This window comes from Prunus mume, linkage group LG2 (genome assembly GCF_029339155.1).
Source record: "Prunus mume cultivar Tortuosa linkage group LG2, ASM2933915v1, whole genome shotgun sequence".
Classification (NCBI taxonomy): Eukaryota; Viridiplantae; Streptophyta; class Magnoliopsida; order Rosales; family Rosaceae; genus Prunus; species Prunus mume.
Genome location: NC_142699.1, coordinates 23,559,961 through 23,624,180, shown reverse-complemented (window position 1 = coordinate 23,624,180; position 64,220 = coordinate 23,559,961). Strand labels below are relative to the sequence as shown.

Here is a 64,220-nt window from a genome sequence, read left to right as displayed (position 1 = left end):
GTATGGAATCATAACGGTCAAATTCATTGAGCATCTTAGTGCCGACATTTCGTTGGATAAAGTTGACTATTCGAAGATTATATATTACCGACTCGAACTTGCGATTGAGGCTTTAAGGGGGGAGGCATATATTGAGGTAAATATGATAATGTCAGTGAATTGAGTTCAGTCTTCACTTATCACTTGGGAATTCATTGTGCTCCTTAATTATGTCAGGAAAGCCTTTATATGAAGATGCAGACATCAAAGCTGTGCTAGAGGTGCTTTATATGGTCATCCATACATTTTAATAGAGCTATTTGGTTTAGGTATTCTGTGTAGCAAGGTGAAATGTAATATTGTATATTCAGTGGCAGTGGCTAATTGCCTTACATGGCACATACATTGATTCCATTTTGGGTTTTTTTTCGAGTTGCAATCATGGTTAGCCTACTTATTATTTAGATTGTGAAGTTCAACTATTTTGTACTGCTTGATATATAAGCATACTTGCTCTTTATGGAGGTATGACAGTTTACTTGTTTGAGACATTGTGTTCATTTCCACTGACTTCTACTCTTTTTTGTATCCTTTTTTGACATTTAGTCAGTGTAGTTTTGTTCATTTTTCTATACTCAATCCAATCATATACATAACACAAAATTTGCATAATGGATAGAAAACAAAGGAAGTGCATAATTCATTTATGCATAAAACGCAATAAACTGGTGATACAGTGGCGATATAGTGGCAATAAAAAGGTGTTGGAAATTGCTGTTTGTGTTTATTTTGGGTTTCTTGTTTTGTTTCATTTCATTTATTCATCTTGACCCATTACTAGTTAATAACGGGATGATTACGAGATTAATTTGTGTCGCTTATTAATACAACAATTACATATATGAAAATTAAGCCAAACAACATATCATATCACCAAACATAATCTTACCACCAAATACAATCACGCTTTTCTTCAACCCATCACCAAGAATTTGCATATTTATTCATACCTTCCTTTTTTTCTAAATAATTTTTTCATATTTATAATTTTTAATAATTATTTCTTACAATGTCTTACGGTATAATTATGATGCAACTAAGTGCCTCTTTTTGAAAGGCACGTTGTTCCTTTCTTCTCTTCTTCTTGTTTTTGAATAAAGTAGGCCTTAAACTCTAAACCCAATGATGAGCCCTAGTCAATATACATACAATAGAACCATGATATTTGGGCAATATACAACAATCTAGTGGCAATATGAGGGCAATATAATTACAATAGGATAACAATAACTATCGCTGGGATAGGCGCAATAGGGTGGCAATTAGAGTCAGAGGTGGAGATAGGAACGGCACATGCCACGGCTGGTCTCCCTGGTAACGATATCTTCGTTTGGAGGCCGTACGTCCGACATCTTTAAGTATTGCCGGGGACAATTGACAACTGCAGTCTGCACAAACAAATTTCAAAGGTATATTCAGTCTCACAATTGTATTTATTGAAAACTTATAAACAAAAACATGGTTAGCTTTATTAGAGAATGTTTGTCTTTGAGTAAGTCTAAAATAATGACCTTTCGCAAACCTCACATTAAGAAGTTGCCTATGCTTCAGTTATGTATAGGAACTTGTTTATTTTATATTGTGTTCAAGGAGTTAGTTGCATGTCTATATATGACGAAATTGGGCATGTAGTTGATGCATTAAATTGATTGGATTGAAATGTACACCATTTACTCATTGGCTATAATTTAGAGTATTAGAGCATTACAATAACAGCAATAAAATTGGATTTCAGGCCAAAAATGGATTCTGTAACTAAGCAATTTTTGAAAATTTTAAAAACATAGAAAACGAAATTGCCAAATTGGAAAATCGGAAAATTACCTTACTACGAAATGCCCAATTTCCGAATATACTCAAATCATAAAAAGATTGAAAATGACAAAATTTGAAGAACAACGAAAATATAGAAACGTGATACGGCTGAAAAACAAATACAAAGCACTGCATATAAAATTGGAAATTTGGGAAATTTGTATTACCAATCTGATGCACACGATCCAACAGTTCAGCAAATGTGACGGTCCGTGGAACTATTAAGCCTTTTAAGTCACCCCCTTCGTATTTGCACATCTTCTTTGAGGTTACCCATTTTCCATTGTAGCAAATCAGAATAACAATTGTCTTCATTTCTGACAATGACAAAACAACATTTCATTACCACAGTACAACCACAATAACTAAGCAATAAGAAGGCAATACAACAGCAATATAATAGCAACATAACAACCATACGACTGCAAAATAACATGAGCACAACAACATCCACTACATCAAATGGAAAATCCCAAGTTTCTAGATTCACGTATCCAGATCAATATAAATACAATTGGTCAAACCCAAATGGATGAGCATGAAGATTCAAAAAACCTAACCGAAAGCAATTAAACCCAAAACCAATTTAACAGAATCCCAAGCAATCAAACAAAACCTATTTCACATAATCCCACATATATTAAGAAAATAACCATCAACCCTACCTTTTCAGGGCCGTCGATCCAGTAGAGCTTCAAGGTTGCAAGCACCTATTCAGAAGACATACCTAAAATACGGGGTCGAGGGAAGGGTTCGCGATTCAAGAGAGAGAGAGAGAGAGAGAGAGAGAGAGAGAGAGAGAGCAAAGAGATAGGCATATAGCTGCGTTAGAGAGAGAACAAGAGAGGTGAGATATACCAAAATTTCTAAAAAAAGTGATATATGTGCAATCAGTGAACAATACAAATGTATTTATAGGTGATAGTTTTAAAATTTTAGAGGAGGGGTGATATTTTCACAAAAAAATTATAAAATAGGTGACATTTTGAGCTATTTCCCAAAAAAAAATTCAATGGGGCCAATCATAAGTTATTTTGAATTCTAGCTACCCATTCTTTGACTCATATATATATAATATACTTTTTTAGGTGAGAAAAGTCCCTTTGAGTTGGCAGGAAATTGTACAGTAAATTGTACTTCTTTTGTCTTTTTGCATTTTTCTTTTCTTGTTTAAGTAGTTTAGGACCATCCTCTTTCAAAGCAGACGTGTGCAGTTACAAAAGACCATTAGCCCTCGTGCATGTTTATGGGAAAAAACAAAACCACTAGCCCACTTGGCTATAAATTATTGTAGGTATGTCATTTACCACCACCTTTTTTTATTTTATTACTGCATGTCATTTACTATTTTACATGTGATATGTGCATCTGTGGGAATGATAGCTCCCAAACGTATGAGTCATAAATTATTTTGATTATAGAATTTAAAGTTAAATGATTTTAACTCTTGGAATTTTTTAGACCAAAACTCGATTTATTCGAATTATAATAGTTCAATTTAACAACTTTTGTGCAATTAGAATGAGAGAGAATGGATTTCTTGAGTTTTTGGTCCTGCTAAGCCTTTTCTCTGTGTTGTTGTTCTCAATTATTCAAGCTCTGTAAAGCAAAGCCAATCCCAAGAGGCATCTTCTCCCACCTGGACCAAAGTCATTTCCCTTCATTGGCAATCTTCTAGAGCTTGGCAACGAACCCCATCTCTCTCTCACCAAGCTTTCTCAAATCTTTGGCCCCATTATAACTCTGCAACTCAGCCAATATTCATATTAGGGATTCCCCATCCCCACCTTCAATGGGGACTGGGTTCCCTGTCCTGCCCCATTACATACGGAAGAAAAATCAATATAAAACTACTTTAAAAAAAAAAAAAGGGACTAGAGCAAGATAATGAGTACATATAATATATTATCTATGTACAAGATAATATAAGAATGTTACATATTAATTGGGAAGTTAACTAAATATATAAGTAGTGTAGCTTAAGATTTGTGATAGGCTTTTTAGTACCTGCGCAAACAAGGTTAAAACTCCTACAAAACTTGCAAGAATGACAAGGTTATTGTAGTATAAATGATTCTCGCAAGGTCGTTCTCCGCAGGGATTATTAAATAACTCGTAGCAACCAAATTCTAATTAATTATTGCAAAAGAGAAAGTTGAGATGTTTGATTTGAAGACCTTAAATTAAAAGGAATTTAACTAATAAAAATAAGGCAATATGCAAAATTAAAGCTAAGAGCAAGAGAAACAGTTGTGTTTTTAGAAATCAAATTAAGAAAGCACTAGGGATCCGCCGTCACCTTAACAATTCTATATAGTTCCCCCAATTACTTATGACCTATACATGCATATTTCGAAGGTTAGGTACTCCTAATATATGCCTACTTGGACCCCCAACATAGAGCGTATATCACACATGCAATCCGTCTGTGGTATTCAAATCAAATCTAAACATACATGACTCATTAAGTTCTGTGAAACCTTTTGAAAAAATCATGCAACCCTTAAGATGTGGTATTCATCATAAGTGAACTTGCACATATTAATCACAAGAAGCCTTCATCAATTTCAGGGACCGACCTCCGACCAAAACTGCATCAAATTACTTTTCTAAACATCCTAATGGTGATCAAGCATCAAGACACTTAGATAGTTTAACCCAGTGATGAATAATTCGAAAACCTGCATGCATATAATTATAAAACTACATATTCTTGCTAAGGCTCGTGGCCTCACCCTAGCAAAAGAAAGTTAGTTACGCATGTTCACAATAAAAATAATCAAGTTCTTCATTAAAATAATAAAGATCGAAAACACCTTGAAGTAGAAGTTCTCCCAAAATCCTAGCAAAAGTCGCGTTCAAAAGCCAAAAGAGAAGTGTCAAAATTTGCTGTGAAAAATAACTTAAATACCTCTTAAAACCTAGCTGCCCCAATCCCCACAAGGAAACTAGGTTAAAATAAAATAATACTAGAATATAAAATCCAAATTGGATTAGGAGAATCTGCTCACAATCTGCCCAGCCACGTTTTGGTCTCAAATCTCCTCCAAATATGGCCAAAGATAGCTCGTTTTAAAGATAAAAATATTCCAAACATTCTCCTGAAGGCCACGAACCCATCTGAGGTTATCTTGGGCTCCAAAAATGCAATAAAAGCCCAAAACGTTATACTATTCCAGCACAGCGCACTGCTCCTTCATTTATTCGCCAGGAAATCATCGCTTGGTGGAAAAGTCTGATATTTTGATACGATCAAGCTAAGTGACTCACGTACGTCCTCCAACTGGAATTACTCCAAAATTCGTTCATTTGATTATGTTTTGCTTCAGAGAGAATCGAAAGTCCTATATTGGAAATATAATTCAAAGTATCAAAATTCTTCCAAAGTATTAACCAAAATATACTAAGAATGGGGTTAAATATATAATATAAAATTGACTCATCAAAATACCCCAAACTTAGCTTTTTGCTTGTCCTCAAGCAAAACAAGACTCAAACAAAAATAAAAACTTAATAAACTAAACACCTTGCTAAAACTTAATAGAACAAAATTTCCACCTTCAAGTTGCAATCGATAGGAAAGAATTCACAAACTTCCTTCAATGTAAAGTGAACCATCATAGTTAAGGAGACTCGACTAAAACCCTTATCTCTCATCCCTTTTATTCATACTTCACATATATATATTTTTTTTCAGTAACATTAGTGGTTGTGCAATGTTGGTTCCCTTAAGCTTTCGATCCAACCCATGTAGCGAGCTTTAGGTCAATGACTCCCAAACCACTAAGGCTTTAGGACACTAGGTGTAGAACACCCCTAAGGGCTTATTAACTCAAGCTGAAACGGCTACAAAACCAACTAACCACCCTGCCTCATGCCAAAACTTTACCGTTTGTCTCGAGAATCACTACTGATTAGGCAGGACTGGCCCGGTTACTAGCAAAGCTTCGGGTGAGGCAATTATTACTTTATAACACATACTAACTTTATTTTTATAAAGAACAAAAATTAAAACACACTTAGACAAAAAGTAAGTATTTCAATCTCACTCCCCAAAACCATGTTGGTGTGATGTGCAAATTTCAAAGTATAATTCATGAATTAGTGTCTAAGCAACAATAAACAGAAAAGACTCTACTGTGGGATTGATTTTCACCATGTCCATTTGTTCTAATGTTTAAAATAATCTATGGATATGAACTTAAAAACGAAAATTTTAAACAAGACCCAAAAAATTAAAAATCTAAAATTTTATTTTCCCACCCCCAAACTTAAATCACACATTGTCCTCAAGGTGTGGAAAATAAATAGATGTGACAGCAAAAAGAAAGAAAATACCCTAAGAGAGAAAAATACATAAATAAATAAATAAAAATTAAAAAGAAATAAAGAAATAAAAACAATAAGAACAAAATAGCAAGAAAACGAACACACCTGGGAGGTTTCGAACGCGAGACCGATGGTGGAATTGCCGCAGCGACCAACATGGACAAGGGCAGACTTGTATCAAATCCAAGCAATTTCTACAATATAATTGGTGTAGCCACAGCGGGTGTCATGTGGAAAGATATAATTGCATCTCTGTTGGTTGTGAGAAAACCGGAAGTTGCAGACCCATTTATCTCAACGCTCTCACTTCTTCGGTTTGCTCATAAAACGCAGGTTCGCGTTCTCGCCCTTCTTCATTTTTCTCAAGAACGCAAGGGCCTTGTCTCTCTGTGGGGTGGAATTATCTGATGCACTTGAATCTTTATATGGTTTTTGAATTTCTTGACTCCTCAATTTCAGATATATCTCCATCCATGTCACCAGATGCTAACCTGTTCCAAGATGAAAGCAAGTTGAAGCCGAACCAGAGTCCATTCTCCACCAGTAAGGACCCCAGATCGGTACATCTTGTAGGTATGATTTCGAACCCTAGAATATATATATATATATATATATATTGAAATTACGCCATCTGTTTGATTCCCAACCCAAATTTGAAATGACACCAGCTATGAGATGCTCCACTTGAATTGTCAAAGAATTGGAATCCCATGTGGCCAAGCTTGAAGTTGAGATTGGTGACTTCAAAAAGCTGCTGGAGAAGACGTTGTCTAATGGGATTTCGTCCAAAAAGAACATTGAGTCACCCAAGAACCACTTGACCACTAATCTTGCAAGGATGATTTCAAGATCCAATATCCATTCGAAGGTAAGATTAATTCCAGAATTTGTTTTGGGTCCTGATTTGGGAGTGTGGTTGATGTATAGATGTGTGTGTATAATTTCGACATATGCACAGTGTAGGAAGGTTGCAGATCCAAGAGAAGGTAGTCAGCACACAAGCTCAAAGGACAAAACAGCACAAAGCCCTGAGGACCCCCAATCCGTCCATCTCATAGGTATAATTTCGAATCCCTTGCATCTTTGAGTGAGCGCTTGTTAATTGCATGAATTGCCAGCATAGTGTATATGTGGTGATGTTAATGTAGACTTGCTGCTGGGTGCATGATTCCAGTGTAGTCTTTCTTTGGGTGCGGATTCCACCAGGATTTTTTTTTTTACTTTTGATGTTTGTGGTGATTGTTGTGTCTTTCCCGGTGTAGACTTGTTCTTTGGGTGCAGGATTCAGCCTAGGATTTTTTTTTTGCTTTTGATGTTTGCTGTTGATTGTTGTGTCCTGCATTGAATCAATGATGTGTTATGAGTAGAAAGAAAATAAAAACATCTAGTGAAAGAAAACAACAACAAATATTTTTTTTAATAATTAAAAGGAGTAAAGAGTATAGAAAAATTAGGTTGTCTCCCAATAAGCGCTTTATTTTAAGTCTGTAGCTAGACGTTGCGAAGCACGGTGGTCGGATCACTTTGGTTCCTTGAGTCAGTGACTCGCGTGCAATATCGAAGGGTGACTCCAAATATGGTTTCAGCCTGTGACCGTTCATTTTGAATGTGTTGCCATTAATTTCACTTGTAATATCAACCGTCCCATGAGGATAAACCTTAGTAACCAAATAGGGGCCATTCCAACGAGACTTTAACTTCCCTGGAAACAACTTCAACCTTGAACTGAATAACAAAACTTTTTGCCCTGGATGAAAATTCTTTCTGAGAATCTGATTGTCATGAAATGCCTTGGTTTTTTCTTTGTAAATGTGCGAGCTCTCATAAGCATCATTACGAATTTCCTCAAGCTCATTAATATGCAATTTACGTTTTTCTCCAGCAGAATCATAAGAAAAATTCAACTCTTTAATAGCCCAAAATGCCTTATGCTCTAGCTCCATAGGTAAATGACAAGCCTTACCATAAACCAGCCGAAATGGGGACATCCCAATTGGGCCTTTAAATGCTGTTATGTACGCCCAGATAGCATCACTCAATTTCAAACTCCAGTCTCTTCGAGTAGAGCTAACTGTTTTTTCAAGAATTCGCTTGATTTCTCTATTTGAAACTTTAACCTGTCCTGATGTTTGTGGATGATAAGGAGTAGCAACACGATGGGTGATCCCATACTTAGCTAGCAACGTAGCAAACGATCTATTAACAAAGTGCTTACCCCCATCACTTAGAATGACACGCGGTGTTCCAAATCATGGAAAAATTACCCCCTTGAGGAATTTCAGAACAACTGATCCTTGATTGGTTGGTGCTGAAATTGCCTCGACCCATTTAGAGACATATTCAATAGCCACCAAAATATACTGATTGCCATGGGACATTGGGAATAGTCCTATGAAATCAATACCCCAAACATCAAACAATTCAACGACTAATATACTTTGTTGTGGCATTTCGTTTCTTTTGGATTGATTACCCACCCTTTGACAACGATCACAAGACCTACACCAACTATTAGCATCCCTGAAGAGAGTAGGCCAAAACAATCCACTCTGCAAAATTTTAGCTGCTGTCCGTTTAGGGCCAAAATGTCCCCCACATAAGCATACTGATGTGCAAACTTTAAAACACTTTCATGCTCTTCTTTTGGCATACATCTGCGAATAACTTGGTCAGAACAATATTTGTATAAATATGGTTCATCCCAAAAATAATACTTTGCTTATGCCAAAAATTTCTTTTTCTGCTGGAAAGTAAAATCTGGATGAAGTACCCTTCTAGCCAAATAATTAACTAAATCAGCAAACCATGGTGAAATGATATGGACAGCAAACAGCTGTTCATCTTGAAAACTTTCATTTAAAGGCAGCAAGTCATCTTCAGCAGAAATTGGCACAATCAACCTGGACAAATGATCAGCCACAACATTTCCACTACCCTTCTTATCCCTGATTTCTAAGTCAAACTCTTGCAGTAAAAGAATCCAACGAATTAATCGAGGCTTAGCGTCTTTCTTCGACAACAAATACTTCAAAGCTGCATGATCTGTGTAATCAATCACCTTAGCCCCAACTAAGTAAGACCGAAATTTTTCTAATGCAAAAACAACTGCCAACAATTCCTTCTCTGTGGTCGCATAGTTCAGCTGTGCATCATTGAGAGTTCGACTAGCATAATGAATGACTTGGGGAAGCTTATCTTTCCGCTGTCCAAGAACCGCTCCTACTGCGTAATCTGAAGCATCACACATCAATTCGAAAGGTAAACTCCAATTAGGTGCTGCAATAATGGGTGCTGTAGTGAGGCATGTCTTTAACTTGTTGAAAGCCTCCAAACAAGCATCATCAAAGGCAAAAGGAGCATCCTTAGCCAATAAATTACACAATGGTCGGCTAATCTTGGAGAAATCCTTGATAAACCGTCTGTAAAGCCCAGCATGACCAAGAAAAGATCGAACACTTTTAACAGCTGTCGGTGGTGGTAGCTTTGCAATTACATCAATTTTGGCCTTATCAACCTCAATACCCCTGTTAGAAATCAAGTGGCCTAGGACAATCCCCTGCTTAACCATGAAATGACACTTTTCCCAATTTAAAACAAGGTTTGTCTTAATGCATCTGTCAAGAACTAAGGATAAATTGTTCAAACATTCATCAAAAGAATCCCCAAAAACAGAAAAGTCATCCATAAACACTTCAACTATGTGTTCAACCAATCCGGAAAATATGCTCATCATGCATCGTTGAAACGTTGAAGAAGCATTGCACAAACCAAAGGGCATTCTTCGATATGCAAAAGTCCCAAAAGGACATGTAAATGTTGTCTTCTCTTGATCCTCAGGTGCAACTGGAATCTAGTTGTACCCTGAATATCCATCCAAGAAACAATAGAACGCACGACCAGCCAACCTTTCCAACATTTGATCAGTGAAAGGCAATGGAAAATGATCCTTTCTAGTGCCCGCATTGATCTTTCTGTAATCAACACACATACGCCACCCAGTAGTCAAACGTGTAGGCACAAGTTCATTATTGTCATTCTTCACAACTGTAATTCCAGAACGCTTGGGCACCACTTGAGTTGCACTAACCCACTTACTATCTGAAATGGGGTAGATCATCCCAGCATCTAGAAGCTTCATAACCTCAGTACGAACAACTTCTTTCATAATTGGATTCAAACGACGTTGAGCATCAACAGTGGGCTTTACTTCATCTTCCATCAGAATTCGGTGCATGCAAATTGTAGGGCTGATCCCTTTAATGTCTACTATAGTCCAACCGATTGCATCTTGATAATTTCTTAAAATACGCAGCAATTTTTCTTCTTCTGTTGATGATAAGTCAGCAGCTATAATAACTGGCAGCGAAGAATGTGCACCCAGATAAGCGTATTTCAAGTGTCCTGGTAGTACTTTTAAATCCAGTTTAGGTGGCTGTACTTTAGAGGGCTGCAATGGTTTTTTCGGTTCCCTAAACTCTCAAAAACGTGCCTCTAACGGGGGTGTAGAAAAGAGCACTTTCCAAAGCTGAAACATACTCAAAAACCTCTTCATCTTCAATGTTTTTATTCTCCAACCCATGCAACACCTTTAACAATGGATCTGATGTCAAACATGGCATAATTTCAGCATGCATTAAGCTGTCTAACATGTCAACACGCATACAATCTTGCACATCAGTTGGCCTTTTGGTTATTTCGAATAAACTGAAAACAACGGACTGATCTTGCACTCTAAGTGTAAGTGTTCTAGCCTCAATATCAATTAAGGTTCGAGTAGTAGCCATGAATGGACGCCCCAAAATAATCGGTGTTTGCATATCTTCATCCATGTCCAAGACCACAAAATCTGCAGGAAGGTAGAGATTATCCACTTTAATAATGAGGTCTTCAATAATTCCCCTAGGGTAAGCAACTGAACGGTTCGCCAGTTGTAGAATAACTGATGTAGGCTTGATTTCTCCTTGTCCTAGTCTTTGAAAAACAGAAAAAGGCATTAAATTAATACTCACCCAAATCAATTAAAGCACGTTTAAAATTAGAATTTCCAATTGTGCATGAAATTGTAAAACTCCTTGGGTCTTATTTCTTTGGAGGCAGTTTGTGTAATAAAACTGCGCTGCACTGCTTTGTAAGAAAACTTTTTCAAAATCCACGAGCTTCTTTTTCTTTGTGCAAACATCCTTTAAAAACTTGGCATAAGATGGAATGTTCTTAATTGCATCAATCAATGAGAGATTGATCTGAACTTTGGCCAACGTCTTCATAAAATCTGTCAATTGTTGATCTTTAACTGTGGGCTTCAACCTTTCGGGATAAGGCATTGGAGGCACATAAACACGTTCTGCAGTTTCTGCAGCAATTTTTGCACTGTCGCTTTCAGATATGCCCATAGACTCTGAGAATCTGTAACAATATCGATTCTGCAAAATTTCTGAATCTGTTTGTGGTCGTGATGCTGCCTGCGAATTTCCAACACAAATTTCACCTCTATTGTCATAACTTTTACCCGAACGTAGAACTTGAACGCCTTACAATCGCGCCTCCCCTTGGATTATGTTCCGTTTGGCTAGGAAATGTACAGTGCTCTTTTCAAACTTGGAATGCAATCGCCCAATTTATTTTTCTATGTTTTTCATTGCTGCAGATTTTGGAATTCTTGTGGTGGCATTTGCTAATTTTTCAATTGCAACCTCCCAAGCAGCCTTAGGCGCAGCAGTTTGCTATACCTGTTGTTGAAATTGTGGCCTCGCAGGCTGATCTCTATCCCACTTAAAATTAGGATGATCTCTGCAACCCGGGTTGTAAACATTTGAATACGGATCATATCGTGGATGCTGAAAATTATTAAATGCATTAACTTGTTCCGCTGCAAATTCCGGATAAGCATCTTTATGCGGACAGCTCAAAAAATCATGGGTTGTCACATTGCAAATGCTACATGCAGTGGTAAAGGTTGTCTGACAACCTGTGAACCTGAATTCTTTGTAATAACATGTCAAATTTTGCATCAAATCTTTCAAGCTTTTTCTCCATTTTTTCAATTTGTGCCGACATATATGGAGAACCATTAGATATCTCAAAAACAGACCTTGATTGTGGCTGCTCAACTGCCCATTGCTGTGTATCTGCTGCCATTTTTTCAAATAATAAACAAGCCTCTTGTGCATTTTTATCCTTGTATGATCCTCCGCATGAAGCGTTGACAAGAGTTTTTGTTGTCATATTTAACCCTCTGAAAAATATATGCACTTGATCCGTACTCGCTAATACCAGAATGTGGACATTTTCTATTCAACTCTTTAAACCGTTCCTACGCCTCATGAAACTCTTCAGTTGATTTTTGGGCAAAAGATAAAATTTGAGTTCTCATGTCGAGAGTCTTTGAAGCTGGATAATACTTGTTTAAGAATTTTTCACTGAGTTGGTTCCAAGTGCTAATGCTTCCAGATGGAAGTGTGAGGAGCCATCTCCTTGCTTGATCTTTCAATGTGTAAGGAAATAGACGAAGCTTAATAGATTCAGCTAAGAATCCTTTCACCAAAATATTCTTGCATCCCATTAAAAATTCTGCAATGTGCATGTTAGGATCATCGGTTGATAACCCATGAAATGTAGGTAGAATACTCAACATGTGATGCTTGATTTCGAATGTAGACCCTTCTTCCACTGTTGGATATGTAATGCAACCTGGTATGTTAGTGGCATGAGCTGTTAAAGAATTACCCAAAGGATCACCAGCCTTTGGAATAACAAAAGCCATTGTTTCTGTACTGTGTAGTTCCTTAGAATATAAAGACTGCAGAAAAGTCCCTTGCAGTGAAGGAACCCACAACAAATTTTGCTCCCTGCATCTCCTCCTTAAAGATTGCTCAGGTTCTGGATCAAACGGAAACAATTGCTGAACTGCTGAACGTGTGCAACCATGCACAGATTGTAATATGCACGCCTTGTTGTGATCTGCAAAAATAAATAAAAACGAAAACTATTTCTTTTATTTATTTATTTTTTTTGGTATGTATGTACAGCAATAATTAATGCAGAATCTGATTAGAACGAATTATTTTAAATAATCCCCGGCAACGGCGCCAATTTCTTGATAGGCTTTTTAGTACATGCGCAAACAGGGTTAAAACTCCTACAAAACTTGCAAGAATGACAAGGTTATTGTAGTATAAATGATTCTCGCAAGGTCGTTCTCCGCAGGGATTATTAAATAACTCGTAGCAACCAAATTCTAATTAATTATTGCAAAAGAGAAAGTTGAGATGTTTGATTTGAAGACCTTAAATTAAAAGGAATTTAACTAATAAAAATAAGGCAATATGCAAAATTAAAGCTAAGAGCAAGAGAAACAGTTGTGTTTTTAGAAATCAAATTAAGAAAGCACTAGGGATCCGCCGTCACCTTAACAATTCTATATAGTTCCCCTAATTACTTATGACTTATACATGCATATTTCGAAGGTTAGGTACTCCTAATATATGCCTACTTGGACCCCCAACATAGAGCGTATATCACACATGCAATCCGTTTGTGGTATTCATATCAAATCTAAACATACATGACTCATTAAGTTATGTGAAACCTTTTGAAAAAACCATGCAACCCTTAAGACGTGGTATTCATCGTAAGTGATCTTGCACATATTAATCACAAGAAGCCTTCGTCAATTTCAGGGACCGACCTTCGACCAAAACTGCATCAAATTACTTTTCTAAACATCCTAATGGTGATCAAGCATCAAGACACTTAGATAGTTTAACCCAGTGATGAATAATTCGAAAACCTGCATGCATATAATCATAAGCAAATTGGACAGAAACTACATATTCTTGCTAAGGCTCATGGCCTCACCCTAGCAAAAGAGAGTTAGTTACGCATATTCACAATAAAAATAATCAAGTTCTTCATTAAAATAATAAAGATCGAAAACACCTTGAAGTAGAAGTTCTCTCAAAATCCTAGCAAAAGTCGCGTTCAAAAGCCAAAAGAGAAGTGTCAAAATTTGCTGTGAAAAATAACTTAAATACCTCCTAAAACCTAGCTGCCCCAATCCCCACAAGGAAACTAGGTTAAAATAAAATAATACTAGGATATAAAATTCAAATTGGATTAGGAGAATCTGCTCACAATCTGCCCAGCCACGTTTTGGTCTCAAATCTCCTCCAAATATGACCCAAGATAGCTCGTTTTAAAGATAAAAATATTCCAAACACTTCTCCAGAAGGCCACGAACCCATCTGAGGTCATCTTGGGCTCCAAAAACGCAATAAAAGCCCAAAATGTCACTATTCCAGCACAACGCACTGCTCCTTCATTTGTTCGCCAGGAAATCATCGCTTGGTGGAAAAGTCTGATATTTTGATACGATCAAGCTAAGTGACTCACGTACGTCCTCCAACTGGAATTACTCCAAAATTCGTTCATTTGATTATGGTTTGCTCCAGAGAGAATCGAAAGTCCTATATTGGAAATATAATTCAAAGTATCAAAATTCTTCCAAAGTATTAACTAAAATATACTAAGAATGAGGTTAAATATATAATATAAAATCGACTTATCAATTTGTATAAATTTTATAAATATATAATATAAAACTTAGTTGGCACAATCACTTTAATAATATATTTATACATCCCTGATCATGGGTTCAAGAGATTGTAGTCATCCACCGTTGGATGTTAATTCAACTTCACTCACTTTTACACTCTTTTTAAGAAACTTTTTTGAACTGTTGAATTAACATCCAACGTTTCATCCTTGGTTATATTAACCGTGGGCCTCGGCGGCTTCTTTCTTTTCTCTGCAATTCCGTCTTAATTTTTGTCGTGCATGATAAAATTGACCTTAAATTGCTTGGTGCTTTCGACAAAAGAAAAAAGAAAAAAAAAAGAGTTTGTTCGACACGTTACGTTCTCAACACGTCTTTTTCTCTTGTCCATAAGTAATGGGCAAGTTGCAGGCCTCTAGTTCTTTCGATTGATGGAGCCTAATTTCGTAGCGACATGCACATGATAAGAATTTAGATGGCTTCATTTTCTATCAAATCACCCCAGTTGCCTTTCCCAATCTGTCTTGATGAGATTGGACAAATAACTTTAATGGACCAATATGCGCAACCCATATAGAAAACCATATCTATTATAGGGTGGATTCCTATCCTGGTGTATGATTTTTGTTTTGTAAAATCCCCAGTTGCCCTTCAATATGATGGTAGATTGACCTTGCGAAGGCTATATCTAAAGGAAAAGCAAACAGAGCCATGCCACTAGAATACAGATTTTTGTTTTGTAAATTTTTTATTAAGTTATTCGGTGTTGATTTTTCAAGTACTTACCATGAAAAAAAATGAAAAAGTACGAATTTTTTTGTTGTTGAAAAAAACACTTTTGAATGAAGCCAATTTGGCCATCTAAAAAGACTGTTTTAGCAGCTAGCTAGCAACTTTCTTTCTGTCCAAACAGGATGCATAACTAAGTCCAAATGACAACAGTTGTCGGATTGGGTGGCTCCTCCCTCCTCCTTCAACTTTTATGTGTGCGCGCGCGATTAGAACTAGAGAAAGAATGGATTTCTTGAGTTTTTGTATGGTCCTGCTAAGCCTTTTCTCTGTGTTGTTGTTCTCAATTATTCAAGCTCTGCGAAGCAAAGCCAATCCCAAAAGGCATCTTCTCCCACCTGGACCCAAGCCATTTCCCTTCATTGGCAATCTTCTAGAGCTTGGCAACAAACCCCATCTCTCTCTCACCAAGCTTTCCCAAATCTATGGCCCCATTATAACTCTGCAACTCGGCCAAGTAACAACGGTGGTTGTTTCTTCACCAAACACAGCCAAACAAGTCCTCCGAACCCACGACCAACTCTTGTCCAACCGAACCGTCCCAGATGCAATCCAAGCCTGTGACCCTCGCCAGGACAGCTTGCCATGGATACCACCTTCGGCCAAATGGAGAAGCCTTCGACAAATATGCAACTCTCAATTGTTCGCCGCCAAAATCCTCGACGCCAACCAACCCAACCGCTGCGTAAAAGTGCAAGAGCTCATATCTCAAGTCAACGAAAGTGCGGTCAACGGTGAGGTGGTAGATATTGGAAGGGCCGCTTTCAAAACTACGCTCAATCTGCTGTCTTGTACTGTTTTCTCAGTGGATTTGGCTGACCCAAGAAGCGAGATGGCCAGAGAGTTCAAGGAGACTGTGTGGGGTTTGATGGAAGGGGCAGGGACCCCAAACGTGGGGGACTTTTTTCCTGTCCTTAGGAAAATTGACCCCCAGGGCATTAGGCGGCGCATGATCAAACATTTCAACAAGATGGAACAGCTCTTTGACCGCATGATTAGCCAAAGATTGGCATCAAGAATAGCCCATGATTATGTCACAACCAATGATATGTTGGATACTCTTTTGAACATCAGTGAAGCGAACAGTGAGGACATGGACAAGACCAAAATTCAACATCTGTTTCTGGTTAGTTGTTTTGTCTTTGCTTATCATTATAGTTAAACTACTCTATCAATTAATTTAATTTACAGAGAGAAGGGATTCGAATTTAAGTGCAAAGAGTGGGCGAAGTGGCCTGACCGTCTACTCTTGTTAGGTGTTTTTGTTTTTGGTTTTTAATCCCATTTTGTTTTTCTGACTTGTTATGTTAAAAAGGCCCTATTTTCCGCGGGCACAGATACAACTTCAGCCACATTGGAATGGGCCATGGCTGAGCTGCTACGCGACCCTGAAAAGCTGTCAAAAGCTCAACAAGAGCTGGAGCAAATCATTGGCAAAGGAAAACCAGTAGAGGAAGCAGACATTGCTCGACTTCCTTACTTACAAGCAATAATCAAAGAGACCTTGCGGTTGCACCCAGCAGCTCCATTGCTTCTCCCTCGCAAAGCCGATTCAGACGTTGAAATATGCGGGTATATTGTACCCAAGGGTGCACAAGTGTTTGTGAATGCATGGGCTATCGGCAGAGACCCCAGCATTTGGGAAAACCCAAGCTCGTTTATGCCGGAGAGGTTCTTGGGATTGGATGACCAAATTGATGTTACAGGCAAAAACTTTGAGCTTATCCCATTTGGTGGTGGGAGGAGAATATGTCCTGGCTTGCGATTGGCAATGCGAATTCTGCCCTTGATGTTGGGTTCACTCATTAACTCTTTTGATTGGAAACTTGAAGATGGGGTTGTACCAGAGAGCTTGAACATGGAAGAGAAATTTGGCCTCACCTTGCAGATGGCTCACCCTCTTAGAGCTGTGCCCAGGTCATTTTGTGAAATTTAATGGAGTTTATTTATGAAACTTGTTAACAAACATGGTTGTAAGATTATTGTTTCCATAACAATACTTCGTACGTAATGGCTTTTGGGTTTAATGATATTTAGTTTCCACTCCTTTCTATTAAGCTCTTATAAGTGTAATAACCATTCATTATATCAGAAAGAATGAATCTTTTCTCTCATCTTTTTTATGCTCTCTTTTCTTCTTCTTGTTCTTCTGATTGAATGAATCTTAATATGTGTAAACTTCAAATCTCATGCACTTGAGTTTGTTGTATTATTAGATACTAATAATCCGCACACATACTATGCATGAGTAGAGAATAAATATCCCTCGTTACATTAACTTCTTTTTGGTTAGTGCAATTTAAATAAGAGGATAATTAGCACTTTTGACAAAGTGGTTGGCAAGAAACCTTAAGGCCATTGGATTGAAGACCTCGAGCCTTGGTCCTCAAGACAATAAGCCCTACACACTCATATAATATGCGTGACCAACGTCCAACACCTTCATCTATGGAGCATAGCCTTGGCTAAGTTGGCCAAATCCAGGTCCTTCGTATTCTATTCTCCCTTTTTCTGGTTGGCCAAATTTAGGTTGGGGAAAATGTTTTCTCCCACTCACTGTCAAGGTGACATTGGCATCCGAACCTGAGACCACTGTTCTATAGATCATTGCCCTTTTCCACTTGGCTAGACGTCATTGATCACTGTCTAAGGAGCATTGCTCCTACAGCAAAGGTGGTGTAGGTTGATATATAGTATTGATGTTACTGAAGGCGTGCTTGTTAGAGAAAACACACTATTACAAAAAGTGAAAAAGATGTCCAGAAAAAAACTACGGTTTAAGGGAAAACCGTCGTGTTTTAAAAGACGACGGTTTTATAAAACCGCCGTGTAAGAACAACTTAAACAACTAAAAAATAGAGATTCCAATAGTTATTTCTAAAAGACGACACACCTAATTAAAAAAGCGACGTCTTATTCAAAATGGTTTTCAGCATAGTAAAATCTGAGCCCACAAACAACGGTAGAAGGTATGAATAGACCGACGTAGAAAGTAAAGACGACGGTTAAAAAAAAAGCCACCGTTTTTACTCAATAATTAACACGACCAAGTTTTCGTATAAGGCGACGTATAATTACAAATAAATCCACGGTGGTATATTAAATAATACCGCCGTATTAAATGAATGTACAACGATGTCAATGATAAATTTATTGACTTCTTTCTTTAATAGTTCTACGACGGTATCTTTAACTCTCAACACGTTGAGTTTTTCAATTAACGACGTATAATAAAATTTATACAAATTTATAAATAAACCCAATCCTAGACATGTATTTATAAAAAAACCCAAGCACTATTTAAACATAGAAACACACCCAAAATCAACCTCAAAGTCAACTTTTGGGGTGTGTTTATAAATGGGTTTTGAGTGTGTGTAATGATGGGTTTTGGGTGTGTTTATATGTTTAAATAGTGCTTGGGTTTTTTTATAATTTCAGACCCCATTTTGGGTGTTTTAGTGAAACTCCCTAAAATTTACCGCCGTATTTATTCACTTTATACGTCTACCCTGATATCTAAACTGTCGTCTTAATAATATTATTTTTTAATATTTATTTATTGGATTTTGTTATCCTACAACGGTAGACCAACTTAATGACAAGAATTGTGAATAACCACAACGGTTTATATGGAAAACCACCAACAGAATCATATTTTTCTTAGATCCCAAAAGATACGTCGTGAACTTAAAATTACCGTCGTATTTATTCACTTTATACGTCTTACATTATATTTAAACCGTCGTCTTAATAGGAATTTTTTTAAACCAATTTATTTCCTGGATTTTGTTATCCTACGTCGGTAGATCAACTTAATGACAAGGATTGAAAATAACCACGATGGTTTATATAGAAAACCGCTGACATAATCAGATTTTTCTGAGATCCCAAGGGTTACGAAATCTTACTAGATGGAACTCTATTCCTCATCATAATCAGACCACAGAAAGATAATATTTTAGAGGTTAATGATGTATGTGTATTTGTGTCTTTGAGATACACATACGCACATACACATTAACATCCAAAAAATTACCTCTAAAATTTGACAACGGCAGCCTCAGATTTGCAATCAGAGAGACAATTTTTTGGAAGTTGATGATGTGTGTGCGTTTGTGTATCTACACAAACGCACACACACACCAACATCCAAACAATTGCTTCCTAAGAGGTGAGACAGAGCCAAGGGCAAGAAGAAGTTGGAACCCTAATTGAAAACTAAAATTGAAAGAACTCGTGAAAAAAAACTATTTATAAAAAAAAAAAAAATTCAAATCCACGTCGGTTATATTACACTTAATGCCGTTTAACAAAATGAATCTACGTGAGTCCGTACCAACCCTTTAGACGTATAAAATAATCATCACGTCAGTTATGTTATTTTCACGCCATAGTAAAGACATATTAGGGCAGTTTATTAGAAACACCACGACGTGAAACAAATACATTGCGTCGTCTTAATCTTAGAGTGAAAAACCAACGATAGAATCTATTAAGTAACTGACTTAGAAATGAAAGACGTCGGTAATTATAAACTTACCGACTTATTATTTAAAATATACTACGACGACATCTATAATTAATAGTGCGTGTCGTGTAATATCATTTACTAGGGCGTATATTATTATATACCGCCGTTTAAAACATTTTACTAGGGCGGTTGTAATTAATAGCGTCGTGTTATGAAACGTTTCGTTAATATTTTAAACTTTTCGCCTTACCTGACCTACACTTATACTATTTCCAAACCTGAGAAAAAATTTCATGCTGTCCTCATTTTTACTTCCCAAAGCGCCGTGTCGAATCTTATCGGCTTCCTCTCCTCTTCGTCTTCGTCCCTAAAAAATAATTTTTTTTTCTTGTTTTGCAACTCCAAGCAAAAACTTTCATTGCAAACAAAAGGTAAGCATTTCCCATCTTTGTTCTTGTTTTGCATATGCATATAATCTGTTTTGCATTTCTCATCTTTGTTCATGTTCATGCGAAAATCATTTTACTTTTTGGATAAAATCTACTGACAAAGAACAAAGTGTCATTGACCACTATGATAAAATCTACTCTGTTTTTGAGTGTTTGAAGTAGTAAACCAAACGGTCTTGGAACAGTTTATGAATTTCATATTAATAAGTTTTTAAGTTTTTCCAAATATAAAGACAAGAAGCAAAAGGGCTGGAAACACTGCTATAGACGACGGTATTTTATATTTTACGTCGTTTGTAATTTAGAACCACGACGTTTTCTCTCCACCATCGTGAATATTAGAAATTTACGTCGTTTACTTTTAAATCACGTTGGTAGTTAACTACTGTCATTATATAAGTATTATTGTGTTGGTTGTTTTTATATTCCGCCGTATGAAATTTTATACTACGTCGTTTTTTAAAATAAGCATCGTGATTTTGTTGACTTTTAATTTATTTATTTTTCTCTGCTTGCTTGCAGGTCTAATTTCTCTATAACCATGGTTTCTCAAGCGCCAAGTAAGGATTCTAGCTTGAACAAAAATGAATGTAAGGAGCTTAAAGTTTCAAAACCTCAAACCAAGCCCTCGAAGAAGATGAAATTTGTTTCATCTACTGAGACTGAACCCGCACGACAACATTTTCTGAGGAGCCCAAGTCTAGTCGTGGTATAAACATAATGCCTCGTGTTGTGAAGAGAAAATTGCAGAAAATCAAGCAAGTTATTGAGTACAACTAAATGGGGAAACCATATGACCCTGCACATACTGAGATGCAGTCCTACATTGGTGTGTTGGCAGGGTCCAGAGTCCCAATTGTGGACAAGAAATGGACTGAAATCCCCAAGGATATAAAAGAACAGATTTGGGAAGCCGTTGACATAGCTTATGTGGTAGGGCAAGGGGGTAAAAAAATGGTGTTATCATCTGCTAGCAAGAAATGGAAGGATTTCAAGTCTACATTAACGAGGCAGCATATCCTTTCATTCATCAATGAGAAGGAGAAGTTAAGACAACCCGCTGAATTATATAAATTCATAGAGAAAGCAGACTGGGATGCCTTTGTAGCTTCGAGGTTATCCGAACAAATTGAGTCTATCCATGTTGAACAAGCACAGAAGAGAGAGAAATGCGAGTACAATCATCGATTGTCTCGAAAAGGATATGTTGGTTTGGAGGATGATTTGGAAGAAAGCATGCCAGGGGTAGAAATTGATCGATCTACCTTGTGGAAGAAAGCTAGAGAAGACAAAGACAGTAACATCCCCGATCCAAAGGTTGCTGAGAAAACAAAATTAATTGTAAGCCTAAATTCACTTCACTCTGTTTTAAATTTGTATTAAACTGCATTGGAATTTTAATTAGACTTGCATATGGAACTAACTCTCTGTTTTTATTGACTTTAATGTGTCTTTGTGTTAATTAGGATGAATCGCAAAAACAAGTCAGTGAAGGCACTCTTACTGTCTCTGGAAGTAATGATGTGTTGACTATGGCTTTGGGTCCCGAGCATCCAGGGAGAGTTAGAGGTGTTGGGGCTGGGATTTCCACTAGGCAATACTTCAATTTACCTAGACAACAGAGGGTAAAGTCTACCGATCAATTAAAGGAAAGTATAAGAGATGTCCTTAAAGAAGAGACCTTGAAGATGGAGGCTAGAACCAAGCAATTGGTAGAAGCTGAGAGGGAGAATTTGCTGAATTAGCTACGCTAACTAATTCCAAATTTTGATCCAAGCGTGCTGAAACTGACAACTTTCCAAGGTCCTGAGCAAAGTCCCAAAAATCCAATGTCGGATAAAGCAAGCTACTCTGGGGCGCTGGATGTCAGAGCCCTCAATTTTGAGGATGAGAATGCCAAAGATGGAGAAAAGCAAGAAGAAATGGTAACTTCTATGAACCTTTGATTGCCAACCAATTAGACGTTGTTATCTTAATTACAGACGTTAGAAACAACCCACAACGACGTATTTTATTTACCGTCGTCTCAATTTAAATTAAATGGCGGTTTCTTGTATTAATTGTCGTGTGTATTCCTTACCATGACGGTACTTTTGTGCAATATTTCATTTTGTACAAGCTGTCTTATCTATATTTCTTTATTTCTTAAAATAGAAATCCAAGGATGCAGAACAGTAAGTTGAACAGCAAGTCTGACATGGTAAATTCTCCTGAAATTTGAAATACTCTCTTTCTCTCTCTTTATCTGCAATTGATATTATCTGCATTTCTGCTAATGCATGCTTTTAAGTGTGTAATTGCATTTGTTAATTTTGGAGTTCTTTGTTTTATAATGACGTAATAAAGTCATAAGACGACGGTTTTCCATCAGCGTCGTTTGAACTTCATTTTAAGTCTATTTTTTAAAATAACCGTCGTTGGCATTCTAGTACCATGACGGTATTGTGGATTCAAATAGTGTCATTATTTTTTAATCTTTCTTCACTCACTCTGTTCCACTCTCTCTCTCTCTCTCTCTCTCTCTCTCTTTATCTGCATTTCATGTTATTTGTATTTCTGCTAAAGCATGCGTTTAAATTGATATTGGCAATTGTTAATTTTCTAGGGCTCTATTTTCAATCGACGTAATTGATACATACGACGACGGTTTTTACTTTCCGTCGTGGTTATTTAATTTTCACGTCGGTTTTTTATCTTCCCTATCATTTTATCTAGATTACCACGTCGTTTAAGTTTGTGTAGTCTCTGTTTTTTTTTCACTTCTATGTTATATATCTTTCCTTATTTCTTCAAGCAGAAAAACAAGTGCTTGGACGTTTCTGAGAAGGAACAACAAGCACCGGATTACTCAAACCTAGTCTTGCCATCTTCTTTACAAGTCCTTTGTCGTTATGTGGAGACGACATTAAAGTTTCATGAGAAGGCTATGATATTTACAATTGAGAAGGAGGTGTTTGGTTTTGAGCGTCACACCTTTGTCTTGAGTGAAGATATTACACAGTTTACAGCCATGGATGAAATTGGGGCTACTAATGGGGAACAGATTTTCTTTATGCCTTACCTCCAGGATACGTTAGTCAACATGATTTCTTTGTATGATGCAGTGTATATAAACCTGTTTAACATCTATGTTTTTTTTTGTGTAGCCGTCATTGGGTCTTGCTCATTGTGAGACCAAAGAGGGGGACTGTGTATTTTCTGGATCCACTACTTGGAAATCGAGTGGTTGATGACGAGTGTAAAAACATAGTGAACACGTAAGTTGATCTACTCAAGTGCAATGTGTGTTTGTAGCCTAATTTTTGTTTGAAATAACACTTTGTGTCATGAAACAGTGCTATCAAGATGTATAATTCACACATAGGCAGACAAGGCCGTAAAGCACCTATTTGGAAACTCTACAAGGCACACCAAAGCAACCTAGCAGTGTAGAGTGTGGCTATTATGTCATGCGCTTTATGAGAGACATCATCACAGATCCTTCTTTGGAGTTTGAGAAGATGGTAAATGGAAAAATTTAGGATTTTAATTTCTGTGGATGATGGAAAATAGAATTACCGTCGTTTGAATCGATATACTACGACGGTAATTCTATTTACTCTGCCACAGATCATTCAAAACCAGTCATGAATGCTAAATAATGATGTTTTATTGATTGCAGTTTGAAAAGGGCAAAGATCAAGCACCATACCCCCAAGAAGCCATTGAAGAAGTAAGGAAAGAATGGGCAGATTTTGTTTGCCTTCATATGGAGTAGAGGATTTTTACAAACAATTATGAAAAATGTACATTTTTTCGTTTAGAATAGACAATTTTTTGTACAGTGTTTAAGGTATAATGTATATTTTTATTTGCTGTTAATAAAGATTGGTTTTCACTTTTAAAAACTAAAGTAACTCCGTAAACCGTTGTCTGAAGACCTTTCCAATGACGTAATAGATTCAACAAGAGACGTCTTATTAAACTTGAAAATAAACAAACGATGGTAAATTCAATAAATGACATGTAAACTCATGTAACACGATAGTAAATTCAGTAAAGACAATAAACGACGTTGCTAACACAAAGATTCATTAACCAAATACCACGTCGATAACTTAATAAAAAATGACGTTTTATGAAATTTCAACGACATGCCTTTTATTAACCGTCATTTGATCAAATACTTATAAGCTGTGTCACGTCTATACTCTTTACAATGACGGTTAATACCATATGCAACGTGTGAGATTGAAACAACATCCTAATCCTGTGACGTCGTATACTATTGACAACGTCGGTATCTGTATAAATACCAAAGTTTAACATGCATACAATGTCGGTATATGGATTCATAACCGACGTGATTTGTTGTGTTTATAACAATATTTTATTGACCTTAATTCATTATATTCATAATAAATTTGTAAAATTTCCAAAAAAATACACCACAACTCCTATGCAGTCATTAAGATATTTTCTTTGTCCTAAAGCTTTTAAAAATGTAATTTGAGTTATAAAAATGAAAAATGTCAACATAAACAAATAAATCACATCGCTTATAGTTTCTTCATACAATCATATTGGATTGTGTCATTCATTGGTGGGGATATATATATATATATATATATTTAATGTTTAGGGTTTAGGGTTTAGTATGACGCCAGGGTCGTATTTTTTTTTTATGTTCCTTGCGCACACGCGTTCAATCCCAAGAAATCCAATCCCAGGGATATTATTTAGTGGATGTGACATCGGTTTTATGTGTTACTGACGTCTTACTGCTTTACGACGTCGTGTTTCATATATTAACTGACATTTTTTAACGACGGTTTTGTATGATTTCCATCGATGTTTGAAGTAGCACGCTTTCTAAAAATTTCGCTGTGACCTAAATTTTTTAGATTTCGCTCTAAGTCTACATTTCGCTCTCTCACTTCAACTCTAATCCAAGGAGGCCATAATCTGTGAGCTCTGCTTGCCTGTAAGTACAAACCCTAATATCCTGCTTCTTAATTCATTGATTGATATTCAGTTCTGGGTTCTGAAGTACAAACATATAGGGTTTAGGGAATGACTTTAGATATATGTTTAGGGTTTAGATATATTAAGTTATGGGTTCTGAAGTACAATCATAGACTGCATTGTTGGGGTTTTAGATATATGTTTTGTGATCTTTTAATGTTTTCGTAGGTATGTTCTTCATCAATTTCTGTTGTTATGAATAGAGAATGGCTTTAATATTTGCATGCTTTCATAGAAATTCAATGTTATGGGTTATTAACATATGTTGGGTTCTTGGAAATGGTATGAATAAAACATGACTTAGCCTCCTTTTCTTTAAGAGTTTGACGATGGTTTTTCTAAAAAACCGTTGTTTTTATTTATCTACAAGGCGATGTTTATTTAACTACCGTTGTCTGTATTGCTGTGTTCAGAATCACTGTTTAATAACTTCAAACGTCGGGTTTGTCAAAAACCGACGTTTGTATAAGTATAAAACGTCGGATGTTTTAAAAAACCGTCGTCTTTATGTTAAATTACTTTCTATCAAAGTAATTATAATATACTATAGTGATGTTCATTGCTTGTCTTTTCACCTGATTATAAATAATAAGGTATTTTGTTGGAGATGGATAAGTCATAGATGCACGCGAATAGAAGATCGAAGACATATGAGTTAGGGGTGGAAGTATTTTTGAAATTTTCAATAGAAAATCTTTTAACCACAACACATATTCACTGTCCGTGTGTTAAATGTGGGAATGTTCCATTGTTTGGGGTTGAAATTATAAGGGACCACTTATACTTTAATGGAGTTGACCAAAGTTATAAGAATTGGACATTTCACGGAGAACCTTGGCAAGCAACTATTAATGCTAGTAGAAATGTGGAAGATGATGATGAACATAGTAGGTATAGTTTTATGTCCTGAAGAAATAGAGATGGATGATAATGATTTAGGCGATGTTGGATCCGATCCTTATGAAATCGCCAATGTGATTGGCGATAGAGATCAACCCTTGTACCATGGTTGTAGTAAGTACACCAAGTTGTCGGCATTAGTGAAGTTATATAATTTGAAGACAAAACATGGGATGAGTGATGTCTATTTTACAGAATTGTTGAAACTTCAAGGAGAATTGCTTCCAAAAGAAAATACAATACCTTTATCTATGTATGAGGCAAAAAAGACTGTGTGCATTGGGGCTGAGTTATAAGAAAATCCACGCATGCCCCAATGATTGCATATTGTATAGGAAGGAGTATGAACATTCAACTCATTGTCCTACTTGTGGAATCTCAAGATGGAAAGAAGGCAAAGATTCAATTTTGAAAGAGGGTGTCCCAGCAAAGGTAGTGTGGTATTTTCCACCAATTCCAAGATTTAAAAGGATGTTTCAATCACGCAAGACAAATAAGAATTTGACTTGGCATGCTGATAGAAAAGCAATTGAAGGTCAGATGTCTCATCCGTTTGATTCTCCCTCTTGGAAACTCTTTAATGATAAATGGCCCGAGTTTGGTAATGAGCCGAGAAACTTGAGAGTGGCTCTCTCATTTGATGGATTCAATCTCCACAGTTCTCTAAGTACCAGATACAATTGCTGACCAGTTATCTTAGTTACATATAATCTCCCACCATGACTATGCATGAAATGAAAGTTCATGATGTTGATCTTATTGATTTATGGTCCGAAACAACCCTGAAATGATATAGATGTCTACTTAGAGCCTTTGATTGATGATTTAAAATCTTTTTGGGATGGGATTCAAGGAGTGTATGATGCTCATATAGGAGAATACTTTACACTCAGAGCTGTATTACTGTGGACAATTAATGATTTTCCCGCTTATGGAAACTTATCTGGTTGTATCGTAAAAGGATATAAAGCTTGCCCAATATGCGGTGATGATACACCTAGTCACAAGTTGAAAAATGGCCACAAAATATGTTACATCGGGCATAGAAAATGGTTACCAATATATCATCCATATCAGAGGCAACATGCAGCTTTTAATGGGAAACTTGAATGTGACACGCCTCCAAAGCCTTTAACCGGATAAGAAGTGTTACAAATGGTTGAAGGTATTAATTATAAATGGGGCTCCAAAAAAAGGGGAGGTGGAAGTGAAAATGACGGTGACAGAGTTTGTTAGAAGAAGAAGTCAAAATTCTTTGATCTTGAGTACTGGAAATACCTTCCTATGAGGCATGCCCTTGATGTTATGCACATTGAGAAAAATGCTTGCGATAGCATCATTGGTACGTTGTTGGAGATCCCTGGAAAAAATAAAGATGGGATTGCTGCTCGTTTGGATTTATTGAACATGGGGGTCAAGACTGATTTGCAACCTGAGTATGGAGAAAGACGTACTCGCTTGCCTCCAAGGCCTTGGAATTTGTCAAGAGCAGAGAAGAGAGCGGTTTGCAATTCTTTTTATGGTATGAAGGTCCCTGAAGGTTACTCTCTTCAAATATTAAAAACCTTGTATCTTTACAAGATTCAAGACTTCTTAGGCTTAAATCACATGATTGTCATACCTTGATGCAACAATTGCTCCTTGTAGAAATTCGTTCTGTCCTCGAGAAGCCTGCAGGGTATGTAATAACTCGATTGTGCTTCTTCTTCAATGCTATATGTGCAAAGACGGTAGATGTTTCCAAGCTAGATAAGTTGAAAGAAGATGTAGTAGTAACTTTGTGTTTGCTTGAGAAGTACTTTCCCCCTTCATTCTTCGATATCATTGTTCATCTAGTAGTACATATTGTCAGAGAAGTTCGTCTATATGGGCCAGTTTATTTTAGATGGATGTATTCGTTCGAAAGATATATGAAAGTGCTAAAAGGGTATGTTCAGAACTGTAATCATCCTGAAGGTTGCATTGCTGAGCGGTATATAGTCAAGAAACTGTAGAGTTTTGCACCGAGCATTTATCTGATGTTAGTACAGTTAGAGTGCCATCAAGCCAGAAGATGGGACTTTCAAAGTCCTTAACAGGTTGCACAATGAGTTTAGTTGATCGGGACTTGTTGAATCAGGCGCATCTATATGTCTTGGAGAATACGGAGGAAGTTCTACCTTATATCGAGTATGAGTTTTATTCTTAAGTAGTCATTTTAAATTATATTCCTTATGTTTATCTTATTTGTTTGGGACTGTAATGCTTGAATTTTTCGTGTTATGTAGAGAACATATGATCCACATCAGGACCACTTATCCAAAATTTAGAAAGAGAACAAAGTGGCTACAACATAAGCACAATACCACTTTCATTCAATGGCTACGCTTGAAGGTATATGAAATTGAATAACATATTGCACTTTTAATTTTCTTCTTTTCATGTTAGATTGAATTAAGATATGATTCATTTGCAAGTTCAAAGTCAACTTAATAGGGAAGACAATAATGGTGTATCAGAAAATTTGAGGTGGCTAGCAGCTGGTCCAAGCATGGCAGTGTCATCATATAGGAGCTATCTTATCAAAGGTATTAAATTTAACACCAAGGCACAAGATGATATGCGTGCAGTTCAAAATAGTGGAGTTTATTTACTTGCACATACTATGCAAGTGCTAATGCCAAGGATAAGAACCCAATTGTCTCAAATATGGGTTTTTATGGTGTCATTCAAGATATTTGGGACCTTGATTACCAAAAGTTTACAATCACAGTATTTAGGTGTGATTGGATAGATAGCACTTCTGGCCTTGTAGTCGACGAACTTGGATTTACCCTTGTAGATTTGAGTAAAGTTGGACATATGAATGGCCAATTTGTTGTGGCTTCTCAAGTCAAACAAGTATTTTTTGTTGATGACCCAATACATCGCGGTTGGTCAGTAGTGTTATCAATGCCTAATAGAGAATATAATGATGTTATTGGTGATGATGTCTTAGGTAATGTGAGAATTGAGTGTGCCATTTACTAGAGGAATGCCAAATGTTGACACATTTGATGAACTAGCCGGTGAGTCTGGGAGTCAAAATATTCGAGATGGGTGTGAAGATATATGGATTGAATGATGCTTGTAATTTATGACATTACTTACGCTCTAAATAGTTGTGTATGACATTAATTTTGTAAGCAATTGTATTGCATTTTTTTTTCACTTTCATTATACAGAGTTTGGGCTCAAAGCTTTCAGTACAAAAAAATCTGGTTCAAGTACCAAAATACGACGGTCTTGTTAACATTATTGCAAAACCAGACGTCATAATAGTATCAGACGTCATTTTTTTATCATACGTCTTGCAATGGAAGACCTTTAAACCTATAAAAAAAACAAAGATAAAAAAAGCTAAAGACGTCGGTTTAAAAAAATGGACATTAAAAAGGTCGTACGTCTCCAATTAGACGGCCTTGATGCACTCACCGCCGTGTAAAATTTAACTCAAACGACTACAGTAATAATAAAACAACTCAAACGACTACAGTAATAATAAAACAACGACGGTAATGCAAAGCCGTTGTTACAGGATATCACGATTGGAAGGCAAAAAAAGACAACATATAAAAGAAGATAAAACGACCTCGTAAAAAATATACCGTCGTATTACCTCATAAACACGACGATACGCTCTTATTCCGAAACGTCTTTTCAATATACCACGTCAATTTATATTTTTAGGACTTGGTGAGAAAATGATTTACATCGTCTTTAGAAGAAAAAAAATGACGTAGAAAATGGTAATTACGTCGTCTTTAGAAACAAAAATGACGTAGAAAATGGTAATTACATCGCATTTTATATTCTTACAGACGTTGTAACTTCTTTCACCGTCAGCATTTAAAATAAAGGAGACATAAAAACCTCATTCTTCCCATATTACTGCCGTCATTAAAAGTTTTCACGTCTTCCTGGTGACAATGTGTCGTTCAATATTACACACAAACGTCGTCTTTTAAAACATAGATGACGTAGTATAACGTCACCACGTCGGTGTTTATAGGTTGTACGACGTTGTATCAAGACAAACAATTCAGTGTTTATAATAATAACTGACGTTGTAAATCGTATTTCGCCGTCATAGTTTAAAGTAAAAGTGACGTATGAACTTGTTTATTCCCATATTTATTGACGTCATTAACTATTTTCACGTCTACCTTTTGACCATGTGTCGTGAAATGTAAAAAAACAACGTTTTCTGTGGAAAAATAGGTGTCGTGGTATGTCTTCTAACGTCGTCCCCGATTACTAATGGGCGTGTGTACGACTTTTAATACGTCAACTTCATTGTTAACATTGACGTGTACAATAATTCCAACGTCATATCTGGAAACAAAAGTGACGTAATATTTCATAATGTGTCGTGGAATGTCATTATCAACGACGTGCGGTTAATTGTTTATGACGGGTGGCTTTTCTTTTGAGGCGGTATTTTACTAAACAACATCATGTTTGTTTCTTTAGACGACGGTTGTTACCCAGATTGAGTCGTTTAATGGTTCACAATTAGTTATTTTTTTGTTTGTCGCGAATCTCACGGCCTGGTGCTCCGGGCCCAGGGATGTGAGTCAACACGTGACGCCCTTCTTTTGGATGCGGTGCGGTTGTGCGCGGGCGTGCCAGCATGGTCTACCGTAAGGCCGAGATGATGATGAGGTTCGGGTAGAAGATGGTTCAAATGTTGCACCTGCTTTACGTTCGACTCCTAATGAAACGATTGTGGTGAGAGAGGAACCGATCTCGCCGTCAGTTCATGGCCCGAGCTACAAGGCCGTTCAGTGGTGGTGTTGGTGGCGGGTTTTAGGCGGTGCTCCGGTGCGTTGCTCAAAGAGCGACGGTCGTATGATATATGGGGTGAGTGAGGCGATAACAGAGATGGTGCTCCGGCGCCTTGAAAATCAAGGGTCGTATGATATATTTATGAATGGATTTTCCTTACAATCTACCACTACTCCTAAGACAACAAATAAAAGTATTGAAAGTGCATTACAGGAAAATATAATTTGCTCCGTGGGAGGCTTTTGGTTTGGTGTTTGAACCCTTTGAATGTAGTCTTGAGCTTAGTTTTTATAGGAGTCCTGGAGGGATATTCGAGGCTGACAAGACCTGCGCTGTGGAGTCTGACCGGGGCTAGTGGGTAGTCAAATCGGCATTTGGGATCGTGAAGCATGGCGGTTTGGGGTTGAGAAGTATGGTGGTGTGACCCCCATAAATCTCGATAAATCTCGGCCACCTCCCTGATCTAGGTTTTGCCCCCTTGGCCGTGGGAACGCATTTAATGCCCTGGTCTGGTGGTTGGTGATCCGAACCTAAGTCGTAAGATTACTTGTGAGAATGTCTGCGCCTAACCACCTTGATTTCCATCACAAAAGCCTGACTTTAGTCACCTCCCTTGTGCATTTAATGCTTTTTGTGACTAGTGGGCTTGCTGCGAAGTCAGAGGCATTACTTCATTAAATGAAGCGTGGGGCCCTGAGGCCACGTGGTGATTTAACCACACACTTTTTAAGCCGTGTCTTTTATGGCCTTCGGCCTTGGCCTTCAATACTGTGGTTGCGAGGCTGAGAGGATTCTGCCTTTGCAGCTTTTCTTTTGTTTTTAGGAAGGCGAAATGCTTGTCGAAACGGTAGGCGCCAGGGCCGAAGGGAAGTCCCTTCAATTAGTTAATGACCGCGATTTATTAAGCACAAACATTATTTTGTGGTCTTTTTCTTTACTTTTACGTCGGCTTTTGTTTATTCCGACGTTGTTTATCTATGAACAACGTCTCTGTTTTACTGTAGTGGTTTTGTTTTTAAAAAGATGTCGGTCAATTTAATGACAGTTTGAAAACTTGCTAGACGACGGTGAATTCCCGCCATCAGCTAGATAATACTCAGTTTGGTAGACGATATTATTGATTTCATATGTGATTTTTGGGGCTTCTCCTCTCAAAACATCGTTGAACATCGGAGATTGACCTAGGATGTTCAAGTCATTTTGAGATCCAGCAACTCCGAAGAAAGCGTGCCAAACTCATGTATCGAAACCTGCAACGACTTCAAGGATGATATTTTTTGGCCTTTCCGATTTCGTAATCTCCCGCCAAGCTTGGGCAATTCTTCCATTGCGGTGCATGCGATCAATGCTACCAATCATTCTGAAAATAGTCCCAAAACACCAAAGATATGCAAACATTCAGTATGATACTGTGAACTTTTGTTCGGGAAGCAGTCCCAAAACACCAGCACAATTTCTCTTTTGAACAAATTATTCATCATAATTGCAAATATCATGCATGATTTTATTGAACAAATGTTGTTGCATTCTATACCGCCCTCGAAAATGAACGTCAGAGTACAGAGATGTTGGAATAAAATAATCTTCCATAAGATTCTTACCCCAAGAATGCCTATGTCTGTCAACATTGGGCCACGGCCTTCTTGTGAACCACGACTGCTCTGGTTTTCTTCACCAAGCAAAACCACAGCCATGACAAGTTGCTGTTCTAGTTCTCTCTGCGCTTTTTTGCTTGCAGCTCGTCTACGCCTTCTTTTTCTTATTTCTCGCTCTTGCCTCTCCAAGACCTCCTCCATGTCTGCTATTGAGAATGGAATATGAAATATGAAATCTAAAATCTGAGAAATGAAATTTTTGAGAAGATGTAGTGTGAGAGTATTTGTGAGCTGAGCCTTAGTTTTATAGAAAAATTTAGGTCGATAGACGTGACACGTGACGCAATTTTATAGAGTGAAAATCTTATTCGAAATTTGAAATTCAGATGAAATTTATCTGAAATGTGAAATTCAAATGAAATTTATCCTGAAATTTGAAATTCAGATGACACGTGGCGCAATTTTGTAGGGTGAAAATTTTATCTGAATTTGAAATTCGGATGAAATTTATCTGAAATTGAAATTCAAATAAAAAGTTGAAATTCAAATGAAATTTATTTGAAATTTGAAATTCAGATAAAATTTATATGAAATTGAAAATTTGAAATTTATCTGAAATTTGAAACCGAAAATCTTATCAGAAAATCTCATCCAAAAATATTGTCCAAATTAATTGTTTAGGTAAACAAATTTGTGAAAAAAAACAAAAAATTGAATAGTATTTGCCCTTTGCCATGACAACTTTGGAAGTGCAACTTACTTTTTGCAAGGATAGGCACTATTCATGTGAATAGTCTCAGCCCTAGACCCCTTGCCATGGCAAGAGTTTCACTGTTGGAAGTGCCCTTATTCCCAAGCAAGTTCAAGTCTTCCTCCCTTTATTTATTTATTTATTTAAGAAAAGAGATATATATTATTACTGTCTATTTTGGCACATGGTAGGAAAGTCCCCACCTAAGTTTTTCTCTTTCGTGTTTATCTCCTAGCATGTAGGATACATATATATATATATATATATATATATATATATATATATATATATCAGTAGTGAAAAAATATGCTCATGTCCTCTAAACAATTGTGCCAAAAATTAACCGCTGGAAGAAGAAAGAGAGAGATGGATTTCTTGAGTTGTGTACTATTATGTCTTATGGTTGCCTGGATCGTAATCCAAGCCCTCCAATATTCATTTGCAAGAAGAATTCTCACAAACCTTCCACCTGGACCAAAGCCATTTCCTTTGATTGGAAATCTCCTAGAGCTGGGAAACAAACCCCACATCTCTCTAACCAAGCTTTCAAAACGCTATGGCCCCATTATGACTCTACAACTCGGCCAAATAACAACAGTTGTAGTTTCTTCATCCATCGTCGCCAAACAAGTCCTCCGCACCACGACCAATTCTTTTGCAACCGAACCATCCCGGATGCAGTCCAAGCCTGAAAGCATGCCAAGCACGGCATGCCCTTCATACCTGTTCAGCTAAATGGAGAAACCTTCGCAGAATACGCAACTCCCAATTGTTCGCCACCAAAGTTCTCGACGCCAACCAAGCCAACCGTCACCTAAAAGTGCAAGAGCTCATAGCTGATGTAAGCGTGGTAAAAGGTAAGGCAGTTGAAGTTGGAAGGGCTGCTTTCATAACTACCCTCAATTTGCTGTCACGTACTGTCTTTTCTGTGGATCTAGCGGACCCGAAAAGTGAGACGGCTAGAGAGTTCAAGGAGTTGGTGTGGGGTATCATGAAAGAGGTCGGGAAACCGAACTTGGCTGACTATTTTCCTGTGCTTAAGAAGATTGATCCCATGGGGATACGGCGCCGTTTGACCAAGCACTTCCGGAAGATGATTGACCTCTTTGACAGCTTGATCTTCCAAAGGTTGGAAACAAGAAAATCACATGATTATGTCACAGCCAATGATATGTTGGATACTCTTATAAACATGGGTGAAGAGAAAAATGAGGATATGGACATTCCTGAAACTCATCATCATTTGTTTCTGGTTAGTTATGGATATAGCTTTCCCATACATACTAATTGCTAATTAGAGTGTATCTTTTTGTGATTATTAAGGTTGTTTTTGTTTTTGTTTATACCATCTAAACTGACTTCAAGAACGAATTTACTACGTAGACGGTTGAGATGGTATACGTAGTTTTATTAGTTCATTATTATACATATATGCTAGCTAGCTCCGATTAATTCTCTGACTAAGTAATCAACCATTTGGTGAATAATATAGGATTTATTTGTTGCGGCCACAGAAACAACTTCAGCCACATTGGAATGGGCAATGGCTGAGCTACAATGCAACCCGGAAAAACTGTCAAAAGCTCAAGAGGAGCTAGAACAAGTCATTGGGAAAGGGAAACCAGTTGAGGAAACAGATATTGCTCGACTTCCTTACTTACAAGCCATAATCAAAGAGACCTTCCGGCTGCACCCAGTTGTCCCACTTCTTCTCCCTCGCAGAGCCCAAGCAGACATAGAAATCTGCGGTTACATTGTACCAAAGGGTGCACAAGTGTTGGTCAACGCATGGGCCATCGGCAGAGACCCCAGCATTTGGGACAACCCTACCTCATTTATCCCTGAAAGGTTTTTGGGATTGGATATTGACGTACTGGCCAGAACTTTGAGCTTATTCCGTTTGGTGGCGGGAGGAGAATATGTCCTGGGTTGCCTTTGGCGATGAGAATGTTGAATTTGATGTTGGGTTCGCTTATTAACTCGTTTGATAATTGGAAGCTTGAAGATGGATTTGTGCCAGAAAAAATGAACATGGATGAGAAGTTTGGCCTCACTTTACAGATGGCTCATCCTCTGATAGCTGTGCCCATCAAGTATTAGGAGAACCAAACCTAGCTAGCTATCACTACTACAAAATAACCCTTGCGCGACCAAATTTTGCACCGAAAAATTATTCGTCGCTGGAAGTTATTTTGCGCGACGAAACTCAAAACTTTGTCGCTAAAATCCTTGCGCGACCAACTTTTGCGCGACGAAAAAAGAATTTGTCGCTCAAAGTGACTTTGCACGACCAACTTTTGCGCGACGACTATACATCGTCACGCAAAGTCTTGCGCGATCAAATTTTGTGCAACGAAAAAATTCTTCACAAGCGACTTTGCAACGAAAATCAATTCATCACACAAAGCTACTTTGAGCGACAAAACAACAAAACTTCGTCGCGCAAAGTCCTTATAAAATAAATAAAATAAAATAAATTATTTTTTAAAATCTTTGTTAGAAAAATATATTATTGTTGTTTGGATTGGGTTTTTGTTAGAAAATATATTTTTTAAATTGACGATCGAATTGGTTCATTGTATTCATATAGGGTCAAAGAGTGTAGCTATAAAAAAAATCAAAATCGGAGTTAAAATAACCGTTAAATCGTGATTTTTCATTTACAACCGTCGAAAAGTTATGTCCCGTTACTTGATCTCTGAATGTTTATTTTTTTCGATTTTTGGCATATATGATCTCGAAGTATAAACACAAACAAACAAGTTTGACGATTGGATCGTTCAAACTAGTTTCGTAGAATGCGTATGCCATTAAAACAATATATTCACTAATAATTAAGAGTTTATTTATACTTTTGTTAAATATAACATAAGATTTTGTGGTATCCACTAGTGTAAATATTCTAAATTGAAGATCAAATTTAGTCATTGTATTCATATAGAGTCAAGGAGTGTAGCGGTAAAAAATAATCAAAATCAGAGTTAAAATAACCGTTAAATCATGATTTTTCATTTATAACCGTCGAAATGTTTTGTCCTGTTACTTGATCTCTGAATGTTTATTTTTTCCGATTTTTGGCGTATATGATCTGAAAGTATAAACAAACAAGTTTGACGGTTGGATCGTTCAAACTAGTTTCATAGAATGCATATGCCATCAAAACAATATATTCACTAACAATTAAGAGTTTATTTATACTTTTGTTAAATATAACATAAGATTTTGTGGTATCCACTAGTGTAAATATTTTAAATTGACGATCAAATTAGTTCATTGTATTCATATAAGGTCAAGGAGTGTAGCTGTAAAAAATCATCAAAATCGGAGTTAAAATAACCGTTAAATCGTGATTTTTTATTTAGAACTGTTGAAATTTTTTGTCCCGTTACTGGGTCTCCGAATGTTTGTTTTTTGCGATTTTTGGGGTATACGATCTTGAAGTATATACAAACAAGTCTGACGATTGGATCGTTGAATGATGTGTGTGTATATATATATATTTATTTACTTATTAAATAGCTTTAAATTTATTTATTTTGTACGTATAACACTTAAAAAATTGGTATATGCATTTATTAAGTAGCTTTAACCTTATTTATATTTTAAATCGTAAAAAAAAAATTTTATTTTTTATTATTCATAACAATTATTTTTATAAATATCGTACTACAAATCAATTTTTCGTCTCTCAAAAGTTTGCGCGACCAACAATTCGTCGCGCAAAACTCTAAAAATTTGGGCGGATACCAAAAATGGGACGCGGGATTAAAAGAAATAAAAAATTAGACTTTCCGCGACCAATATATATTTTTCGTCGCTCAAAAATTTGGTAGGTACCAAAAATGGGACGCAGGAATTTTTTTATATAATTTTTTTAGACTTTACGCGACCAATATGTATTTTTCGTCGCGCAAAAATTTCAAAATTTGGGCGGGCACCAAAATGGGACGCTGGATTTTTTTTTGGACTTTGCGCGACCAATACTCCAGATTCGTCGCGCAAAACTTTGCGCGACCAATACTCCAATTTTTCGCGTAAAACTTTGCGCGACCAACAACATCGCTCGTCGCGCAAAGTGATACCGTTTTTAAAATGAAAATAACTTCACTATTTTCTCAATATCTTTCTTTACTCTTACCTCTCCTCTCTCTTTCCCTCTCCCCAATCCCCCATTTCTCTCACATTCACTTCTCTCACTTAATCTCTCATCATCTCTCTCTTCACTATCTCTCACTCTCACTCACTCTCTCATCTCTCTTTTCACTATCTCTCACTCTCACTCACTCTCTCATCTCTCTATCACTATCTTCTCTAATTCTCTCACACTCACTTCTCTCTCTCATTCTCACTCACTCTCAATCTTGCCAAAAGGTAGATTCTCTCCAAATTTTAAATTTTTTTTCATTAATATGTGTTTTTAGAGTTAGTTTTGAGTTTGTGTGGGGTTTGGGGTTGAGTAAAGGGGAGGGATTGAAGTTTGGGTTGGATTTGTTGTATAACAATTTTAGGGGAGATTATCCCTTTTATTTATTTATTGTACTTTGTTAATTTATGTGTATATTTTGAATATTATATATATATTTATTGGATAATTTGATCACTATTTTTCATATGTAATTTTATTTTGAATATGTCAATTTAAATTAAAGTAATTAAATTAAATTTGAATAAATTGATATAATTAAATAAATATCAATTTAAATTAAAGTAACGAGAAAAAACACACAATTAAATTAAATTGAAAAAGTAAAAATTTAAAATAATTAATATAATTAAATTAATATTAAAGAAATAATAAAATAAAAAGTCAAAAACTAAAATATTTCGTCGCGCAGATAATTAATATAATTAAATTAATATTTCGTTGCCCAAAAATTTGAAATAATTAATATAAAACCAAAATAATAAAACAAAAAGTCAAAAACTAAAATATATTTTTTTAAAGTTTTGCGCGACCAATGTCGTTCGTCACGCAAAACTTTGAGCGACAAATATTTTTTCGCGCAGTTACTTTATGTGACTAATTGTTTTTCGCGCAAAGTCACTTTGCGCAACCAATATTTTTTGTTGCGCAAAGTCTCTTTGCGCAACGAATGAAAAAACTTCGTCACGCAAAGTATTTCTTCACGATCTTTGCGCGACGAATCTACGCAACGGTTTCGTGGCCCTAAAATTTGTGCGACTACAATGTATTTTGCGCGACGAAATTCTCTTCGTCGCGCAAAGTGTAAAATGTAGTAGTGTATGGTTTCGATAATAAATAGATTTATGTTTTTATTAGGAATCTACAATAGTATTTCAGTTACAATAATTAATCCTACTAATGATAGGAAATTATCAGTTGTCAGTTATGTTGTTTTAGGCCATAACTCCATATTTATGTTTATGATAATGGCTTGTTCTAATTGTAGATTGTTCTCTACATATTTATATATTGTATAATGATCATATGAATGACTAAGGAAAAATAAGTTTCTACATGGTATCAGAGCTAATAGCTAACACCATTAGCGATTCTCCAATTGCCAACATTGAGAGCTGTTGGCGCTCCTCACTCCTCACCCGTAAGGGTGTTTGTTTGTGTTTAGGGCTTTTTCCTCTCCTCTCCTCTTCTCAAAGATGAATATGTTTTTTCTTTCCACCTTAGCTGTAGCCGCACCTTTCTTTTACCACTGCAAGCTTTTCTTCTGTTCGCCCGTTATTAATATTTTTCAAAATTTTCGTGTTAGTTGCTTTACTAGGCTTGGATCTCATACCCATGTATTTCTTCACAACACATCACAGCAAGATGAATTTAGAAACTGTAGATCATTGCCTCTTAAAATTTGTTCACTACACATCCCCTTCAATATGATGGTAGATTGACCTTGCGAAGGCTATATCTAAAGGAAAAGCAAACAGAGCCATGCCACTAGAATACGGATTTTTGTTTTTGTTTTGTTTTGTTGACCTTTTTACGTAGCGTGTTGCGTATTTGTTTGGAATGGCACGTGGATCGCGACTTGCGTGAGAGTGTATGATGAACTTTCGAGTGCCCAAATCGGGTTTATTCTTAGTAAGGTATCGCACTGGGCCGGAAATATATTTGGGCCTACTCTTGAATATTTTGGGCCTCAACACACTCGAAATTCTGTGTTTGAATCTCACCCACCTAATATCGATCACTTTTATTAAAAAATAATAATAATAATAGAGACTATGTCGTGTATATATCTCAATCATTCATCAAGTTTTGAATCTCAATAACAATATATTGGTTGTTGTAAGAACGTCCAGCCGAATTAACTATGAAGATAGTTTTTGTTTTTTCTGAGGAAGGTTTATTGGGGTGCATAGAGTAATTGGACTGTCTTGGCTTTATGGGGCTCCTACCATTGCTGACAATAGGGCTACTAATTATATTGGCCGTGTTTGTGTTTAAATAGCTTGAGAAAATTTGAAGTTTCATGCCCACGAAGAAAATTCTTACAAGATTTGATGACCTTAAACATGGTGCAGCAAGTTAAAAGAACAGTAGGGTTGGTGGTCCATTGATTCCTACCTGGCGGCTGTAGAATTTTTCGTTGTTGTTGTTTCATCCTTGGTTATATTAACTGTGGCCTCGGCGGCTTCTTTCTTTTCTCTGCTATTCCGTCTTAATTTTGGTCGTGCATGATAAAATTGACCTTAAATTGATCGGCGCTTTTGATTAAAAAGAGTTTATTTGATGCACGTTCTCAACACGTCTTTTCCTTGTCCATAAGTAAGGTTGTCGACCTAGTTCTTTCGATTGATGGAGCTCATGGTAAGAATTTAGATGACTTCATTTGCTTCAAGTCACACCACACCAGTTGCCTTTTCCAATCTGTCATGATGAGATGAGATTCGACAAAAAGCTTTAATGGACCCATATGATTTTATTTTGGTATGACATTTGGCACCGACCGTGTATAGAAGAACAAATTTGATAAAAGTTTCCTTACCAAAAATGGCTGTTAGAGATTGCATGTAATATTAGGTGTTTTGAATTATTTAGTGTCGGTGTGGACAAATTTAATCTAAGAAGAAAATATCTAAATTCATCCGGATCCTTTTGTGTGATGCGGTTGCATTATTTGGTTAGTGCCTACCCAAATTGTATTATTTGAGTAAGGAAAATTGGCATAAATATCATCTGAAATTTTAGGCATGTGTAGGATTACCATCTTAATTTTTAATTTTATTAGTAACCACATGAACTATGTAAAGTGTTGGAATTTACCACCTACATCTAACTCTGTTTAAAAATTTCATCAAATCAAGTCACATAATGCACATGTGATTTTTAAGGGCATTTATGTCAATCACTATATATATATATATAAAATTTAGAAATTTTAAAAACTAACAGAATTTAATTTTAAATGAAAAAAATAAGTACGAAAACTAACCTAATAATTTCACAAACTTCCCCACCTCCTTCCAACACCAATTCTCCCTCACCAAAATAAAGTGAACATTTTCTCTCTGAAATTGGGTTATTCTTCATCTTTCTTCTTCGTTTTGTTTTTTTCTCAAAATTTGGTGTTAGTTCAATATGATGGTACATTGACCTTGCGAAGGCTATATCTAGGAAAAGCAAACAGAGCCATGCCACTAGAATACAGATTTTTGTTTTGTAAATTTTTTATTCAGTTATTCGGCGTTGATTTTTCAATTTAAAAAATGTGTTTGGAAATCTTGTTGGCTCAATCACTTTTCTTTCTTTGTTTCTAATCTTCTAGATTTGGGAGGTGTTACTTTGGCAATGAGTGAGAACTAGTGTAGGAAGGGGATGGGAAGGTCGTGGAAAAATTAGGTTGGTTTTATTTTATATTTTTTTTCCTATTAGCTTTATATTTTTTTATTTATAGTGAATTGATGGAAATGTTCTTTAATAATATCATATTTGAAGCATGTGACTTGATTTAACGGAATTTTTAAAGGAGTTAAATGTAGATAAATGAGTTAGATGTAGATGATAATATATTTCAACATTTTAAATAGTTCAAATGGTTACCAAAAAAATTTATGAGGTAATCATGCGCATACCTTAAAGTTGAAATGATATTTGTGCAAATTTCCATTTGGGGTAAATAGAGATGGCTTGTAAAAGCTTCCACTTGTGACAGATAAGTCCAGACACAAACTGTTCTCAAATGTCTTTACCGACGCAAGTTGTTGTCAAATTACCTACGCAAGTCATTCTGAAATGTCTTTACCATTTGTCTCTTAGCTTAGGGGATATATATATAAACAACTTAAAAGAGTTGGTCCTGAAAAGATATTTTCATGCTTTCTCAATAAGTCTCCACAATCGTGCCAAAAATTAATTGAGTTTGGCGAGAGATGGATTTCTTGAGTTGCATGCTAATGTGTCTTATGGTTGCCTGGATCTCAATCCATGTCCTCTATTATTCATTTGCAAGAACAAGTCCCAATAAGCTTCCGCCCGGACCAAAGCCACTTCCTTTCATTGGAAATCTTCTAGAGCTTGGAAACAAACCCCACCTCTCCCTAACCAAGCTTTCACAGCGCTATGGCCCCATTATGACTTTACATCTTGGCCAAATCACAACTGTTGTAGTTTCTTCATCCGCCATAGCTAAACAAGTCCTGCAAACCCATGACCAATTGTTTTGCAACCGAACAGTATTAGATTCAGTCCAAGCCTGTAAACATGGCGAGAACGGCATGCCCTGGATACCTGTTTCAGCTAAGTGGAGAAACCTTCGCAAAATATGCAACTCCCAATTGTTCGCCACCAAAGTTCTCGACGCCAGCCAAGCCAACCGTCACCTAAAAGTGCAAGAGCTCATAGCTGATGTCCATGAAAGCGTTGTAAGAGGTGATGCAGTGGAGATTGGAAGAGCGGCTTTCAAAACTACGCTCAATTTGATGTCACGGACTGTCTTCTCTGTGGATTTAGCGGACCAGAATAGTGAGAGGGCTAGAGAGTTCAAGAAGCTGGTGCGGAGTATTATGGAAGAGATTTCGAAACCAAACTTGGCTGACTATTTTCCAGTGCTTAAAAAGATTGACCCCGTGGGGATACGGCGCCGTTTGACTCGTCACTTCCTGAAGATGTTTGACCTCTTCGATCGCTTGATCATCCAAAGAATGGAATTAAGAAAAGCACCTGACTATATCATGACCAGTGACATGTTAGATACCCTTATAAACAGTAGTGAAGAGAAAAATGAGGACATGGACATGGTTGAAACTCAACATTTGTTCCTGGTTAGTGGCTATCTATATATACTCTAGCTCTCCTGTTCTTTAATCTTGATAACTTTGTTTCAATTGATACTAAGTTACTAACTAGTGTATATATGTATAAATTGCTTAGATTTCAAAATTAATTATGACTACTATACATTTTCGCTTTTGTTTTCGTTTTCTTAATTGCTACTGTCTCAATCGGAGGTCGAGTTTACCATGAAAATGGTAGATCAGATGTTGAATTGATATGGTATAAGTAATTATATTCCTACTAATTAATCAATTTGGTCAATTATTATAGGATCTATTTGCTGCTGCCACAGACACAACTTCAGCCACATTAGAATGGGCAATGGCTGAGCTACTACGCAACCCCGAAAGTCTGTCAAAAGCTCAACAGGAGCTGGAGCACATCATTGGCAAAGGAAAACCAGTGGAGGAATCAGACATCACTCGGCTCCCTTACTTACAAGCCATAATCAAAGAGACCTTCCGCTTGCACCCAGCAGCTCCATTGCTAATTCCTCGCAAAGCTGGAGCAGATGTAGAAATCTGCGGGTACGTTGTACCAAAGGGTGCACAAGTTTTGGTCAATGCATGGGCCATAGGCAGAGACCCCAGCATCTGGGACAACCCAAACTCCTTTATGCCAGAGAGGTTCTTGGGATTGGACATGGATGTTACAGGGAGGAACTTTGAGCTTATCCCGTTTGGTGGTGGACGGAGAATTTGTCCTGGGTTACCATTGGCAATGAGAATGCTGAACTTGATGTTGGGATCACTTCTTAACTGCTTTGATAACTGGAAGCTTGAAGATGGGGTTGCACCAGAGACCATGAACATGGAAGACAAGTTTGGCCTCACTTTAGAGAAGGCTCAGCCTCTAATAGCTGTGCCCGTGACATAGGAGATCCTAGCTAGCTATTGGTTTTTACGTACATTGATAAAAACTATGCACTGTATCCTCCTAGTTATTAAGTTTGAAACTCAATAATGATCAATTGTTGTGAAACTGTTACTGTAACCCATTGGTTTAACTATGATTACTTACTGTTACCCATTGGTTTAATAAACGCAATTTTTTATTATAGAAAATTGCTTAAACACCAATTCCTAGACATAAAATTATAAAAATACCCTATATTATTTTATGCATATAAATACACCCAAAACAAACTCAAAAATCGACAGCTGTATATTTTTTAATTTAATTATTAAGATGAAATACCTTTATTACCCTTTTAACATAAAATTGGAATTCTAATCAACACCGAATCATAACTCATTTCACGACCTCCGGTCTCTCATCTTCATCTTCAACCACAATTTTCAGTTTTTGTTCTTCCACCTCAGTTTTTGTTCAACCTCATCATTCTAAGCTTCGTCGGAGGGCTCGCCTGGGCCACCGAGAATGATGCGCTGGAGAGGGCCTTTTCTCGGTTCGGTGAGATCATTGAATCGAAGGGCCGTTTGACACATGTTCTCTCTCTGCTACTTGATCTTTTGTTTCTCTATATTACTTGATCTTTCTCTCCCAAATATTGAAGATTGATCGATTCTTTTTCATTTTTGTTTATTATTGTGTATTTATTTGATTATACTCCGGCATTTTGGTTTTGATGGATGGATCTGATTTGATTTGGTTTCTTTTGTGTTTCTAGATCATCAACGACCATGAGACTGGGAGGTCCAGGGGCTTTGGCTTCGTCTTCGTCACCTTCAGCAATGAGAAGACCATGAGGGACGCGATCGAAGGCATGAACGACCAGAACCTCGACAGTCGTAACACTGAGACCTACATTATTTTGTAGTGTGCCTCAGTTGTACAACAGAATATATGCCGGGTAATCATAGTTGGCTTCTACATTCCTATATATCCACGTACTTACATTTCAGTTCCTCCAGACCTCATTAATTTGCTTTCGCCTTTTACTTTTATCTCCTTTGAATTGCTTTATACATATTATCATTCTTTTTTTTCAAAGAGTTTACAGAGTTTTAAATTAATTTAAATGAATTTTACAGAGTTTGCAAGATACAGTAGCTAGATTTACAAGTATGGATTATAAAACTCTTGATCAATTCGCTTACAAGATCTGGTAAAAGAGGAGTTTTTATGTTGTCACTTATATTAAAAGTATTCAGAGTCCTTTACCCCTTTTGCCAGTCCTGCTAAGTAAGCTGTATGGTTTCAGAAAATTCACTATGTTTGAATGCTTCGAGATTTGTATTTATATATATGAAATTACTCTACTGAAATTTATATGCCATCCAGGGCTTCAGTGAGCGTCTTGTAACTGCTAGTTGCCCTGCAATAGGTCTCATGTTCAAGCAAGTTAGTATCTATATCTTTCTTTTGTTCACCTTCCTTCAAGTACGTGGTCTGATTAATTTATCTGAATGTCTGTTTCTCTGAATTAAAATTGTGGATATAGGGCTTTATGTGTGCTTTTTTGTTTTTTTTTTCGTGACTCACTGTCTCTACACCTTGATGTTTGCCTATTTGATGAACTTTATGATTAGCACTCGTGGGCTCTCTGACATTTCAATGCTGTACTACTACAAAATAGTGAATCCACGACACCAGAAAAAAGACGGTTAAACTTAAAACTGTCATTGTGTTTTAAAAGACAACGATTTTACAAAACTGTCGTTATATATCATCTTATACACCACTAAAATCGATTTGCCTTGTTTGGATTTTTAAAACACAACGTTTGTTAGTAAGAAACGTCGTCTTTTAAAACACTCTTAGGTTGTCTCATTTTTAAAACACGACACTTGTGAATATAAAGGTCGTCTTCTAAAACACGCTAGGCTGCTTAAGTGAGTTATCTGTCGACCTAAATTTTTCAGATTTCCCCAAAGCTTGAAAACATTCCCCCTCTCAACTCTCTCTCTCCCTTCCTCAACTCTCGCCCTCGACCTAAAGTGGCCGCTTAATTTCTGCTCGTCGTCGTCACAGAGCTTGCCATCGTCGCGCGTCGGACGGAGACTCCTCTATCGAAATCAACAACCCAACTTCATTGTCATGCGACCCCCAAGTCTCTCATTCTCCTCATCCTCTCCTCTATCTCGCTCTTCAAACTGAAGTCGGGGGTGAGAGATTCCCCTCTGTCTTCTTCACTTTGAGTTTGTTGAGGTTCGTATCTCTATCCTCATGTTCTTACTTTAATCTTTTGTTGATGAACTGGGTTTTATATTGCCGATGATTATTCAATGCATACGGCGACTTCCACGGCCCTGTTTGTTGAGCCGGTGAGGGGTATTTTCGATTCCCTTTCCAAGAAAGGTGACGCCTCTATGATTTGTGATTCGATTTCTGGCTCTTGTCTCTAATGCTGCTTTAGTGAAAGGTGAAATTGCCATAGCCATTGTTGAGTCAAAGAATGTTGTCTCGATGTTCCAGAGTACCAACCCGCCTCAATTCCATGCCATTCCATCTCTCGTAGGTGAACAAGTTGAAGATTCGCTGGTAAATGCAATGGGTCTTGCTATGACTTCACAGTCTGCTATTGGCGTGAGTCGTATTTCGGCTTTGCACAAGACGCAATTTTGGGAGGGCTTTGAACCCATTATTGCGCGAACTCTAGTATCATCCTATCAGAGTTCTTCCAAGATCGCAGAAATCAAGATTCCTGCTCAATTTTGTGTCCTAGAGTCTGGCGCCAGCTCTGCACTCCAACTGTTTTGGTCTACAACTACCTTGAGAATAATAGTCTTGCACAAAATCTTATTGGTAATTACATAGCTTTGTTCTTGAATTGTAATTCCTTGCTGGTGTTTGCTAGTGACTGAGTTAATGTGTGTGCATGTGAAATTTGCGAATGTGTTATCTAATATGTTTGGGTACAACAAAGGAGAAGTTCAAATGCAAATAGTTTTCAGGAATAAATTTAAGTATATAGTTCTGTATTCTTGCCTTATATATTATGAGTTGTACAATTTCTCTTATCTTAGAATTGATAAGAATTTATTCAGTTCTTTTCTTGGATGAGCTCTTAGTATTAATTATTATGTTCCATGTATGAATAATGCTCTCTTCTTTCTCCATTTAAATCTTCCTTTGGATGTCTGTCTATCTCTTTGTTGATGTATCTTAATCCAAGCATTTACTGTCTTGAAATTACATCTATATTTCTGGTTTAGAGGTTATTTGGCACCAGAGTGCGAAATACGAGGGCAATTGACAAGGAAAGTAGATATTTATAGCTTTGGGATGCTTCTTGAGGAAATAGTCACTGGAAGATGTAATACAAATACATGACTACCAATTGACGAACAGTATCTGCTTGAAAGGGTATTAATTTCAGATTTATTCTGTCCGTACAAGCTTTTTCTTTCAATTTGGTTAAATGAAAAACATTAGATGGCAATTGCATGTGTCATGTGATTTTGGTAGATGCAGTTTTGCTTTCATATTTCCTGATCACAGTAATTTGGGTACTGCTAAACTCCTGTTGGTATTTAAAAGAAAAAAAATTGGTCTTTGACATATTGCACATAAATTGATAAGCCTTCTGAAGTTTGCAACCTTGTTTCCCATCAATTCGTTTGTTGCTGGACAATTTTGTACAGATGTTTTTACAAATTTTTGTGTGTGTGTGAGTTGTGTGTTATAACAACTTCCTTCATAGCCATGTTGGCTTGTATTACCAAAGAGCAGGTGCAAGGCATGGTGATGAGGGAAAAGGCTGAATTTTTGTTGAAATGCTTGTAGTAACTAGTTGTTTGAGTCATTGATTCATTTATGTCATATCGACTTCGCCTAAAAATATGTTTGATTATTTGTTTTATATTGAATTCTACACTGCAGAGAACCAATCTATTACCTTAGGTGTAGGCACTATTAATGACTAGTGCATTCTTGTGTGGCAGGCATGACAAGTCTACAAGTGGAAGGAGCTTGTTGGGCTGGTAGACACATCATTGGATGGTGATTTTGATGCCGAGGAGGCTTGTAGGTTTTTAAAGATTGGCCTTGTTTATTTTATACATGTTTTATGCTATATAGGCCCTCGTTTATTTATTGGTGTAATGTTTTGCTTTTATTGGCTTTCCCTTAGAGCGAGAACCTAACTATTTTCTTGATGTAAAATCACTAATTTTTTGTTTCATTTTTTCAGGTTTTCTCTTCTCTTTGAGGTTGAGGCTGACTTCCCTCTTTTTCTTCCTATTATTGAGTTCTACCCAGTGAGTTCTACCTTTTATTTATCCTATTATTGCTCCTATTATTGAGGTTGTGGTCAGTTGATGAGAAACTGATTTTTGCTGGTTACGAAATGTTCAGTGGTATATTGGATATTAGATATATTACAGATACCTTTCCATGCTCCTTGTATGAAGAGAAAAAAATAACTTCCTTGTGGCTGGAGAACTTAACTACAGAGTTTTTCTTCCTTCTTTTGTTCAGATTTCAGTGACACACCATATGAGGCAGTTAAAATCTACAAAGGGAAAATTGCATCCAAGGGAGAAGCATGTGCAAACTGGAGAGTGTACAAGCTTGTGTCTTATTGTGCCTGTGGAAAAATGTGCAAGAAGGTAGCTAACTCACACACCCAAGAACAAAGTGATGAAGTTAAGATAGAATGCAGAGGAAAATTGGCGGTGATAAATGTATAGCACTATATACATATGGAGAACTTGACTTAAAGGATAATTAGGTAATAGGAATTTTGGTGTATTATTGTAATTAGGCTTGCAGCTTGCAGCTAGCGGCCCTAGAGTACTTTCATTTTTCAGATTTTATTTAGTTCTATTGTACTATTGATATTCTATTTATGAAAGAAATAATTTTTGAGTTTATGTATGTATGGCGTGTGTGGAATAGCATATTTGATTATATATTTATGATACCATTGGAAACAAGAAAAAACAAACAGCTAAAATGTAGAATTACTACGCTTTTACATTAATAACTGCCTTAGAGTTAATAGACGACGGTATATAAAGAAACCGTCGTCTTTACAATTAATGGATGACAGTTTTTTCAACAAATCCGATGTCTTTGGATATAATAAATGACGGTTCTATTGACAAACTGTCGTCTTTACAATTAATTAACCACGGTTCTGTAAAAAAACCGTCGTCTTTACAATTAATAGACGGCGCTTTGAAAAAAACCGTTGTCTTTACAATATTAGACGACGGTTAATTACCGTCGTAGTTTGACATTTAAAAAGATGGCAGTCGATTTAATGACGGTTTTCAAAAGAAGGAGACGGCGTCGTCTATTTCAATTTTTGTAGTACTGTGTTTTATAACATTTTGATATTACAGTTTCCCTTTTTAAGTACAGCCCCTTGTAATTAGTGATTGTTGGCATATGGATGGGAACTAGTCTTTCCATACTTGTGGAGAAGCTGTCTAAATATTTCATGTCTTGACAATGTGTTTCTTTTCCCATGGTTATCCAGACATTGGATGTTCTCCTACAAGTACTTGTTGTGTTTCCTAATGTAGAGACTTTGCGCAGTAAGGTAAGGAGTCGTGTGTGCGATACTGAAGTACTTCGTTTTGATATTTTATCATATGCACTTGTAACCTGATGCTAGTGTATGGGGTATCCAGGTAACATCATTTGTGCACCGGATGGTGGACACACTAGGAGCATCTGTTTTTCCCTACCAAGGCACTGGAGCAATTGCTTGTGGATAGTGAGGTATAAAGCAGTTATAACTAAATTCTTCTGTTCTGAATTTTTTTTTTTGGGTTAAATCTAACTTTGAGAAAATAATTTTTGGTAATAAATAGAGAACAAATTTTGGACAGGTACTGTGTCACCAAGAAATAAAATTTAGAAAATAACAACTCTATTTCACATAAGTATATTTTGCACTAGTTTGATGCATGGATCTGATTTGATTTGTTTTCTATGACATGGTATTAACAATGTACTTCTATGACATAGTATTAACATATTTTCAGTAACAAAGCTTGCTCTATGTTTTGCTTTATATATAGCTGTGTACTTCAAGTTTATAACATGCAGAATGTGATTTTTACTAGGAAGATAGTTCTATGACATAGTATTAATAGTGTACTTTTTTTTTTCTTGTAGAGATATTTCCTTTTGTCTTTGCGATTATATTGATGGAACTATAGACAATTGGAGATGATTTTTGCAAATGATATCGGATGTATTGCTGGGCGTTTTTGGATTTTTTTATATATAAAATGGTATTAACAATGTTTTTTTTATATGAAATGGTATTAATAATTTTTTTTTTTGTATGAAATGGTATTAACAATGGTTTTTTTGTATGAAATTGTATTAACAATGTTCTATTTGTATGAAATGGTATTAACAATGTCTTTTTGTATGAAATGGTATTAATAATGTTTTTTTTATTTTTATGAAATGGTACGAATAATGTTTTTTTTGTATGTGTATGAAATGGTATTAACAATGTTTTTTATATTGTATGAAATGGTATTAACAATGTTTTTCTATGAAAATTTATTAACAATATTTTTCGTTGAAATGGTATTAACAATGTTTTTCTATGAAATTGTATTAAAAATGAACTTATATGATATAGTATTAACAATTTACTTCTATGACATGGTTTGCAAAGGTTCGACGGAGAAGGAAGGGACTAGGGGACATGCCATTGGTTTTCATGTTTTTTTTTCATACTTAAGTTTGGTTTTTTAAAAAAATATACGAATTGGGCTTCTTTTAAGTTAGTTAGTGATAGTCATGTAATTTATAAGAAATTCAACACTCATTTTGTATGTAGTAAATTATTTTTGGGTATGTTTCTAAAGTGCATTTCATATAGGGTTTTTTTATTATATAATTTCACCCATATTTTGGGTATATTAATAAAGCTCCCCTTTTTTTTTTCTCCAATTATCTATCTACTGTCTCCTACATTATTAATAATTTATTAATCCCACTAAAACTAAACTTTTGAATTAACAAAGGTGCTCTTCGTCGACAAAAAAAGACGTCTACGGCTTAAAACCAACATGTAATGGTGTATAATCATCAATCCCGCCCATATAAGAAAATCATCAATTTTGGCTTGAGCTCACGGCCCAAGTCCATTGAGCTTGGGCCGTACTCGTATTGGGGCCATTAAATGGGTCGATATGGGCCTACGCCAAATTTGACTTATGTATTGCATTTTTTTGTAATTTTTTTTACAACTGAATTTAAATCTTTTTTTTAATTATAATTATGTATATACTAATAAGATTTATTATTTGTTAAAAAAAAAGAGGTCAATAAAATTTATTTAAAGTACATTTAAATAGAAAATTGCTATATTATTGTTTGGGTTTTAAAAATTGAAACTTGAAAAATAAAATCATTATTTTATATATAAAGAAAACATTAATTTTTAATATATACCAGAGGCTTTTTAAAAAAAATTAAATTTATTTTAGAATTAAAAAAGATAATGGATAGTTGTATTTCATAAAAATATGATCCATTATTTGATTTTTCTTTTAATTTTAATTTTTTAAATATGAAAAAGTGTGAATTTACTATATTATCCTCATTTAATTAATAATTTCAATTCTTAATGTTTGCATTAATCAAGGGAATTTTATGGTATTTTGAATGTTTTACCATTCTCTGATTTTTCCTTTATATATATATATAGATTATTAGAGAAAATAAATAATCTTGAATTTAAGATATATATATATATATGTAATAATATTATGTATTATTTTTCTCTAAAAACAAGTAGAACTTAATAAATGGGCTTTAAACAGGTAGGCCTGTTGGATTTCGAGCTGGTACAATCTGCGACAGGTTAGGAGCATGCCCGGCCCATTAGACCTAATTACTTAGTCCTGGCACGACCCAAAGATATGAACTATGCTGTATCGTGTCTTACTTAAGTAGACCATGTTCGTGCCATGTCAGGCCGGCCCAGTTCATTTGACACCTCTATGAGAGAGTTTGGTGACACAAATTGTTGACTTTCTATAGCTGCAATTAAGAGCTGAACATCATGTCGAATCATAATATTTCATTACTTTGTTTGATTTGACTGACATATATTAATTCTCGTATTTGTATTTGTATATGTATGAGAAGTGTATAGCTTGTGTATTATATTCCTCAAAAGAATAACAATTTCTAATTACTTTTCATTTTCTAAAAAATCATTAAAATATTATATTAGCCAATTTTACACCATATTGTTCCAACTCAACAATATTTCCATTCTTGAATCCAAATCCAAGCTCTGTGTAAATACATAAGGCAAGGCCTTGCAAAGGTAATTATAAGTCCTTAACAACAAGCAAGTATTTAGCAATTGCATCCTTCCTTCTCACAACTGAATCCTTAATAGATCCTAAAAGAGAATTTTTTTCACCAATTACTGATCAGTATTTTCAGTTTGGTATATAATGAATGCTAGGAAAAACAAAATCAAGAACAAAAATAACTTAACCTTTGAATCCAGCAATAGCAACATGCTCTACATCCATATTATTTCTCTCTCATCTCATCTCAAGTCTTCCTGCATCAGACAATAGCAAAGAATATATCAAGACAAAACATTGAATTTAAAACTAAATATTATTCTTCATTTTCTCGGTAACCAAACAAAAAATAAATCATTTCCGAAACAAAAAAATAGATATGCGATACATGTGAGTAAGAAAGTCTTAGAGATTCAGATCTAAGTTCAGTTGTGAGCTGATAAAAGCCTCAGAAAATCCATGCAGGCCATTTCAAATCCAAACCTAACAATAAGAAGAAAGAAAAGACAATGGTGACAAGCAAGCAAAACCCTTGACTCGTCACTTCCGGAAGATGTTTGACCTCTTCGATCGCTTGATCATCCAAAGATTGGAATCAAGAAAAGCACCTGACTATATCATGACCAGTGATGTGTTAGATACCCTTATAAACAGTAGTGAAAGAGAAAAATGAGGATATGGACATGGTTGATGATAACAAACTTTGCATAGAAAGATAAGGAAGAAGAAAGCTAGAGAGAGAACACAGGGATTTCTAAGAGATCTTTACTGTTTGTATTTTCTTAATGAACAATTATTGTACACACAATAGCTTTATACAATTACTTAACAACTCCTAATTAACCACAAGATATACATGTGATCTATAACTACAACTAATATGCTAACTAGACATGTACAATCATCATTCCCCCTCAAACCCAGCTGAGTTCCCCAATCTAAGATTAATACAGTGTTTGAGAAAATTGGACTACGAAGACCTTTGGTAAATACATCAGCCACTTGTTCTTCAGTTGGTATGTATTGAACAATCAGGTCTCCTTCTTGAACTCTCTTTCTGACGAAATGAAAATCAATATCCAAATGCTTGTGAATGATAAACAGGATAAGAACTAAGCGCAATAGTTGATAAGTTGTCACAGTGCAAACCAGGTTGACGAGGCAAACGAACTTTTAAATCTTGCAATACCTGCCTTATCCAAGCTATATCAGCTGACGTATGTGCCAAGGATCGATACTTAGCTTCTGTTAAACTCTTAGCACAGAGGTTTGTTTCTTGGATTTCCATGAAATAGGATTAGGACCTAAGAAAACCACAAATCCGGTAGTAGATCTTATGATATTCACATCTCCTACCCAATCTGCATCACTAAAAGCATGTAATTGCCAAGGACCACTAGAAAACTTCAATCCATGATCTAGAGTCCCCTGAATGTATCTGAGTATCCTTTTAACAAGTAACCAATGAATGTCTGTAGGAGCAGTCATGTATTGACAAACAGAATTGACAGCATAGGATAAATCTGGTTTGGTAAATGTTAAAATCTTGTAAAGCTCCAACAACACTTCGATATTACAGGGATCAGATAGAAGAGTACCCTCATACTGCAATACTTGAGTATGTGGCTTACTAGGAGTTGAACAGGGTCTGCAGGAACTCATGCCTGCTTTATGTAAAGTTCTTTAGTATATTTCTTCTGACTTACAAATATATCACTCTCTACATTATAATCAATCTGTAAACCCAAGAAGTAGGTAAGCTTTCCCATGTCTTTCATTTCAAAAACTGCACTCAGTTCATCAATCACTTCTTGAATACAAGATGCCTTGGAACTTGTAAGAATTATATCATCCACATATAAAAGAAGAATGACAATATCAGATCCAGCATGTTTCACAAACAGACTTGGATCAGAATGAGAGGATTTGAAACCAATAGCTAGTAAATAACCAGTGAATTTAGCATTCCAAGCCCTTGGAGCTTACTTAAGACCATAAAGAGATTTCTTTAATTGACACACAAACTCTGGATGTGCAGAATCTTCAAAACCAGGAGGTTGCCTCATGAAAACTTCTTCTTCAAGATCTCCGTGTAAAAAATCATTTTTAACATCTAATTGTCTTAAAGACCATTTGTTCATAGCAGCAATACTCTGAATTAATCGAACTGTAGTATGCCGAACTACATGACTAAAAGTCTCACTAAAATCCAATCCAGGCTCCTGACTAAATCCTTGAGCCACCAGACGAGGCTTATGCTTAGAAACAGCTCCATCTGAGTTTCTTTTGATCCGATAAACCCACTTACTGCCAACAACAATTTTATGGCATGGTTTTGGAATTAAAATCCAAGTACCCTGCATGTGTAATGCATCAAGTTCTTCCTGCATAGCTTTTATCCACACTGGAGATTGAGAAGCTAACTTATAAGTTGCAGTGCTCAGTTTCATCAGGCAGTGAAGGAATAAAGGTATAATAGCATTGATAATCAGAAAAATGCTTTCGACAAACAATGCCATCCTTGGACTTGGCAGTCATAGTATGGGTATTAACAGAACCACTAGGAACTGTAACATCATCATATTGGGAGCTAGCTGGTAGAAGTACTTGAAACTGATCATCCTTTAGCACGGGTGCTGGCATAGCAACAAGAGGTACCCTGTCACTAATAGAATCATTTTTCATTGAAGATTCTAAACGTTGGTCACGACGCTTGTCGATGTCGTTGTCAATTGGGTCTAGTTCTGGTATACCATACACGTTGCTCTGATCCATCTTCTGAACAACTTTCCAACCGCTCTCGGCTTTAGGGTCAACTAGATACACAATACATGTTTGCCAAAATGTTAGGGTCGTCATCATACCAAGTTCTGTTAATGTTCACATATAGTAAGCCATGGTCGATTTTAACTCTTCCATACCTATTTGGGTTTGAATCAAACCATCGACACTTAAACATTATCACTTGGTATCGGTCTTTGTAAAGCAATTGCACAACAGTTGTGACTTTGCCATAGAAATTAATGTCCGTACTTTCGCCTCTACTTGGGACATGGACACCGCTGTTTTGCGTACACAACTTGTCATCTTCTGCAGTCCCCAAAACTTGATGCTGTTAACATGGCGACCAGAGAACAATTCAGCGCGAATCGGGCCGAACGCCAAGTTATATAACTCTTGACTGTAAGTGGGGGAATTTGATGATTTCAACTTGTTCACCTAATATTATACAAAAAAAAAAAATCACATGTAAGTTTGAGAAAATTAAATACTACAATAGATATGCCAAATACAAAACACTTATAACTTACATATTCCAAAAACTATTGAGGAAACAATTCACGGTGTTTCTTGGCATACAAATGTGATGGATGTTCTCGCTTCATCATCTATTCATGCTTATCCAAGTATGTCATTATCTAAAAACAATTGTTCAGTACGACTCTCTTCGTGCAGGATTTCCAAAGGGTCATGCACTTTGGGGCAAAAGCAGAAAGTTTCTCATTTCTCACACCTCCGCTATTATTGCGCTGAGGACAATTGAAAGTCATCTCCACATATTTTAAATACATTCCACAGAAAGTAAGCGACTCATATTGAACCCAAGCCTCTATAATTGATCCTTCGGCCACTGCATACATTTTTTTTAAGCTATCCGAGAAGCCTGCCAAAATAAAATGATACGATACAAATTAGCAAGCATGGGATAAAGATGCATAAACAAATTATGAGGATTATATACCTTTCTATTGGATACATTCAGTGATAGCTGACAGAACCAACAAGTAATGCCTCTTCTGGCAAGTGAACCATCACGTGGATCATACTTGTGAAGAAAGCTGTTGGGAATATCATTTCAAACTTGCATAGGACTTGGATAATGTCATGGCACAATGATTAATGTCTGTCTTTCGCAACATTTTTGCCGTCAGTTGGGAAAAAAAATCTAGACAACAACATGATTGGTTTCACTACATCTTCCAGCAATAGGTGTTGAATACCCACAAGAAGTAGGTGTTGCATAAACACATGGCAGTCATAGCTCTTTAGTCTAGCAAATTTACCCTCGTCAGCATTCACACGACGCGTGATATTAAAAGCATACCCATCGGGAAACTTTACAGACAATACAAACTTTAGAAAATCTTTTTTGTCATTCGGTTTCATAGAAAAAAAAATGCAAGATCCCTTCTAGCTTTATCACTGTCCCTGTTCATCCATAAACCTCTTCGTATGCCCATTCTTTCCCTTGATATCTAAAATCGCGCCCATCAATGTGTTAAAGACGTTTTTCTCAACATGCATAACGTCGAGAATGTGCCTCAATTTTAGTTTCGACCAATATGGGAGCTCAAAAAACATAGGCTTGTGCATCCAGTTCAAATGTGTAGAAGGTCTGGTCCTACTAACTGTTTTCCTGAATGGAACAAAATCCAAGCGGTTAAGTTGTTCCAAGATCTCATCGCCGGACCATTCTCTAGGTCTGAGGCGACGCTCTGTGTTACCGTCGAACTCTTTATCCTTTTCTCGCCACTCGTGGTCCCATGGCAACCATGTCCGATGAACAACGTAACAAACTTTTTCAGCGTGCCAACCAGAAGTTACATCTTTCTTGCATACAAGGCATGCCATATAACCCTTTGTGCTCCACTCAAAAACCATTGCATATGCGGTAAACTCATTCACAGTCCACATAATTGCTGCCCGCAAAGTGAACATCTTCCCAGTGGATTTAAAATACGTGCACATACCGTTTGTCCATAAATCCTTGAGTTCATCAACCAACGGCCTTAAGTAAACATCGATTGACCTGCCAGAAAACTCAGTTGTCAAAATAGTCATCATCATGTATTCTTTTTTCATGCATTTCTAAGGCGGCAAATTATATGGGAATACAAAAATCAGCCAAGTGTTGTGGTGTTGGTTTAGAACCCAGAACCCCGTATGGATTGAATCTGTCAGTGGTAAGTCTCAATCTAACATTTCAAGGATCATCAGCAAACTCGGGGAACGTTCGATTGAACTCTTTCCATGCCTCCCCATCTACAGGATGCCGCATCACATCGTCGTCTATCTGTTTTTATTTATGGCATCTCATGTATGTGGCAGTATGCATCGACATATACAATCGCTGCAACCTAGGTTTCAAGGGCAGATAACACATGATTTTTTGTGGGATCTTAGTCATTCTATTCTGATATGTCATTTCGAACCTCGACTCATTGCATATAGGGCATGTATCCAATGTTTCATACTCTTTGTAGAATAACATGCAATTGTTTTTGCAAGCATGAATTTTTTCATAACCCAATCCAAGACCATTCCACACCTTTTGCGCATGTCTGTGGTCTTTCGGCAAACAATTGTTTGTCGGAAGCATTCTCTTGAAAACCCCCAAAAAGTAATCGAAAGATAGGTTCGATATACGATACTTTATTTTTTCATGCATTAGCTCCACAATGGCTGTGAGAACAGAAAAGCTCTCGCACCCCAAGTATAACTCTTGGTTGGCATTTTTTAACAGTTTTTCATAATGTTCGAACTCTGCACTGTCCATTGGTGTAGGCATGTCATCTTCCCTTTCCTGATGGATATTGGTCGATGCAAATGGAAAAGCATAATTTATAATATCCTTGACTTGTTCATTAGAATCCACAATAGGTTCAACATTGTCCACTCTTGTGGCCCCTGAAGATGAAGCATTGTCTACTTGTTCCCCGTGATAGTTCCAAGTGCTATATGTCTCAATCATTCCATTCCTTACTAAATGAAATTGAACATTTTCAATTGTCTCGCACAATGTGTTGTTACAGCTCCTACAAGGACACCGGATTCTAGTTGCACCCGAGTTGTGTGTATGTGCAAAGTCAATAAAATCCTCAATTCCATCCAAGTATTCGTCTGTGCATCTATTCGGGTTCTGTATCCACCTCCTGCTCATAATTCCTGGAACCACAATCACAACACAATAATCACAACAACTTCTTACAAAATCATAATGTCACCTTATGCCTCCGGTAAGGGCCCTATTCCATTCGGGAATGCATAGTCATGTCACGTAATTTACGACTACATGAGATTAGATTTCGATGTGGATGAATTTCAGCAGCATCTCGATACACTTCTTGAGGTGTACCGTAGGTATAAAATACCTATGTACCACCTGAACAACGTACAGAAATGACACCGAAATCTCTACAACCGAAACCTAATCATGTAGCCGTAAATTACATGACATAACTATGCATTCCCAAACTGTCCAAATAATGGGACAATTCAAGAATTAATTGGACCGCAATCATGCTTTACGCATCCATGCACGAAATCCAACTAAGTTTTACTAAAATAAAATAAAAAGTACGAAGTTAATTTCAATTAACTTCGTACATCACAACACATTGTGCTACGTCACGCACAATTTAACAGCATAATATAAATATAATTTCACAAAACAATATAAACATAACAAACAAAGTTTAACATAATGTAATTAAAATATAAAATGAAGAAAATACCTTCTCAATCGTTCTCCACAAATTGCCAATCACAAATAATATCCCTATAGACAATGACATTAATGATGTTAGTATGAATTTACATTAATACTTTTAAACTAACGACAAAAAATACTTACCCAATGAACATAACGAATTCCTAGCAGAGAGAGAGAGGAAGAGGCAGAGGCAATATGCAAATTTTTTGCAAATTGACTCTGCAACAGCTGAATACAGATTATATATTTCACGAAGGATTTTGCGCGACAAAAGGGGTTTCGTCGCACAAACTTGCGTCGCAAAAAATTTCACATTTGTGGGGCAAAAACTCATTTTCGTCGCACAATAGGACATTTTCATAGCGCAAATTACAATTTTTGTCGGGCTAGTACGTGCCAACATCCTACTTTACGGGACGAGAGAACCTTCGTTGCACAACTAATTGTCGTCGCGCAAGTTTTTGGCCCCAAATAGCACGACGATAACGTGTTTTGTAGCGCCAAGTATTCTTTCGCGACGATATGTATCGTTGCGCAAATGTTTGGCGCCAAATAATATCACCCCGCATTTGCGACAATTAAAATAACCCCGTGTTTTTCCTGCTAACTTTGTACGACGATAACCAGTGTGGATATGCGTGACGATATGTATTTAATATGTATTTAAGAAGGGTGGATTGTGAGGGTGGATTGTGAAGATCTGTATTTAATATATATATATATATATCTTCCTGGCTTATAATTATAATTATTTTAAACTAGAGAACGTGGCATCAATCTGTATAGTGAAATGGAAACATTCAACTGCAGGTAAAAATTAATATGAGTTGGAGTTAGTTGGATGAGGTGTTAGAATTATCTTTTGCTTGGCAATAGGTGGCTTCATAAGGGAGTAGGCGTCAAATTCATGCCACTATTTACCTTGAGCTGGAGCACATGCATATATCATTTATCTCTTAGAGCATCTCCACCCACAAGGGCTAAGTCTAAGGTAAGGGCAAGCAAGGGCTGCCACTATTCACGTGAATAGCGTCAGCCTTGCCATTTGCAACTCCACCCATGAGGGCAAGGTCTAGGGCAAGTCAAAGGCAAATACTATTCATTGTACTTCATTTCTTATTTTTTTATACTTTAAACCATTAATTTTGATAATCTTTTGTAATTAAATTTTTGGATAAAAAAATATTGGATGTAGAAGAATTGAATGAAGATTTGGTGTAGAAAGTGAATAATGTGAGTGGAGACTAAAAAATATTGGATAAGGAAGAATTGTATGAAGATTTGGTGTGGAAAGTAAATAAAATGGTTAGGTATTTTATAGGGAAAAAATACAGAATTTTTTGGTATTTTTTAAAAAATTTCAGAATTTTTTCGAATTTTTTTGCAATTTTTAAACTAAAAAGCGAGGACCTCGGTTTCGGAAAAAACGTCAGCGCTCATGTCGCAACACATTGGCACAACAGAAAAATTTGAATTTCGCGTACGACGCCACAAACTCGGTTGAAGCCTGTGCAGAACTTGCCTTTGGGCTGCCTCGGTTGGTGGGACCGAGGCTTGCCCGGCTGCAGTTCGGAGTGCCGAAATCGGGCTTTGGGGGCCTTTTGCCGGGGTTATTGCATAGCGCTGGACATGCTCTTAGGGTTGATGTGTCAAATTTCTTGTTACTTAATCTACTTTGGTGATAGGATTAATATTAGTTTATATTATATAAGGTTTTCCATGCATATCTCCTTTAAACCGCCAAACAATCATCCAATAGGATCTTTGTGGTTGCCGACTTATGCTTGTATAAATAGGACCTTTCATGTTTGAAATAAGAGTAAGAAACAAGAAAGAAATGCGAGAGGAATTAGGAGAGAAAAAGAAAGAGAGTGTGGTGATAATAATCTTGGAAGAGTTAGAGGTCGGAGCTTGTGTTGAAAAGAAAGGGAAAAATAATCAAAAAATAAGTAAATAAAAATGAAGTAGAAGAGCCTAGATTCCAAATGAATGAAAACGTGACTGAATTGTTCCTAGGAGTTAGAGGTCGGAGCTTGTGTTTTCTTAACATGGAACTAACTTTGGAAACAAGGTAGGGGGTTTCTTGGGGGACTTTTTACAAAGATTGATTTAATTAAATTTCGTGAGCATTATATTATGCATGGTACTATTTGATTTACGTTCCTGGTATTGGGTGTTTACGTACTCTTAACTATTTGAACAATGTGGGCATAATTATATATATGCATTGGTGATATTTTAAATGTCTACATTGTTGTGAAGGGCATAATTATATCATGTCATGGAATTTGGCTAGAATTCTGGGGTTGAGAAAATAATGATGGAAAAGAGGGTAATGGAAATAGTCTTTTGTGTAGTTGAGTCTAACTCTTGGCAGGTACCAGGTCTCAAGGATCCCACAGTGCACTTGGTTTTTATTGGGTGATTCGGGACTAGCGAAAGAGAGTTAGACAAGATGACTAACAAAAGGGGAATTATGGGATGATTGAAATGGGTGTTAGTTCATATAAATGGACATTTGGGACCAAGTGGTATAAGCATGGTATGGGACGTGCAGGTCTACTTGTCCAGTTACGTGAATTAACGGGATTAGATGAAGAGCATTCATGCATTGTTATTAATAATCTGAAATTTGGTCGAGTGATTATTCGTCACTTAATTTAATTATATCAATTTACAGTGAAAAGTTTTATGTCCCTACTGAGCTGTGGTTTCGCTCACCCCCTAATAGATTTTGCAAGTACCGAACCTGAAATCTAGAGCTTGTGATGATTTTGGCATGTCTATAGAATGTGTTACAGCTTGTGGATGAATAATGAGCTACTCTTTAGTGAACTCTCGAGTAGTTCTAACTTGTAAAATAATGTAAACTTTTTAAAGTTTCAGATGTTGTCATTTCCGCGGAATATTCTGTGTGAAATATTTATTTTATTTATTAAAATGTTTTCTACATATTTTAGTTATAGTTTTTATTAAATTCTATAATTAAAGTGTGAATCATGTCTTAACCCAAGGTTACGTAAATCCGTGGGTTGGGGCGTGACAAGCATTCCTCGTACCACACGATTTAGGCATCCTCGAAACACGTGGGCCATTATTTATAAATGACAGTGATTCAAAGAAACTAGGGGGGTACCCTTGTGGTGGGTTTGAAAAACCATATCCCAAACTTATATCAATACTCTCCCTTTATTTTTCAATCTATTTCCCGACCTTTATATCAATTTTCTGATAAATTGATTCTCAACTATACTTAAAATATATATATATATATATATGCACAATCTAGCAATTTATAAATAACTATCTATACTCAATCCATAACATGACCCAGATAACGCATTCTCGGTCAGGACTCGTTTACACGGTCATTTAAACACCTATCAAAAAATATAACTGCCTTGGAAGACTCATAGTCAATCGAGAGGTCAAATCGCCCAAACTTGGTCAACCGGGCCCGCGGGGCCCACGAACTCCGATCACAGTTCCGGAAGTCCCTATAGGTTCAACGCACTCTTTTGAGCCTACCCTGCAAGTCTGGTCCAAATCGAACGGTCGGATTGATCACAATCGCACGATCGGATGACAACAATTAATCTTGCCCTAGGGTTCGTGGTTTTGGAATATCTGGGACTCTGATTCACAATCATCAAATCCTACACAATCCTAGAATTGTCTTGATCAACATATATGAAATTGATCGGTTCAAACAATCGAACCCGGAAATCGCACAATAAGCGAGATCCGTCCGGAGTCCAAACGTATTGGAATCCGAAAGTACCTACACACTCGTGAGATCACGAGGATCATTTTAGGATAGAATGTAGCCCCTGACGCACTGCCCACGCTGATCTCATTTTAGGACAGAATGTAGCCCCTAACGCATTGCCCACGCGTTGGCAGCGTGTGGGTGTGCAGATCAAATTCTGGCCGCCAAGATTCCTACCATAGGTGTAAAACCTCATTTGGAGTCACTTTTGTTCTTGGGCATACCCCGAAAAACGAGCAGAAGTGGCCGGAATCTCATCCCGAAATCCGGTCAAATTTCAATTTGTGATTTGGGTTATCTACGCTAGAAATTGATCCAATCATACCTAACCATCAGCTAGAGCTCGAGAAGTAGATGAGAAACCATACCTCACTTGGCGGAGATGGTGGCCAGAAACGACCGGAAAAGACCAAGAAACGCTGCTGATTTTTGCACAGCAGTTTGGGCTAGTTTTTGGCTCAATTTTGGCTCGATTTTCTGGTGGATATTTATGGAAATATGAGAGAGAGGCGATGCAAGTTGTGGCACTTGATGTGGTGAGTGGACGGAGGAGAAATCGAAGTTTGAAAATGGCTGGTCGTCCCCAAAAATCGCGAAGCAGCAGAATTTGGGTTTTAAAAAAATCTGAACTTTGAAATATTTACGATTGTGCCACTGAACTTCTTTTGATCGTAACTTCTTCGTTACAACTCTGATTTGAGCCACTACGTGTTTACGGACTCATCTTGACGTGCTCTACGCAACGTTACTACTGAAATTTCCAAATTCCTTCCCCGTCAAAAGGTCAACTTTTTCTCTAATAAAATATTCTAGGCGTATAATTGTCTTTTCTTAGAATAAATTAATAATTAAAAATTAATTAAGGATTGGCTTGTTACATTCTCCTTGCTGAACATTCATCCAAGGGCCTCGTAAGTTTTCCAAAAGGTCTTCACAATTCATAGCAACATCGCCTCCCAAAACATCCTCAGCAACTGAACTTTGTCCCTACCCAGGCACAGTAGCAAGAACATAATTCCTCTTCTCACAATGCTCTCTCTTGTGACAATACCGCCCACACAAATAACAAATATCAAGTAGGCCCTCGTACTCAATATTATACCATTCCTGATTAATCTGGACAAAAGCTTCAAGCGGCTTTGTAAGATTCAGTTCAACACACATCCTTGCAAACTTGCCCCTATTCTGAGATGTGGTTAGAGCATCAATCTTTAACCGTTTACCCAGCAAGTTGTCAATTCGCTTCAACGCCCACACATCAAAGCACTCCAAGTGGATTGCCAAAACATGAATCCACGTAGCCATTCAAGTAATATTAGCAGTGGCTGGACAAAACCTAGGCCTCTATTTCTGCAACACCAAATACTGTCCCGCAATTATCCAAGGCCCTCCAGTTAGGACAAACTCCAGATCTTCCTCAAGCTCAAACTTAACAACAAAATAGTCATTCACCAAATCCACTAGTTTCCAGCCTCCTTCCAAACTCCATTTCTATTGTAACCTATTATGGAGGTAATTGTAAGTATGAGAACTACTCAGGAGCTTAACAATCAAGGCATTTTTCCAAGGTTTGCAGAGCCAAGACATAGCCTTCTCAGAAAACTGAATGCTAGGTCCCCTATCCCCTCTAGAAATCACTACATCCTCATCATCGTTCAACTCATCATAATCAGTATCCAGATTATTAACATCAATGCCAATATTTTTCACCAGATTGACCTTATTCATGAGTTTATCCCTAAAACTTGCACCATCAATCATAGACTGCACACCTGCAATTCCCATGGTATCCATCACAGGGTTAAGATTCTGACCCGAATTCAAATCATGAGCCATCATCAGATCTGGTATTGCATCGGAGACGAACGCATTTTGACGACCCAATTCGGCTCGACTCCGCTTCGCTAATCGATAATTCTTCAAGAAAACACTCGGAGACCCCTCTTTCATGGTGGAGAGAGATTCGGAAACTCTTTAGAACCAAGGAGATCGGAAGACGACTT

The 64,220-nt window shown here is 36.6% G+C and overlaps 2 protein-coding genes, 3 long non-coding RNA genes, 1 other non-coding gene and 5 pseudogenes across 7 annotated transcripts in view; 8 read left to right on the top strand and 3 right to left on the bottom strand.

The window, feature by feature from the left end:
• Positions 1-526, top strand: part of LOC103321993 (uncharacterized) — a 1,346-nt gene extending 820 nt beyond the window's left edge. For both annotated transcript variants that reach the window (XR_016123684.1, XR_513421.3), the window contains 2 exons: positions 1-136; positions 217-526. The exon at positions 1-136 is cut by the window's left edge. This is a non-coding gene — a long non-coding RNA (uncharacterized LOC103321993). The remainder of the gene's footprint in view (positions 137-216) is intronic.
• Positions 527-1,015: 489 nt separating this feature from the next.
• Positions 1,016-2,712, bottom strand: LOC107880485 (uncharacterized). The gene is made up of 3 exons (XR_001677325.2): positions 2,520-2,712; positions 2,022-2,171; positions 1,016-1,427 (listed from the first exon to the last, which is right to left on the bottom strand). It is a non-coding gene; the product is annotated as an uncharacterized LOC107880485 (long non-coding RNA).
• A 4,474-nt stretch (positions 2,713-7,186) lies between these two features.
• Positions 7,187-8,633, bottom strand: LOC148919867 (uncharacterized; annotated as a pseudogene).
• A 2,548-nt stretch (positions 8,634-11,181) lies between these two features.
• On the bottom strand, positions 11,182-13,095 carry LOC148919865 (uncharacterized; annotated as a pseudogene).
• On the top strand, positions 12,452-12,556 carry LOC148919866 (small nucleolar RNA R71). Its single transcript, XR_016124827.1, has one exon. It is a non-coding gene; the product is annotated as a small nucleolar RNA R71 (small nucleolar RNA).
• A 2,142-nt stretch (positions 13,096-15,237) lies between the features above and the next one.
• Positions 15,238-17,637, top strand: LOC103321992 (geraniol 8-hydroxylase-like). Its single transcript, XM_008223846.3, has 2 exons — positions 15,238-16,649; positions 16,839-17,637. Exons 1-2 carry the CDS (start codon positions 15,717-15,719, stop codon positions 17,457-17,459), a joined length of 1,554 nt encoding a protein of 517 aa, XP_008222068.2. The 5' UTR covers positions 15,238-15,716; the 3' UTR covers positions 17,460-17,637.
• Positions 17,638-26,523: 8,886 nt separating this feature from the next.
• On the top strand, positions 26,524-27,493 carry LOC148919864 (uncharacterized; annotated as a pseudogene).
• A 6,298-nt stretch (positions 27,494-33,791) lies between these two features.
• On the top strand, positions 33,792-35,391 carry LOC103322017 (geraniol 8-hydroxylase pseudogene; annotated as a pseudogene).
• LOC148919863 (geraniol 8-hydroxylase pseudogene) lies at positions 34,995-35,619 on the top strand (annotated as a pseudogene).
• Positions 35,620-41,775: 6,156 nt separating this feature from the next.
• On the top strand, positions 41,776-43,733 carry LOC103321991 (geraniol 8-hydroxylase-like). Its single transcript, XM_089045019.1, has 2 exons — positions 41,776-42,739; positions 43,023-43,733. Exons 1-2 carry the CDS (start codon positions 41,849-41,851, stop codon positions 43,626-43,628), a joined length of 1,497 nt encoding a protein of 498 aa, XP_088901145.1. The 5' UTR covers positions 41,776-41,848; the 3' UTR covers positions 43,629-43,733.
• A 1,789-nt stretch (positions 43,734-45,522) lies between these two features.
• LOC103321990 (uncharacterized) lies at positions 45,523-48,533 on the top strand. The gene is made up of 5 exons (XR_016124769.1): positions 45,523-46,460; positions 46,871-47,021; positions 47,600-47,681; positions 47,848-47,914; positions 48,135-48,533. It is a non-coding gene; the product is annotated as an uncharacterized LOC103321990 (long non-coding RNA).
• The last annotated feature ends 15,687 nt before the right edge of the window (positions 48,534-64,220 follow it).

Excerpts from the sequence above, each read along its gene's own strand:
- LOC103321992 (XM_008223846.3), top strand. The coding sequence starts at position 15,717 with ATGTGTGCGCGCGCGATTAGAACTAGAGAAAGAATGGATTTCTTGAGT. Across the intron at positions 16,650-16,838 it reads AAATTCAACATCTGTTTCTG|GCCCTATTTTCCGCGGGCAC; the intron begins GTTAGTTGTTTT and ends TATGTTAAAAAG.
- LOC103321991 (XM_089045019.1), top strand. The coding sequence starts at position 41,849 with ATGGATTTCTTGAGTTGCATGCTAATGTGTCTTATGGTTGCCTGGATC. Across the intron at positions 42,740-43,022 it reads AAACTCAACATTTGTTCCTG|GATCTATTTGCTGCTGCCAC; the intron begins GTTAGTGGCTAT and ends CAATTATTATAG.